At 30.4% G+C, this 72,089-nt stretch overlaps 1 protein-coding gene across 1 annotated transcript; it reads left to right on the plus strand.

Annotated features, from left to right (window-relative positions):
• The first annotated feature begins 10,675 nt into the window (after nucleotides 1-10,675).
• LOC128995914 (uncharacterized) lies at nucleotides 10,676-23,733 on the plus strand. Its single transcript, XM_054420962.1, has 8 exons — nucleotides 10,676-10,745; nucleotides 13,971-13,998; nucleotides 14,555-14,889; nucleotides 16,312-16,399; nucleotides 16,517-16,929; nucleotides 17,937-17,958; nucleotides 22,809-23,201; nucleotides 23,598-23,733. Exons 1-8 carry the CDS (start codon nucleotides 10,722-10,724, stop codon nucleotides 23,612-23,614), a joined length of 1,320 nt encoding a protein of 439 aa, XP_054276937.1. The 5' UTR covers nucleotides 10,676-10,721; the 3' UTR covers nucleotides 23,615-23,733.
• Nucleotides 23,734-72,089: the final 48,356 nt, after the last annotated feature.

Here is a 72,089-nt window from a genome sequence, read left to right on the forward strand (position 1 = left end):
TTCGCTGCGTTCACTTGTTTTCAGGTTAGCTCGTTTGCTACGCTTACTCGCCTCCAGGTTGATGTTCGTTCGCTACGCTCACTCACCTTTTGGTTTTAAATTAGCTGTTGTCATACATTTAAAAAAGTCATCCCTTTTATTGTTTATAATACAGTACTTTTTTAAAGGTTTTTATGTTTTAATATTTAACATTGGAGAATTTAAACGTTGTTAAGTGCACAGGTGTGCTTCGATTGGGGTTTAATACATTTGGACTTATTCAAAAGTAAAATAGTTTTCTGTGCTGCAATCTGTAGAAACACTGTGGCACTATTTCAAATCATGACTAATGCTAATACAGAATGTTGTAGTTATTCAAACGTACAAAACAGTTGGTGAAAGTAAACATCTGCTTTTAAATTATACTAGCTGTGTGCCCGTTCTACGCACGGTTATCTTATAAGTAATCAGTTGAATGTGACAAAAATCACAAAATGTGTTGGGTTTTTGGACATTTGTAACTTTATTTCTTAAGTAGGTAGGCCATGTATTCCATGGAAAAATACCGGTATCGTCATCGAAAAGGTTGTTATGAATAAATATGTAGGCTTACGTACCCAAGATATGAGCTATGGGCCTATTGGCTGTATGGTCCAGCGATTGCATCACACGGTGAGTAGAAACAGAAAGTGACACATTGGAAAAGCGAGTTTAGCATCATCCGTATACCTTTATTACTTACAATCACCCACTGCAGTTGTGATTTTTTTACTTTACACTTTACACAATCGCCATTGAAGCGCCGTCAGTGAGTGGGAACCTTGTTCGTAGGCTATTGGCGACGATGGGTCGCCGGAAGACTGCCCCCCGGAAAACTACCCCCCCAAGCAGGTTCCTACGTCAATATGACGTCACAGACCGGGGGGGCAGTTTTCCAGTCACGGACACTCAAATTTAGTTGACAAACACTTCTAATCTAACCTAACCTAACCAACCAAACTTGCTGTAACATTTCAAAATTCTGTTTTATATTCACCACATGACTTTTCTATTATCCAATAGAATTACTCGAATTAAAATTACAATTACATAGCATGATTTGCCTAGGGGGGTAGTATTCCAGTCGCGGACACGGCTTCCATATTGGTTAGTTGGCAGATTTTGTGACGTCACGTTTCACCTGGGGGGGGGTAGTTTTCCGGGGGATAGTATTCCGCATCCCCGCGACGATCATTATAAGTGTTCCAGTCCTATACAACACTGATTCAAGGTCTTCTATCAAAACTTCAAGGGTTATCAAAACTCAAGAACAATTTCATACACAAATAATCTCTGGTTCCTGACCTGGATGATGCCTAGTTATTTAATTTCATTTACGGTTAGGTACACTATAATATTACACTTTCGATTAATTAAATCCGTTATGTAAGAAAAACGTTTTTAATCTCACTTTGTGTGGGATTTGCTTTCAAAACGTGATCGGAAATGATTGCGGTATTTGTAAACAACATTTGTAAACATATCAGTGACAGCTAGAAAAAATAATCTTGATCCGAACAGCTGTTCGTTATTTCATAGATGATTATGTGATAAAAATTGACCGAAAACTTGGCAAAAATCGCACAAAACTGCATTTTTGAACGTCCGTAATTTTATTTACAAAGTAGTGAGGCCATGTTTTAATGGCTAAAGACACTCTCGCCAATCCAGTGAATACATTAAAATGACTTGGATCTTGATAGGTACTCTCGTTTTCATGAAGAAGATTGCGTAAAATGCCATCTTGAGTGTTACAGAAAGACAGAAAGACAGACAGACAGAAAGACAGACAGACAGACAGAAATAGAGATTAGACTTGTTTCTGCTTCTTTAATGTATAAAACGTAAAAATAACGCAAAAATATATAATTCTGAGCAATGTACAGACAAAACTCTAATTTTATTTATATAGATTTATTTGTAAACATTGCAGATCAAAAAGTCTGACATTGGCCCACTTAAAACCCTCTGGGGCAGAGCCTTTTTGACGGATCTGCACCAAACTTCAGTCGAACCATCCTTGAAAGATGCTTAATAATGCCTGAAAGTTTCATTACAATCTGTCGAGCGGTTTTGGAGTCCATAACGTATATACACATATATATATATACATACATAGTTCCTCTTTTATAGATATAGATATAATACATCTGGCAAGATTTGATACGATTACTAACAAGTTCTTTCATATGACAAATATGATTAAAACAGTACAAGTTAGTAGGATAATATTTGGAACACTAAACGTGTATATTACAACACAAAGAATACTTACACAATAGTTTTTATTTATTTACAAATACATGTAACTCATTTCGATTTTCTGATAGTTCAAAAACACTAATGTTCAGTGTTTACCCACATAAATAATATTTGTACAACATTCAGTTGAAATTGTTAACTAAATTAAAAAGAAAAACTGTTTGTGAAACTATACATCATTTCATTTAACATAACAATTAATAGCTGATAAATTGAATGAATGGACCAATTTAATATTAACGACTTTCATTTGGGATATTTATACATTTCAAATAAATTATAAAATCCCGTGACTTTTTAAATTTTTTGTTAGAGGAAAACGAACGAACGGCAAATACAAATAAAACGTGTGTATATTTTCTGACCTCCATTAAATGAAGTGTGTCAAATTAAAAACGAAAAAGTAAGGTTTAGTTTTACGAAGGTTTGTCGCGTACACAAATTCAGGTGAAGTAAACCTTATTAATTATTACTTCCCCTCCACCCACTTTTCTCTGTCACTTAGACGGGCTTATTTTGCCCTAAAAGACCGTATTTAACTTATTAAACGGCTCCCTTACCTTAATCGTCAAAATAGCACTTTCGTTTGAAAAAAAAAATTATCAATAGTAATCTGGTGCGATAATTAGGTCTATTATCTAAAGTTATGTTTTCTTATCCTACATTTTAACATGTCATTTAAAAGTAGAAAGATTAATAATTATTTACCATCTGTTCGTGCTGGATATGCAGGTTTCTCTTTTTTATAAAACTTATTTAGTTCTTGAGGATCTTTTATTACTATAAGTCTTAACAATTACTTGTACAGTACTAGGATTTTCCGTTAAACTATACATCAAAGTAATAATAAATAGCTAATAAATTGAATGAATAGACCAATTTAAAATCAACGACTTTAATTTGGGATATTTGTACATTTCCCATAAATAATTTCCATTCCCCATCTTTTGAGCTATTTATGTATATTTACGTAATGAAACATCCCAAACAGGTCTTTGACCTAGGGATGAATTGTTTCATCGTAAATAATTTAGAAGTGTGTAAGTTAGTTATTATAAGCTATTTTAGTTTTAATCTGTGTGTAAGCTATGTAAATCAATGAAACAATAAAGATTTTTCTGATTTTCTGATAAAAAAATTCCGTGTCGTTTTTATTTTTTAGTTAGAGGAAAACAAACGAACAGCAAATTCAAATAAAACGTATGTGTATTTTCTGACCTCAATAAAATTAAGTGAGTCAAATAAAAAACGCAAAAGTAAGTTTTCGTCAATAAAAATAATGTTTCATTTGTTGTAATTTGTATGCAATTAAGGAACCACACCATCCGACATAAATCATTTGCTTCTTTTTGAATCAATATGAACATTTTGGCTCCTAAGATTAGGCATATTAGTTTTGAAATATTGACCAAATAAATTCTGAAAGTCTAACATTACTTACTTTGAAAAGTTCAGTTCTCAATCAAACTCTATTTGGTGACTAGCTTGGCCTGACTTTATTTAACGTTCTTAAACTTGATTCGCTTTTACACATTCCCCCCTCTTTGGCATTTTTATTTCTTCCTTAATTACTGTTTTAAAATTCATATAAGCACAGAATTATGCAATTGATTATAACATATAACGTTATTTTATGTGTTGGGCTTACATACGAGTCTTACGGTTCAAAATATTCAAAAAGGTTAGCTAATACCATTTTATGTTTTGTCTTGTGAAAAAGCTAAGTTGAAATAATGGTAAAATTATCCTTGGTAGTGGAAGATAAATTGTTATTTTGATCTATAATTAAAGTGGAAAGAAGTGAATAACTTGCCTATTTTAGTTGATGCCACCTCTTTTATGTGTAACCTTAGAACACATAAGTTTACATATTTATGAGAAAGTTACAGAGGCAGGGTGGTTACAAAACATAACAACTTTGCTTCTACAGTTGTAAAAAAATTATCTAAGCTTACCAATATGTAGTTTGTTCATATTTTATGCTTTTATTATTCAGTTGAATAGAAGAATCTTAAGCTTCGACACTAAAGTTACCCCTATACCTTCCATGTATTTATTGATTACATATCGATTAGAATTTTCCTTTCTATTAAACTAAGCTCTATCACATATTGAGATTAAGTGACCCTTACCCCAATATAAGTTGAACGTATACTTTCGTATAGTTAAGATTTTCATATGTAACATATTTATATTGCAGTTTACAGTATTTTCTCTTTAGTTCGCTTGCTGACGCATTTTAAAGCGCAATTATGTCAATGATTCTGAATAAAATAAAATCATTGGACTCATGGAAGGCACATCGACATTTTTTATTTGTTAAAGGTTATTTTAGTATCATATCATTGGTTTAATCTTATGAACTTAAAAATACAAACCTAAATCACTACATTTTTATAATCTGCTGTCTTAGAAAACATAGTTTGGTGATAGAAAAACCAAGATTCAACATTTCCCAAGATTAAACATTTTATCAATATTTTAATAAATTTACCTATGTATTCTTGAATATAGGGTTCTTTCTCTTAGCTTATTTCTGAAACCGTGGATTATTACAAATTCACACAGATTACTGGATTAGGTAGGTAATTCCTCAAACGGTGAGCTGTGGCTGTAAAGAGCTTTCATGTCAAAGAGATTCTTAGATGAGATTCGATAGGAAAGTTAAAGTAACATAGCCAGAGCCTGTTTATATGCATTATATATAAAAATATATATTATATGTTTACTTTCATTACAATTGCGTAGAATATCTATATATTAAAATCTAAGTATTGTTAAAACTTAGAGCAATAAAAGAGCCTTAGGAAGTAAATGGGTTATATAAAAACATGCGTATCCAGAACGAACAATGGTAATTAATTATTCCATGTTCTGTTAAAAGACGTGTTAAAATAGAGGATAAGAAAATATAACGTCAGATGAATGGCAAAATTGTTGCACCAGATTACTACTAATATAATTTTTGTTACCGATAAAAAGGCTATTTTGAGGTAAGATAACCGTTTAATAAGTTAAATACGATCTTTTAGGGCAAGATAAGCCCGTCTAAGTGACAGGGAAAAGTGGGTGGCCCTGGAAGTAATAATTAATTAGGTAGTAATTCACCTAAATTTTGTTTTATGACTGAAAAGTCCTAGAATAAGCAAAGGAACAGTTTTAAATTTTATTACTAAATAGCTCAAAATTTTACAGAACGTGTTATTGTATGATGATTGTGTCGTTTATTAATTTCAAATAATCACTTGTGATACTTTTATTATAATTTCAAAATATTTATATTCTACCTCCATCCCAATTACTAACAGGGCAAATTTAGCCTTTACTTATGAATCGGTTATTACCTTTTTAAATTTATCTTGTTTTCCAAAACTTTTGGCCTGATTTGTAGATAGGACTATCACGATTGTCTCAAGTACAAGTATATTATACTATAGTTATATAATTAGTTTATAAAATTATATATTTATTGTACCTTTTAACAACTCGCACAACAACAACAACAACAATTAATTCAACAATTAACAATTCGCAATTGTAACAAGTGTAGAAATATTAAGTTAATAACTCGCAAGGATGTAGAAAGGTACTTGACTCTTACGAAGTGACTGAACCCTCTTATTCTTAATATATTTGCAGGATATCCTGTATTTACTTGAGTGTAGATATTAATTTGAATACCTTAAACATTTTAATGTTCTCATTGCAATATGGTTTTCAAAACAAAAAAAAAACGCCAAATTTTAAGCAGTAATATCTTGCTTTACTGCTTTAGTAGATAATTAAGTCAATGATGAACACATATAAGGAACTATAAAATAGTGTTCACTTATTGATCACACTAATCTTACGGCCGTTAATGAAAATAAACCTTCAGATACATCAAAGAGCACAAAATAAACCAACTATTGTATATTATCCGTAGTAATGCGGATACATTTCGAGTGCAAGTTTTCTTAGTTAAAAAGACGACCAGAACATATCAATGCATTCCTAACAAAACCCCTTGATTGATCCTTATAGGAATTGATCATTGTGACTAATCGATGAACACAAAACCTGATATGAAAAAAATAACCCCGCCGCAGCAAACCTGCAGACAAAGCGAATTTCCATCTACCCGGCTTGATTTCTACTAAAATATTCCCCAAAAATTTTCAGATTTATTTCCTATTTAAATAACATAAATTTAAGTGAGTAGGCCTACTTAGGTTTGCTGCTACGGGGGAGATATTGAGGTGTGTTTTTTATTGAAATGTTGATAGCTTAGTATGATATAAGCGAAATTGCCAAATTTAATTAAAATATATCCATAATAAAGAAAACTGCCACATTTTATTTATTCCCCATAAGAATAACATGGGAATTTAAAATTTAAAATGTTTGAAATTATCTCCGTAACCATTAGGCATATACTACAACGCTTCAATATACAAAATTATTTCTTTGTTTAAGCTCTACAAAATTGTTTGGAGAGAAATTATTAAATTTTGGTGTTTTTAGGGTAAAAAATGTGAAAAATCTATGTTTACCCCCATAAAACCCCCCAAAAACGTAGGTTATCACGCTAACGGACATTTAAATATACATAAATTTGAAAGGATGGTGTTTTTGGCCTCTGGAGACCTCAAAACGAAAAGGTAAATCAGCCCCGGGTCTAGGTCTTACCATGAGACCTACAGTAATAGCTTATTCCCTATATGGGAAATTCGCTAAAACATAGTTACTTTTGAAACACAATTGTAAGAAATGCTTTGACAGCTTAATTTTATTGTAAACATAAAAAGCCATTATTTTCAAAAATATAATTCTCTAATTTCTTTCCAAATTTTAAGACTTATAATAAAGTTTATGCTAAATGTCTAAGCTTGCAAATCTAAGAGAATTTTTCGAAGTAATTTATTCAACAGGTTCAACATAAAACAGAAAACAAGGTAAATGAGCCATTAAATAAGTTTACTTCACAGTCAACTTGCTTCAGAATGTATGTTCCGGGACAAATACCTCTCTCTGGGCCTATAAATGTAAACTTTTAACATACTGTTATTTGGTTTGGACTAAGTCTTTTTATCCTTACAATATTTATGTTGAAAAAACTTTTTGGAATTTTCAGTGCTATTTTAACGACTTCTTAGTTAATTATTTGCTACATATCATTACATTTTTAGTTTCGTTCGATGAACAAAGTAAAGTGGGAAATAAGCACATATATTTTTACCGGTCAAATAGTATAAACAATTTATTCAGCTATTATTTTATCTAAACGAGTTTTGTTAATCGTTTAAACAATGAAAATATTAACTATAAAATGATTGTTTTGGGGATTAAAAAATAATCCCAAATACAGGTATGGATAATTCAGGCAAATACATATTTAACATAATCGTCATTATTTAACCATACGAATACTTTAAATTGAATCTTCACTTTGAGTAATGTTTTATTATTATTCTACATTGTAGAGAAAAATATTTCTTTGAGATTGTTGGTTTTTCATTAAAAAAATATTTCGTGGTCTAGTTTTATGTAAATTTTGTGTTTGCCAACTTGTGCTAACGGGCCCTTATTAACGGGTGTTTTAAATTAGTCTCAGAATAATGTGTTTAAATGGATACTGTTGTTGACTCAACTTGCTTTTTCAAATAAAAATACAAAAGATTCTTCTATAGATTGTAAAACACAAATAATTCATTGCAGTTAATTTCAATCTTAGTTTACTTACTGACCATTAGACAGCCTACGTATATTTAGATTTCTAAGAATGATCAAAAGCTATTTAATAGTAATCGCCAAACCAATAGTTCCAATAAAGATTACATCATGTATTTTGAAATGTCAAAAGCATACTAACATGAAAATGAACTAAAAGAAAAAGGATTCCGACATGAAAGCAATACATATTTTAAGCTTAACCCGGCCTTATTTCATAACGTTCTGTTCATGGCAAAAGTTTGAAAGCTCCCATCCAATATGCAGTTACAAACTTTTCGACAACATTCCTTTGTATTCTAGAACTTGTTTCATTTCTTAAGAGAACGTTGTTGCCGTGGAGAACTTCTTAGAAATAATGTTAAAACCGTTTTAACAAACTTTGAAGGATTTCGCTTGTAATAATTATTTTTTCAGTTGGAACTGATTTACCTGGTGAGGATTTTTTATAACTTTTTCATAACCCCTAAAATTTACATATTCTTTTATATCACAGAATTTACTTGGATACTTTTAATCGTGACCTTTCAAACTATTGATATGTAAAATTTACATTAATTTATTTGCAGATGAAACCGCAGTATAGTGTTCATCTGCAACATCCCTGTTTTACTCGTCGGACCTTACCGATTGTAACGAATAAGATATCATTTTAATGTTAATTATCCAATGGAGGGACAAATGGTAACCAAAAAGCCAAATTTATGTTAGGGCTTCGCCCTCCTGGCGTTGATTTGATTTCTATACTTCGCTAACAAATATACAGTGATGGTGACTTATTGTCTTTAAAAAAAGTGTGAATGTGAATTCTATTTTAACAACTGAATCTTCTGTTGAGTTTTTAGCCTGAAAATATTGTAGTTAGGAGACCAAAGGTTTACGGAACTGATGTTCAATAGGCTACTTATTTGAAAATTGTTTAATATGATCGAGGTATGTAAATCACTCTGTATGGTGTAAATCAAACATTTCACCGAATTATCATAATTAGTAAATTGTTATCATCCAATAACTGTCTTAAAGAAATATTATTCTTAGAGGTTAACTGTAAGAAAAATAAGTTCCTGGGTTTGCCTTAATAAGCAAGGATATTCATTTTCATCCTTGATTGTTGAAAAAGTATTGCTTTTTTTCATTTCGCTTTGGAAGCAAGTTTTAAACTCTATTTAAGTGCCAAATGGGTTTTCCCATTCAAAATCAAAGTTATGTGCAGTTAGCTACTCAAACTACAGAGTAATATGGTAATATTTACTATTGGTACTTCTTCATTTTTATAACTATAAGAAGTAATACTCCCATAAAACCCCTTCAAATCGTAAACCTTGTAAAATCTAATTATGATATTATTTTAATTATAGAGATTATTTAAGATGTGTTAGCAATGTGTTTTTGTGTACCTATCTAAGGTTTATAATTGCATTTATACATTAATTTAAGCAATGCCTTGGGAATCGTGGTTTGAAAACATCGCTAAATATTTTCCGTTATGAGCGGAATTCTAACCCGGGACCTCGGTGCACAAGACTAGCTCTCCAAGTATGGCTCAGTAAAGAGCATATGAGCCAGGACCAACATCTCATATATATGGATATGTTAATATGTTATAAGGCGTTTACCCTCGTCCGAATTACTTAAACTAACTCAACACTGAACTTAAGCTTACCTTCAAATACTTGAAAGTATCGACTGTACTCTTCGTCACCTGCTGCTCATGTTATGGAGACTCTCATTACTGGTTATGGTACTTGACGTTTCATGGCCAATATAGCACGAGAAACTTCATCAGAGGTACTTCACTAATTACTGACGTATATTTCACGACCTACGAACCTTCTAAAAATGTACAACGATGTAAGTAAATGAATATGTTTAAAAATCCTAGAACAACGATGTAAGTAAATGCTTGCCTATAAAAATCCAAATGCAAATGCAAAATTACTGCTTTTAATTTTTTTCTTTTTTTTCGAAAATTATTACTTGACTTTATACAAAATACTTGTAAGTGTGACCATTTTGAATGTTACCATTACGTTCTTTATACGTGGGGAAATAAATTCATACTGCTATAAATCTTTTTCTTTGCTTTACAACTGTCGATCGTATTTTCAAATTATTTGTGATTTGTAATTTGTGTTGCGTCGAAGTGCAGTATGCTATTGTAGCTTCACGTGTATTAATGATTACTGTTTAAATATTTGAAATTATTGAAATAAGAAGTTTTGTTAACTGAACGTTCTCTGTTTATTAAATTAATTTAGTGATAGTTTATTTATTTATTTTTTTCTAATACTTCAAGTGGTATTGCAGTGGATTAATTGACAAACTTTGCCGTTTACAATTACAATGCGACATAAGATGGAAGAAACGACTTAAGAAAACTTATATAATTATTATTGTTTTGAATAATAACAGACATTCGCTCTCAATTTGGTCACTGATAAAAATTTATTTTATAAATCTAATGATATGTAAAGAACAAACTATGATGACTCTGGTTTAGGGATGATATTGTACAACATATAACTATTTACTCTTGTTAATAAAAGGGTTATAAGTGGTAAAAAATTACTTATAGAAAGCGTGTTTTAACTGCCGTATAAAGAATGAGTAGTATGGCCGTAACAATGCCGCAACAATTCACATGTATAATTGCCTGCACCTGTATAAAGAAAGACATAACTTTAACAGTCCACGTTAATGTTGAAGGTTAGTTCTAGCTAGAGCTGTACGTAATGTTGATCATCGTATTCCTTTTGGTAAGTAAATACATTTTAAAATATAATACAACATAAGATATACAAGGTCTACAGCAAATAAACAAGTTTATCGTCATACTGCAGCAAAAAGATCCGTTTTTAACATTTTCGTAGCGAGATTAAGGAAGCTCGCTTAATCCATAGGGAGTAATTTTGCCTTTTTGGGTTCCAAGAATTAAAAATCAGTTGTTGTTAAGAGTTGCCAACCTTGGTTGTTAGCAATCGCATGTAAAGAAATAATCAATCAATTAATTTAATCGGTCATAGCTGATTGTTGCATTATTGGCAATAGCTCGAAATATCAATAGTATACAGTAAGACAATCGTAATAGAATAAATGATCGAACTACTAACCGAACAGCTTCTTATTTACGTTAGCAAAATTGAAATCAAGCTGAATAATATGTTAAGAGTTATTTTAAATTTGTAGTACTGTGAGTTAATTATGTAAAGTAATAAGACATTTTCGTAAGAAAAGTTATATTTGAAACACCAAGTAACTATGTTGTTATGTCAAACGTAAACAAACAACAATGTAAACAAAGTATTGAAAACACATTTAAATTGTATCAGCTGATTCAGTACACTACATCGTCCCCCCTTCTTCTAAGAGTTAAGCCAGACGAAGTTGATCTGCGTGGCATCGTCTATTTAGTCCATTTGTATTTACTACATATGAGTAAGGACCATTCACTTTCACAATCGTTCCTTTCTTGAAACCAGCTCCAGATTTGTCTAGTACCCATACATTGTCGTCCTCTTTAAAAACTTTTTCTTTTGATCCAGGTTTTTGTAGCCGCTGTTGAACCAACTCTTCGTCGTTTTTCTGCTCAACGTCGGGAAACAACATGTCTAATTTGGAGCGTAATTCGCGACCAAACATCATAAATGCTGGAGTTTTTCCAGTAGATCTTCTCAGTGACGTTCTGTAAGCAAATAAAAAGCGGTTGAGTTTTTCTTGGAAAGTCCCAGCATTTCCTTTTGAAGCATTCATGCGTTCTTTGAATGTACGAACACATCGTTCCGCTAACCCATTGCTTTTTGGGTGATAGGGGGTGATTCGAGCATGTTTAATGTTTAGGCTCTTACAAAAGGTTTGAAACTCGTAGGATGTTAGCTGTGGTCCATTATCGCTTACAATTACCCTTGGATAGCCAAATTTTGAAAATAACTCTTCTAAAGCTTTGATCGTTGACTTTGTTGAAGTTGACGACATCGGGAATACTTCAAGCCATTTTGACCGAGCATCTACTACAATCAACCACATTTTCCCCATGAAGGGTCCGGCAAAATCGATGTGGATCCGTGACCAAACTTCTCCAGGAACAGGCCATGAGAATAACGGCATTTCAGGATCTTTGCTTCTGTTTTCTTGACATCCATTGCAATGTCTAGTGTGTTCTTCCAAGTCCTTGTCCAGTTTAGGCCACCAGACTTGAAAACGTGCCTTCCCTTTCATAGCTACAATACCTGGATGTCCCTCATGTAGTATTTCCATCACTCTTGATCTAAGTTTCGCAGGTATGACCAATCTCCCAAACCAAAGTAGAATTCCATTCTCAAAGGAAAGTTCTTCACGTTTGCTGTAGTACGGTTGTAGGTTAGTGTCTTCATTATTTTCCAAAGGCCAACAACCCCTTTTTAAATAGTTTACTACTTTTGAAAGTATTGGATCAGTTTTTGTCGCTTCTTGCAAACACTTTGTCGATATTGGTAGATCCTGTGAACGCAAATGGAAAAGGTGTGCTTTGTTACTGCCACCCTGGTCTTCCTCTGCAGATTTTATCGTATTTTGCAAGGGAAATCTTGATAATAGATCGGCTGTTTTGTTATCTTTGCCCTGTTGATAGTTGATCGAGTAGTCATAGGCACTCAGTGTTAATGCCCATCTAGCGATTCGATTTGAAACTACCTTCGGAATTGAATCATGTTCACCGAAGACTTTAACCAATGCTTTATGGTCCGTTCGAACTTCGAAATGTCTACCATAAAGGTACTGTTCAAAACGAGTTACTCCAAAAACCAAACCTAACGCCTCCTTTTCTATCACGCTGTATCGGCACTCAGCATGATCAAGGCGCCTTGACGCAAAAGCTAAAGGTTTTTCAGTCCCATCAGGATACTTTTGGAAAAGAGCAGCTCCAACACCAATATCACTCGCATCAGTTGCGAGGATGAGAGGTAGGGATTCGTCATAGTGAGCCAACGTGTCTGTTGTGGTAAGAAGATGCCTCAATTTTGCTGCTACCTGTTCATGGTTTTCGTTCCAATGCCATTTCACGCCTTTCTTTATCAGTTTGTGTAATGGAACACACAAGGACTGTAAATGGGGAATAAATTTACTGTAGTAATTGATCGACCCAAGAAATGATCTTAACTCTTTCACATTTTTCGGTGATTGCATGTTTTTCACTGCTTCCAAATGTTCTGTCGTTGGATGTATACCAGCTCTATCAATTCTGTGACCCAAATAGTTAACGGAATCTTGAAACCATTTACATTTTGATGTCTGGACACGAATTCCAGATTCTTGAAAACGTCTTAACACTTCTTTGACACGTTCGATATGTTCCTCTCTCGTTGGGGCTGTGACTATGACGTCGTCCATTTGTAGTACTGTGAGTTAATTATGTAAAGTAATAAGACATTTTCGTAAGAAAAGTTATATTTGAAACACCAAGTAACTATGTTGTTATGTCAAACGTAAACAAACAACAATGTAAACAAAGTATTGAAAACACATTTAAATTGTATCAGCTGATTCAGTACACTACAAAATTGATAATGTAAGGTCTTACCTTAGCAATCCTATTATTGTGTATTATTTGATATTAATTTTGGACCCGAAGGTCCATCTCAGTTGGAGTCTAGGTAGACCAAATGTTTATGTTAGAATCCACCCGATGGGTTTCGTAGAAAGTATCACATTTTACACATTACAAAATTACATTTGACACGAATATGGTACAAAGGTTAGAGACAAACTAAAGTTTAGGGGAGTTATTTTTAAGTGAAAAAGTGTTTGGTTTTCTAGCTTAGTTTGTTATTGCTGCATGTGATGAAACATATAGTGCATTTACACAGAGAATAGTGCATTTTCAACTTTTGACTTCACCTTAATAGTAAAGCTTAAGCTCGGGTCAATAATAGTTACTCTACGCCATAGTGATGAAATTTTATATTGATGTATTTAACGTTAATAAATAATTGTTTTTGTTGTTGCAGGTCTTTCTGGAGGCTTTGGAAGCAAAAGGTGAGGGACGACCTTTAAATTTCAATATTATGACTCAAGGTTTTTAATTTCCTTCAAAGAATAAGACTTTAGTGGGCCTCCATAGGAATTAAATAGTTAATGATATCTAGCTGGTAAATATTAAGAACAGTGTGAATTAATGCAATATTCTATAATTTGTATTTGCTCTTTGTTCATAGTTTTGTTATGACATCTTATCAAATAACAGAGTTGTTCAATGCCTCAAAGGAATTTTATGACAACAATGGTTTTTTATTTTTAATTACAAGCTAAATATTTGACATAATTATGTAACTGTATGTGATCTTTCACTTTCCAATAAGTTTTAACCTGTAAACGATGGAATTGCATAGTTATTTCCAACGTTATAGAGAACTGCCTGACTGCATGTTATTAAATATTTATTTAATATTAAAAATGCAATTTAATAAATAAATAAATTCGGATGACTTATTGAGTTCAATCATCAACCATTTGTTATCTAAAACATACTATTGAATTGTTTATATATTTATTGTTTCACAGCTAACTAAATAACTAAAAACATATTTTTTAGTTTTATCTGTGACCACGTCGATTCCAAGAGATGCAAAAAACCCTAAGGTGAGATTGTATGCAAAAGAGTTGACGATGGATTGTTACGAAATAAAAAAAGAAAGTTCCTATTCCGACCAGTATGGAGTGAAGATATACTCCTCTAGAGACATTGTCTGGATCAATCTGGACAGTTGTCACGACGTACACACCCTCAAGGTCAACGTCCAAGGTGACTCGTTTGAAGTGCTGCTACCTACTGACAGATGGACATACTACGAACACTCGGTTTGCAAAGGGAGTAGTTTTGATAAGAGCCAACTCTTCAAAACACGCTGGACTTTACGAAAACCGAAGGTAATCTTCGAACAAGTAAGGTTTTAATCACACATGTTGAAATTAAGTGGTTATTTTTAAGATGAATCAATGGATTTATAACTAAACAAAGAATTATATAAATCAAGGATCTGTTAAATCCATTACGTTTATTTATAGTATTATTTGTTTATAATATTTATTATATTACACGATTAGTAATGAGTATTATGTCATTTTATAGTAGGCTGATATACACACAGGTGGTGTAGGTGTAATGAAATAATGTAGATAGCCTTAATTTTTTTAACAGAAAAAATAAATAGTAGAATATATTTTTTACGAATTGGTGAAAATACCTGCACATTTGCAATGGAATATAATCTATTGATATGATTGTGTGTGACATATGCTACGGACATGTCTGAAGAATCGAAAAAACCAGTTTTAGTCTTAATACAAACGAATTAACATATTTATATAACGCCATCCGTTTTACTGTATTGGACTAATGCTAATGTAGAGTTTATACAGGTTTCCTCTTATATTATTACTTGATATATTTTTACAGCACAAGGCTTGATACAGCAAAAGGTAATGAGGTTAGAATAAACTTAAGATGATAATGTAAGAACAATATAACACTTAGATCAGATGTTAAACAATAGCAACCGGTATATTTAGTTCTAAATACGATACAGGATGACAGTTAAGTCTTAAGACGACTTTATAACTGTTTAACGATAAGAGAAACCACAGCCAAATTTTACATATTATTATTGGTAATATGAAGCTACTTTTTTACAACTGCTATTTTATACTCGGTTTAAGATCCGGTTTTACGGCATGGTTTTTAGTCCTACATTTAAGATTTTAAACTTAGGCTACTCCCCATCCGATCACAATGTACACCAAAAGCAGCCAACTGTGACCAGTAATGATATGCAAAATTTGGTTGTGATATATATTTTCGTTTTAAAGTTTAAAAGTCGTCCTAAGACATAATGGTCACCTTGTATATTAGACATTATATTCAGGCAGATTCAAAAAATCTTCAAACAGCTGCAATTTTGTACTCGGTTTAAGAACCGTTTTCCGGCATTGTTTTTAGTCCTACCTTTAAGATTTTAAACTTACTCCCCATACGATCACTATGTACACCAAAAGCAGCCAACTGTTACCAGTAATGATATGCCAAATTTGGTTGTGATTTTCGTTTTGAAGTTTAAAAGTCGTCCTAAGACATAATGGTCACCTTGTATATTAAACATTATTTTCAGGTATTTGTAGATTTTTTAATATTGCATGTCTTGTTTAAACTTCCTTTAATAACCTGGATATTTTATATCAAATTTGCAACCTTTAGTTAACATACTGAAATAGAATCTAAACATTTGTGGATTTGTTTTATTTATAACAAAATTACTAAAATACTTATTGGAAACACTTAAATTTTGATTTTAGACGTCGCATTATGACCAGGAAGACAGTGATCAAATTAAAATCCATCATGGAGATCATCATGATAAAAATTATCGACACAAATCCACAGGTAAGCCAATTAAAGAAAATTACTCTAAAATAAGGACCCTGTAAAGTAAAGTTTGTGCTCAACTCCCATGGGGTCTACTCTTAATGAATAAATATACAACTTTTCGTTTATTTTCAGTTGAAGATGTCACTACACTAATACCACGGCTGCGGGACTTCGGAAAGCACATCAAGATATCCGCATATTACAAGGAATATACATTGAAATGTTTCAAACTAGATGAGGAGGAAAGGAGAATCGTAGACCCGGATACAAAGTATGCTACGGCGTTGTACAGCACGTTCACAGACTCAGGCAAAATACCCTTTGCAATACTCTTCATGACCACATGTGACAAAATGGACAGAAACGACATAAACATTCAGGATACCGCATTGGAGGTCAGGCTGCGGACAGAAAAATGGGCTTATTTTACAAGGGAGTTGATTACAGATCCATTACAATTTAAGGGTGACGAGTTTTTTAAAAGTAAAGTTTCAAAATCAGTATGGACTCTAAGCCAGAATTCTGAGTATAAGACGAATTCTGAGGTAAGTTTTTCTACAAATAATGATTTCTTAAAGTTCCTAATGTTTTTTTTATATTTCACCCCTACGAAATTATGTGTTCATAAAAGCGAAAGAAAAAAAATACAGTATGTTTATTTTAAATGTATAGCATTAGCACTGTCAAAATGCAAAGTCAATTAGCAGTTTTCATCCATCTATAATAAAATAAAGTGTCCTGTATTATTGATAATATAAATAGATTCTTTATTAGCATAAAAATAATGAAGATCAAGTCAAGTCAAGTCAAAATTATTTATTCCATTATTATTTAAGATGCGTAATATGTTTTTCCCATTTTTTTAACGGCAGACATCTAACAGAAATACACTTTTAAGCCGTTTACTAAAACCACTTAAATTATTTAAACGAAAGTTCGTGCAGTCACTACTTAAACGCATACAGACCAGCAGGCCTAGCACCAAATCTGAAATTTACGATAAAAATATCTTTTCCGCGTTAATTTTTTTTTAGAGCTAACATCGATTTTCTAGTTTTTTCATGAGGACATCTAAGAAGTAGATCTGTTTCCCAATATACCCTAATTCATTAGTAGTTTAGATATGTAGACCTTCAACCTAAGGTTTGCTAAGGTTACTAAGTACACTAACACATTGTACAAAAAAACTTGTTTAACATTGCTTGTCATTGTTTGTATAACCATTGGTGTTTGGAGTAGTTTTTACCGAGTTTGAAGATTTTAAATATCACACTTTGACCTCTTGACCATTCGCACAACTTTTGTAGATAAATTAATACTTTTAGCTTCGCTTGTTTTGAGCTTATATTTGTATTGTAATAAAAAAAAAACAGTATAGTTCTCTATCAATAATTTAATGATTAATATTTTAACGAAACCCCCCAAAAATAATTTTGTTATATTAAAATAACTTCTTGATCAGCATTGTACGTGTTATTTACTTTCCGCTTATAATTTAGTAAACATAGTATAGCTCATCAACATATGCAGTAATATTATTTTTATGTTTTAGGGACCATCGCATTCTACTAGAGGTAAGTTGACAGTAAGGTAATTTAGATTAGTTGATAAAATTCAACTTAACAGATTGTTTTACTTTATTATAGTCCCCGATTTTTCCAATATCAAAAGAGAAAAACACATTGCAAACGATTCGCTGGCCCCCCAAAAAATCCTATTTTAAGCTCCTATACTTTATAAGCTACGTTTCTATGACAGAAAATAAATATAAGCTTATCATCCAAAAGTACACAATTCTTGCAGCTTAGGTCTCAACAACGACAATTAATTATTATTTTTTATTTGACGACAATAAGACAACTGACAGTCAATGGCGATTTTAAAATTATTGCATATTAAAGTCTCAAATCTTTGTGGCATCTAAACGAGAGTTACGGGTTTATTAATAGTAATTCTTAGCAACGGCCATCCGAAGTTAATAAAATATTATCCCTGTTCACTGAATATACTGGAGAATAACGATTTATTTTTTGCAACTTCTATGCACATTTTTGCTGTTAAATGATACAAAGATTTACCTTACTCATAGTCCAGTAAATCTGTCAGAAAATATGGGGTTGCTGTGCAAAAGGTCGGGTAGTTCTGATTTTTGGATATGTTGTTAGTATTGGGCCCATAACATAAAATCCAAGTTATCCACCTCGAGATGCTGCCGCTCGCCGCGGGGCGCGCCACTTGTTATCGAAATATCAAAAATATGGCAATTCCTATTGTTTTTCACTCAATCTCGCGAACCGTTGATTTTACAGAAAATTTTATATTATTACATTAAAGAAGAATAAATTTGTGACAGTTTAAGCCCAACAGCAAGTATGTAGCGTAAATAATGGTCAAAATACAGACCATCAAAATAAATATATTTTCCAAAGACCGATAAAAATTGTGGTTTTTTCAATATTTCAACAATATAGTTGTTTGAAGCAAACACCGTATTGATTTAGAGAGTATGCCAGTTTATTTGCCATTAATAGAAAATAAATGAAAGTATGAATAAAAATACCCCCACCTCAGCAAACCTGCAGACTAAGCGAATTTCCATTTGCTTGATTTGATTTTCACAAACCTATTTAAATAACATTAGGTTTAACTGGTGCCTTGGTTTGCTGCTACAGGGAGGGTAATATAGTATATAAAATAATAATAGTATGATAAGAAACAAATAAATTTACCCAATTTTTTAAAAAAGGGGCCAAAAATAATTAAAAAAACAATAATTAAAATTCTTCGCTATTGGAATAACTTGAGGTTTTTTTAATTTACGTTTTATAATTTTCTCCGTAACCAATAACTGTAAAAAAACATTTTAATGTACTAAATTATTTGTTTTTAAGCTCTACAAAATGGTCTAGAGATACATTGTGAAATTGTATGTTTTAAGGGTCAAAAATACGAAAACCCCGTTCTTAACAAAAAACCCCATAAAGCAACCGTTCCCATGGCCTGATCAAATCAAATCAAAATCGGTTTTATTTCAAAAAAATTTTTACAATATATACATATGCAAAATACGAACAATAGTCCCGCATAGGCCGTAAAAGACCTGTGCGCAGGACGAGCTCTATTACAAATCAAATTAGAAATATTCTTAAAAATTAAATTTAAATTAATCAAAATACTATTTACAACTAAGCTATGAGACAGCCACAGGAACAGTTAATGCTAAGTAAAAGGTAGTCGAGTGAATGGAGTTGCAGTTACTAGTCTGTACGCTAAATATTGTTTGGTGTACTTGTGTATTTATTATTGTTATATATAGTATACTGAACTGATAAGTGTCTCAGACTGATCGAGCCCAATCTCCGACAGCCAACTGCTAACCGAACGTTTATAAACTGGAAGAGATACCTGTAGATCTCTAATCTCTGATGGTATATTCCTATACAAAAAATTCTCAATATAAAAAGCATTGGTAAGGTTTGCTGACTTGAAAACTAGGGGTACCTGCATACATAAATTTACAGCTTTTGTGATTGGCGTCACTATCAAATCTTGATTGGAGTAGGTATATACAAGTAAAGTTTTGATAAAAAGTTGACGCACCGAAAGTAATTGAGTATTTTTTTAAATAATAAATTTGTAGCTGTTGAATTAAAAAGCTATTTTAATAATTAGTTTTTGTATGACAAACAGTGGCTTTAAAATATTGCTACTAGCTCCTCCCCATACTATAATTCCATATTGAAGTACCGATTGGACAAATGCGTAGTATAACATTTTTATTTCATTAATGTTAAGAATTTCGCGTACGTTTCTAAAAACATAAATTAATTTCCTAAGTTTTGTCTTATACTTCAATGATCATGCTTTGCGAACTCGTTTTAATAAATGTAGGTTTACATGCCGAAAAACAGACCTTCAAAATATACCTTCAACGGCAAAACTACTCTTCCCAAAGCTATCAAATGTTTATACATAAACATTTAAGCTAAGCTTTGGGTACAATACTTTCACATGAAAACAAAATAAAACAGTTTAACATAGTTAACAGTTTATTGAGGCTGAAAGATCAGGCAAATAAGATCTTCCAATTACAATCACTCTACAGATCTTCCATGCAGCGGGTAATTTTTCCACGCCAAGTGCGCCCATCTATACAGGACATGCTGAATATGAATTGAAATACAGGATTGATATTGAAGAACAAAAAAAATCACAAAGATCGGAAATTTCACTACAAGACGTACAGACAAGTTCTGGTGTGGAATATGGTCTGATTAGGCCATCGAACAGGCCCTCATAAAGACAATGAAAAGCTCTGGTGGATTGACTCGGGGACGAGGGATAACGGACAAAATGTTGTAACTTGATGGGCGCTTGGGATGATCCGTCCTCATCAAATCTGTAGGAAGTTGAGAAATATTATAAAAAATTACGTCAGTTGAACATTAACAGTGAGCAATATGTTGACGTGTGCCATTCTCGCATTGCTCGAGACAGCGAAATTGATGAAAAGATTCAATAGTGGTTTCCTCAACACACACCATTCATTTGCTGATTATTAGCGAATTTCCCTTATAGGGAATACGCTATTACAGTAGGTCTCATGGTAAGACCTAGACCCGGGACCGATTTACTTTTTTCATTTTGGTATTCCAAGAGGCCAAAAATACTGTTGGTTGAAATTGTTATAACGTATATAAATATATATATGCCGGGTGTCCGAAAAAGACTCCATAGTTTTCAACATACCTCACGATACTATTGTTCAAATGGATGAGTAATAATCATTTCGTGCTGTGTAGAGTATACTTCAAAGTTTTAGTTTCGTACGTTGGCAATGAGTTGCGTACACCTAATTGACCTTGAACATAGTTTTGGTAATAAATTATAATACAAATAATAAAATATTAATGATAAAAATTAAAAAAAATAGCTTGCATGTCTGCAGGGCTACAAATGGTTCGCATATTGAGGTGTGATAGTGTTAAAATAACTTTTATTTTATTACCTTTCATTTAATGTATCAGCATTATGGTATCAGTCGTTGAACAGTAGTTTGTATCTAGTACAATAAATAAATACATTTTCAAACTAGGTAAGTTTTTTTGGGACCCTGTATCCAAAAAAAAACTAAAGATTTTACTAAACTGTATCCAAAAAAGTTATTATCGTCCGTTAGCACGATGATTCCCAAAAATCATCCGATTTAGTGGAATTTGGTACAAATATTACTTTTATTTGTGAATCAAGAGATGGACTATTTATCATATTTACTTTGTATTGTAAGTGACTTAGCCTATTGCTTTTGCTTAATGGCCTATATAAATCATTGAATCATGCACACGTACATTTATTTATTAAAACGAGTTCGCAAAGCATGATCGGCATGATAAGGTCATAGGAACGGTTGCTTTATAGGTATTTTGCCGGTAAGAATATATTTTTTTTTTTTTTCAACCCTCAAAACATACAATTTTACAATTGTATCATTAAATAATTTTGTAGAGCTTAAAAACAAATAATTTAGTACATTAAAATTTTTTTTACAGTTATTGGTTACGGAGAAAATTAAAAAATGTAAATTAAAAAACCTCAAGTTATTCCAATAGCGAAGATTTTTAATTATTGTTTTTTTCCTTATTTATAGACACATTTTTATAAAATTGGGTAAATTTATTTGTTTCTTATCATACTATTATTATTTTATATACTATATTACGCTCCCTGTAGCAGCAAACCTAGGCACCAGTTAAACCTAATGTTATTTAAATAGGTTTGTGAAAATCAAATCAAGCTAATGGAAATTCGCTTAGTCTGCAGGTTTGCTGAGGTGGGGGTATTTTTATTCATACTTTCATTTATTTTCTATTAATAGCAAATAAACTGGCATACTCTCTAAATCAATACGGTGTTTGCTTCAAACAACTATATTGTTGAAATATTGAAAAAACCACAATTTTTATCGGTCTTTGGAAAATATATTTATTTTGATGGTCTGTATTTTGACCATTATTTACGCTACATACTTGCTGTTGGGCTTAAACTGTCACAAATTTATTCTTCTTTAATGTAATAATATAAAATTTTCGGTAAAATGAGCGGTTCGCGAGATTGAGTGAAAAACAATAGGGATTGCCATATTTTTGATATTTCGATAACAAGTGGCGCGCCCCGCGGCGAGCGGCAGCATCTCGAGGTGGATAACTTGGATTTTATGTTATGGGCCCAATACTAACAACATATCCAAAAATCAGAACTACCCGACCTTTTGCATACCAAAATGTCTTATTTTACTGGACTATCATTACAGTATAAAGAATGTATATTTTAATTGTATTATAGATAAATCATCTACCACCCATTTTAAAAAATGTCTCTTTATTTCATATACATATTTACTATGATTGTTTTGTTTTGATTATAGTAGAAGAGGTGTTCACGTACCCAACATTTCTGATAGCATCATTAAAGAGAAAAAATGAAATAACCGCATACAGCCAAGGCTATGTCATGAGTTGTTTTAAAATGGATAAAAAAATAAAGTTCACCATAGAACTGCCCACAATGAAATTCACCAAGAAGGCGCGTTATGTAGCGTTGATTCATTTTGAAAAGGATACCTCCAACACTCACCAGAAAATATATATGATAATGGCGGACTGTGATAATGCAGATAGAAACATAATAAATATGAAAGCAAATGAGTTAGAAGTCAAACTATCCAATGGCAACTGGGTATACTTCGAAGGTTCTGTGCGTAAAGGAGTTGTCCAACAGAGTAGACTGTCTAGAACCGACTGGACACTGCAAAAACAAGGTAAATAAGACATATTATTTATCATGACAATCGTATGGTTGTTTTGTTATTTCAAAACATAAAAATAATATTTAGTATCTTTGTAAAAGAGTCTGGGTTGTCGACTGAATTTTCGAAATGTGGCATTCTTTTCCTATGTATATCCTGGACACCTTTCCAGTAAAATTATCAAATCACCAATACATGTTTTATGTAATTTCTATCCAACTTAAGATAATAATATTTTTTTACTCTAAAATAATGTGTGTGTTTTATGTGATCCTACATACAGTTTTTCTGCTTTATGCGAAACTTATAAAGACTATATTACACAATTTCTCATTTTCTGATTCAAAATATTTTGTATTTATTTATTATTTTATTTATTTATTATCTACACGGTATGTTTTATTACAGGTCGATATAAACCATGAGAAAACTATGCAGGACTCTTCCAAAAACGATGTTAACAAGAAACCTCATAGTATGTCATAAATAAAAAAAACAGAAAATGGTATTTGTCATAAATAAAAGTGAGTTTCTTGGACCTTTACTTACTATTTACTTTATTTATTGAGATCTGCATTCATAAAGCTTATTTTACTTAAAGTAAGCCTTTAAAGTTCTAAAAATCTAAAAAATGCACTAACACGTATATTTTGAGGTGTAAAGTGCCATTTTCACACCCAGGATTGACAAAGAATTTTGAAAGGAGCAGTTTTTGTGGTAAATCCAAGGCTTACAATGACAGATAATTTCAATAAACATGGCGTTCTCGGGAGATTATTTAGGTTGACAGTGATTTTTTGTTACGAAGAAAAGTAATCCCATGTGAAAAAAAGTCTTCTGTGGATTCTGAGGTTTTAATAGTAGGCTACACACTGAAGTATAATTTAAGTAGTAATTACATAAATATCAAGTATAAAGGCTTAGTAGAAACTTCAGTAATATTGACTATATTGAGTTATAAACAGTTGGATCTTATAGTTACTTAAAATACTGTACAATACTGTAGAGAAGTTATTAGTTACAAATACCCTTTTATTTTCCTTACAGACAAACTGTGATATCATTTGAAGTTGTACGATTATACACTAACCGTTGCAAGATAATTTTAGTCTTAATTTCGTTTTTAATCTCGCAGAAGTTCTTCGGTTGAAACAGCGATACAAAAGCTTTCATAACTAGTTTTAATAAACGGATATATTTAACGGCTTTAACTTAATAAAGCCTTTTTAAACCAAATAAAAAGGTAGTGATACGAGCTAAGATTTACATTTCAACTTGGCTCAAAATGTGTTTTTGTATTTGTAATTGCTTGAATACAGAGGAAATTGTATATTATAACATTATAATACATTTCGTCACTTGAAATTTTTCGATTATTTTAAAACCGAACGCATTTTAATCGAATAATGACGACCTTAAATCAAAAGTATCATCAACAATGATGTTTTTAGTTCTAGTATGATAATAATCATCACAACATTTTATGTTATTATCAAAAGAATACAAATTAGAACTTTTGAATCTCAAATAATGTGTAAAAAACCGTCGTTTTTGAAGAAGTATGACGAAAAACTATTTTTTAAACATAATCAATGGTGAACAAGTTTACATGCCGAGGGCTAAGTTACTTGCGTCTCTAAGAGTGTAAGTAAAGTACCTAACATATCGATTGTGAGAAAGCGATAAGACACGTCCCACAGATATTGCCATCTTAGCCTCAGTTTCAGACCCTCAGGCGTTTTAACAACCATTTCTCTATTGGGAATCACGAGAACGTATACAGATACATAAAGTATAAAACATCAGTAGGTAAAAGCATAGATAAAACATTTCAACCTAAAGTGAGAATTTATTATTTTGGAAGGACAATCGAGTACTCTTGAAATATCTTATAATTTCAAGCTTTAAAGATTGAACAATATGCAACAAAACCAGTTAAAAAGTAAATATGTTGATTTACAAAGGTTATATCTTTAAGCTGTTAATGTATACGTGTAAAATATATGTTCAATGAAAATGTTGTGAGCATAGGATATACAAGCTTGCTATTGTACATTAATGTATATATATATTCAGATACTAACACACGTTAAGACCAAAGACATATATTTTGAAGTTATTCATATAAAAGTGTGGGTAAGTTTATTATTTGTGTAAAAATGTTTTTTGTAACCGTAGGAATTCAATTTAGTACATGGTTGTAACAATATTAAACTTAAATTTCGAATAATACATAAAACCAACTGGGGAATAACATAACTACCTTAACAACTCACATATTAATTATTATTATGTTATTAATAATATATAAAAGTTTTCAGGGTAGTTTGGTATTTTAATTTACTTATTATCATAGAAAATTACTTATCAAAATTTACTTATCATAGAAAATCATCAATTTTTAGCAAAAAGTCTTGAAAATAGTAATATTCATTCCCTTTCTATCAAAACTGGATATATTAAAAATGGTTCAATTTTTTTCAACTAATAGTTCACGTTTTCACAAACCCAAACTCAAAATTAATGTTTTTCTGGGAACTGGTCACGTGACCGTAACACTTCAAATCCGGAACTAATTTTCTTTTCTCTGAGAAATATTGCTTCCTGTCGGATGGACCAAAGTTTATCAATATTAGTGTTTTCGACCTTAATACGTACCATTCACATGTATAAAAAAACGAATGCACTGTAAATTCCATATGTCAGAGAAACACATTTAAGTTAGTTAATCATGAAATAACAGTAGTTGGTAAAACATGAGGTTTGACTAGATAAATGTAATGCTTATACACAAAAACATTAATTATTGATAAAAATTATACTCTGTTGTGACTGTAAAAAAAACAGTACATAGTAAAAAAAATAAAAAATGTCTTTACCTCAACTTAAATCAACAGTAATAAATAGTACAGCTATGCATGATCCAATTTCTTTTAATTGTATTTAGTAGGCATAGATGAAAGCCTTAATATATCACGTAATTATGAGGCAAAATGTAAATCACTGTTTAAATAGTATATAAAGTCGAAGAAAATTTCATTTATATATTTTTCAGCACTTAAATAATATTAGATTATTAAGCAAGATGTTAGTCTCTTATTATTACTGTATGAGTCAATTAAGTCAACCCATATTTTATTTCAATGCCAACTATACGTTAATAATCATAGTATGTTGCAACCAGGATCATAGAATTAAAAACTATAGAAAAGGTGCACTGTTTCGATTGGTTTATTTAACAACTTTATTTGTACCCAGGTAATATGTTGTTTAATGCCTATTAAAAAAAAAAAAAAAAAAAGTTGTTTATCATTTTATCTTAAGGCCATGCTCAAAATTCAAAGGGTCGTTTGTTATGCTCGAAAATATGCATAAGGTGTTATTTTCTTCATATTCAATATAAAGCTGATTTATTTATGTTGTAAAGGGTAGAGTTTTTTGAACAGTAGTTTTTGCTGGTGAAATTTGTAATTACAATTATCTATGCACTTATAGACCTCGGTTCCTCTCTGTTTTAATTACATTAACTTCTTCATAAGTCACTTTGCAGAGAATAGTTACTTCAAGAACAATTTGAACAGTCCAGACAACCTGTCAAAGTATCTTTTGACATTGACTGTCCTAGGAGACTGCGGTTGAAATCCAATCAACAAGTTTCATCTTAGAAAGCGATTCGGCCACTTTTGTTGTCATTGAAAACCCACACAATATAATCCAACGAGTAATTTACTAATCACATTGTTTGGTAATCAATACATTTTAGCACCTTGCGGCCCACTCATTATTAAATAATAATTAAAAACTCCAGTCTAATTTTAGTAATAGCAAAAGAAAAATATGCACTTTTAAAGCAACAGAATATTTATAAGCCTTGATTATTTAAAGTATTATATTATCGTGTGCTGAATTACGAAGGTAGGTAATTTCTTGTACATTTACCTAGACAAAAATACTGCATAGTATATGTGTTCAGAGAAAGTTGATAAAGACATGTTTATTGTTTAAATACCCAAGGCATATAACTTTGCACTATCAGTAGAAAATTCAATAATAATGATTAATGAATGAAATATTCAATAACTTATAATTGTTAAAGGACTAGGACGATAAACAATATTTTGATAACTCAATTTTTAGTTTTATAACATGCCCCTAAATTGTTAGAACATTTCGTAGAACTAAATGAAATAGATATGAAATATTATATATTATTTTAAAAGAAACGTATAAAGTGGTACCTACTACTTAATACACTTGAAACTACAAGGATAAGCTTAATTTTACATCAATGAAAGAACTCATCCGACCAAATTTGTGACTGGTCATTAAAATGATTAATGTTAGCGATTGAACAATGCACTTCGAGACATAGTTACCAAAGAGCAAACCAATCAGTATATTGTTAGTTCCCATTTGTAGCAGTTGTTACACGCTGTAATTCATACCTTCTTACACATATATTGATCAGGGTTGAATAATAGAAGGACTGTTATTTTAAAGAGATGAAGTTAAAGAAATAATTATTAAGAAGTTTAATACGTGTTATAAAATATAATATAAAAACATTATTTTTTATTAATGTTTGTCCAACTGAAGGTAGAATCATTTAATTAAAATAACTATATATATTTTTTTATTGACAAAAGGTAAAAAAGATACTATTTTAGACAAAGGTATCACTTATAGTTTACCAATCTTGGTCTATGTCCTTTTCAGTGATTCCATAATATTTTTATTAATCTAAATTATTATATTTATTTGAAAAAATTTATTAAACACCATATTGGTATATTAAAGAACACATAAAGGTAAAGATAAAATGATCTAACATTTGCTTGTGCCTTATCGCCTTGTTATAACCATTGTAATTCTTAACCATTTAAAATAGCAAATATGTAATACTAGCTGTTTGCCCGTTCTACGTACGGGAATCTTGTAGTAAGTTGAAACCTTATATTTAGAACAGGAGTTGGTTTGCATATTTAGTGTGTACAACATATGACAGGTTCAAAGCCAAAACGAATGCTTCGCAATTAAATGACACCCGATAGTGTTAGTCCATATTTCGTATCTAATGATATAAGGAATTTGCTTTATAGATCTATGAGGCATAGCCCTAAGGTAGGCTTGTAATTGAAAATTATTTTTTACACTGGTTAAAAGTAGTTAAAATACTACCTCAACCTCACTACTGCAAACTTTATTCGGGTTGAAATTTTCATTAACAAAGGTGCTCTTGGCTTTTCTACGAAACACTGAGAAATAAGAACATTAATGCGTTACCAACAGACTTACACACACAAATACAGAATTGAATTAGGGGATTTGCTACGCTTTAACCAAAGCAAATTACAAACAAAATAATTATTTGAAAGTTTTAATAGTGTCATCAAATTTTATAATAATCGTTTTTAGGCCTAATCAAACTCTAAAATTGGTGTATATCCGTTGGCAAATATATAAATAAGTAAATGTAAATACACAGTCCACAAAACATTTATACGTTAACAATAGCCAAAGACACTCTCACCAATCTAGTAAACAAAAAATGATCAGAACCTTGATCGGTACTCTAGTTTTCTAGGAGTAGGCCGCGTAAAATGACATTTTGGCGACACAGACGGAATCACAGAATGGACAAACAGACAGACAAAAATAAATAGAGATAAGACTCGTTTCGGCTTTCTTAGGCTATGAAACGTAAAAATAACCAAAAACTGCATGATTCCAAGCAATTTACAGACAAAACTCTAATTTTATTTATATAAAAGAAGATAATTATAGCTAAGCATAATTAATGTTTTTGCACGTAATGGTGAACATTGACACTTCTTTAACATATAAATATATAGGCCTAACTAACAATAAAACGATTTATTTTTTTACTAACGGTATTAATATATTATATTTATATTAACAAAAAAATTGTATTTATTATTTGAAAACGAACAAAAAAAATTTGAAAAATGTATTTTAAAGTTGTACAATATTTGTGTTTTTTTTAATACAAGGACACATGTATAACTATATATAATGTCAAACTTTGTCAAGTAAAATATGATGACAGGTTATTTTAACCTCTTGAATATTGTATGTATTGTTCAGTGTTCCCTATCAGTTGATATAGAAAGCATGATTAAAAGTTGTAGTATAATGATGTTTTTTTTTTTTTTTAACGCTAGGCATGAGTCCGTAATTGTTTTTCACATTACTTCAGGTTTGACCTAGAGATTGCTACTACAACTAATAAATAAATTAAGGATTGTAGCAAAATAGTTAATAGATTTTGAAAAACAAATAATAAAAAATAAAAAAACAGTCACCACAGAGAATAATTGTTATCAATAATTAATGTTATTGTGTATGAGCATTCAATTTTCTAATCAAACCTCATGTTTTACCAACTATTGTTATTTCATGATTGACTAACTTAAATGTGTTTCTCAAATATATGGTATTCACAGTGCGTTCGTTGATATAAAACTCCACATAATGATTTTCCCATAAATTAGCGGTATGCTGTTAAAAACTAAATACAAAATTATTAGTTGCCTTTTCGATCAATAATACCAGCGGGATCTTAACTACTTTAAAGTATATTTCTCTGATATAAGGATTCTTCAAGTCACATTTTGTGATTTTTGTGAAATTACTTTTCTGGAGGCTGTTATAAAATTCAAATGTTATAAAACACGAAAATAAAATCAATTTGTATACGTTTACTAAATAATACATTTGTGGCTACACAGCAAATCATACAATATAGAAACCAAACAATTCAGATTAAAAGATTTATGTTTTAAGAAAAATTGATACTATAATTTTCTTAGTCAAGTCAATTCTGGGTGAATTAATTGTGCCTGAAGACTTCATTTCTATTCACTGAATCAACTTCAAGCCTTGCAACTTTAGCCAGTAGCGATAATGATAGTTAATGAAAACTGTTCCTTTGTTGTTTTTATCTTAAGGGTAGTCACTGAATTTAAGAGCTCCTCGGCTTAAGGTTTACAGTCTTTAATATTGAGTAATCTTTCAACGTTCAAATTTCCGATGTATCTAAAAGACAATTGATTTTCATTGTATCCTGTCAGGACTACAAACATAGATGTACGTTTGTAGTCTTAGTATCCTGTAACGTCCAGATTCTTTTTCAAAATTGTTTAAAAACTTATGGACTAACGTAATTATAGGTTAAATTATTTGTATATATATATTTAAGGATAATTAGTCACAAACAACATCGTCAACAACAACTAGTTTAACATATTTGTTAACTAGACTTGCTAAATATTGGCTCTATAAGTAAAAATAAAACTTGGAAATTGTGTATTCTTCTGTTGACTATGTAATTTTACCTTTAACCTAAAATAATTAATTATCTAAATCCAAATTTAAATTATCATAAAAGGGCTTAATAAGAACAAACAGTTGACTTGCTGGGTATATCGTTCGATTGCCAAGACTGGACTAATATCTGACCTAATTTCACAATATGTACAGTGTTACAGGTGTTTTCGTATACATCAATTTAGGTTTTGGACTGCACTGTAACACAGGCGATGTAAAATATTGATTTTTTAAAGTCATGTTTTTGTTTAACTAAATAATCCAGTGAAAACAAACAGATTTAATTATGCGCAAGTAATCAATTGCTTTTCTCTGACAAATGATTTAACCCAATTTTACCTTTTAATAACAGAACAGCAATATAATGTACAAAATAAATAGGTACAAAATATAAACCATTTTTTAAATTGCTGTTTTGTTTTAATAAATGTCAAAAAAAACTTTAACAGATTTATACGCAAAGATTATTTAAGCCTAATAATATTTTGTCATGAATCTCAGACTAACTGTCTGAACTTTCTATATAAGAATGATAAATATAGTTCTTATTTCATAACTGTGGTCTTCTACTAACTATAACTCAAAGCCATTCCAAAGTCGGTGCTATTCTTTGGCTGATTTTCTAAGTTGAATGCTATTCTTTGATTGAACTCACTCCAAAGGGGTCTTATAGATTCCAGAGTGTTGTTAAGGTAAAGGTTATTCTGTATCCAGCGCAAAAGAAAACCCGATTGTATTAAATATATCTTTCATTACCACCTGAGCATAACTTAATAACCAAAATATGTTATCATACACTTTTTCAAAAATGTTCAAAATTTGATTGGTAAGTCAAGATAACAAAGGAATATAGTTGAGAGGTGGTTAAATTTTTGGTCTACATAAATTGATTCTTCAAATAATTGAATATATTCGGATATGGATCAAAGACTTTAATCGGACAAATTGTTAACAATTTGGTAATAAATGGTGGTAAGGTATGTTTATTACACAAATATCTTTCAGAGTTTCACTCAAAAGTCTTGTGACATGGACACTGGATGGTTAACATTTGTTAAATTCAAATATTTTGTTAATTACATACTGTAACCTGAAAAATCTAACACTTTTTAACGAAATTATTCCATTGAAGTATACATACAGGATATATTGTATTGTCTTAGTTATATTCTTTGTATGACATTAAAATCGGTAGTACTTTAGTAATTATAGTATTACGACTAGTCAGTGGTTTATTATTTTAGCTGTTTTACTGCAAATTATAACAAAATTCCGTTCACGCTTTTTGTAGCAAGACCTAAACTCCAAACTCTTTGCTGATTTAATGAGGCCACATCACCCCTAGTTCACCCATAGAGTCAGTCGACTAAAAGGCGTATAGAGGGGAACTTTGGAAAAACATAAACCAGACTTTAAATGAGCAGGGGATCATTCGCCGCTTGATAACAGGTCTTTGAAAAAGTTGGAATGGAGGGGTTTGTGTTTATGCAAGGCAAACTTTAATTGTCAGGGTTTTCAACGTACTAAACACGTTTTTAGGTGAAAAATGTTTATGTAATCTTTTATAACATTTAAAATATTTCATTATTTACTTAAAGAAATTGTATTAAAAATTATAAGTAAATTATCAATATTTCCCCTGTAGTTCAAATGTGCTATATTTCTTCCGAGTTTAAAGATGTATTAACGGATATTTGCAATTCTTACCAAAACAAAAAACACACTAAAACTAAAAACTAAAATTAAATTTAAAAGATTAAACTAAAAACCAAAATTATGTTTAGGCTTTACTGAACACGCACATTGGTGAACTGAACATTATGGTAGTAATTTAGTATATGGTTCCTACTAAAGATAATATTAAACAATTTTCAAACATAATTGTACCACAAGTATGGAATTTGTACATCACTGTGTTTTTTTTTTTCAAGCTAGTGAGAAAATATATATTTTCAACCTGAAGAATATTTTTGTTATACCTGTTGTTATTGTTGTTTTTGTCAGTTTTGTTGTGGTAAGTTTTTTGACAAAATAATTCTATAGTATTTTTTGCCTATAAAAATGACACATAGTTGCTATGTGTTAAGTTTCACAAATTACGTATACCATAAAAGAAGTTATGAACCACTCAAACTTTGTTATGACTTCCCTTTCCATAAAACATTTAACCGAAAAATATTGTTCAACTTATATAATTAAATAACAATTAATCAATGAAGTTAGGTAGGATTTCACAATGTAGAATTGAATACTCTGTCTAACTCCTCTATAGTTATAACTAACGAGATTGACCTGTTAGGCAAGTTAGTTGTCAAAGTTGTTCACCAACTTGGCTTCCGTTGGACCATGATCTCGTCAATAACTACCTCATTTATGAAATTGCTTCAGATGATTCGAATAAAATCTTGTCATTCTTTATGTCCCAGGCAAGGTTATAATTTTTTTTTACCACAGACTTCAGTTTATATATTCTAATCTTTATGGATGGCTTAAAAATATTTTAAGTTGTGACACGATTTGGTTTCTGTAGAAAGTGTTTTGATATTTAAACTCATGGCAACTACCATTTTACACAAAATTACATAAGATATGGCATACAAGCAATAAGATGAAGAAGAACATACTGCGGATGCGTAAGAAGCTGACATGATGATGAGATTACAACAAAATTGTGTTCTGCGTATGATGCTATGTGACATTATTAATTAGAGCAAAGAAAATTAATAAAAATGTAAAATAGCTAGAGTAAGAATTCTAACAACAGTGTGATGACAAAAATTCAAATTTTTAACGGATATAGTCTAAAACACCAGTGCAAAAAAATTATTAACTAAACTGTTAAATCATGTATTTACTCATGTATTTACTGTTGTGGAGGAGTTCCTAAGAAAGAACATTCCAAAGGTTGTTTAGATAACCAAGTAATTTTCTAAAAAAATATAAACTGTTGGAAAAAAGAAAGGCTGAATAGCAACGATGCTTTTAAATCTCCATTGCTTCAATGTCATCACAGTAGTAGATTGTTTAAACACTTTTTAACAAGCGATGAAAACTTTTAATAAACTGAATTTTTACTTGACTAACTTAAATAATCTGCGCAAAACAAACAGAAATTGTATTGCGCATTTAACCTATAAATTAAAACAGGCAGTTCATTTCTAATATTGAACCCTATTGTTTGTCCTTATTAAAATATATAGTTTTAAGAGCAAAATACGCTTGTATTAAGGTACCCATGAATATTAATAAATTACAAAGAAAACTTATATTATTATTTGATTTGAAAGATGTATCAAATTTATCAGGTATTCGTATACATTTTTAAAGTTATTCTATTTATATTTAACGTTGTTGTGCATTACTTAGTATATTTACTTTTTTATTAATTACTCTAAGTATAACTTTAAAACTAATAAAGTCCAACACCTCAAAACTTAGCAAGTAATTTTGTACTTCAGTGTTTCAGGCCTTTACTACATTGGCACTTTCCCCTGATAACTTATTTAGGTTTGGGCCACTTACTCTCCCTAACATAAATTTGGTTTAAAGGCCATTGGGTCTTAGAGCTTCGCAGGCCGACCGCACTTAAAACACCTTTACAGCACCATGTTCTCTAAATCAGCCTGATACCGTTACTTTTAGTGTATTGGTCTATCTTCAAACCCCTTTTAAAATGTTATACACCTTGAATAACTGTTTGATGTAGCATTGCAACACTTAAGAGGTAATTCTAGATATTTACCATTACAAGAACATTTTTTAGACCACCTCAACTATTTAATAAAGTAACCATTGCACTAAGGCTTTCCTAAAAAAACCTTTCACCCCTATGAAACACCAGGTTCTTATAAATGGGTTCCCTGCCATTGATTTTTCTTAAGAGATATGAACAGAAACTAACGCTTAAGGAAAAATAAGAGTGCCTGTGCTATATATTTTTATGTATGAATTAATTTTCTTTGTAATTATAATAAAAAAAAAAACAACATCTTATTGACAAGAATACTATTTGAGGTGTGTTATACATTTTAGAGTGGTTTTATATGGTGAAAATGTATTTTACCAACAAAGTTCACTTGTATTGCTATTTATTAATGTAGGCCTATAGATAAAAATTACAAAAACTTGGACCTGAGAACTATAGGAATAAATATTGTTTATAACATATACATGAACTTTTCAATTTTCTTACAAAATGTATTAATTATATATTATTCGTGGGCTATTTTAGCTCAGCTGCAGTTTTCATACGGCAAATAAATCCCTCGTAGAGCCTTTGAGTCATTAATCATCAACCCTAAGACCTCAGAATTCTAGAAAACCTTTACAAATAACCTTTTACACTTCGGGACAAACCACGTCTTGGACCATTAGTCTTTCATAATCTGTAGAGTCGTGTAAAAACCTAAAGTGGCCTTAACTTTAATCACTCACTTGAAGTGCATTATAAAGTGTAGCTTTCGAACAACGAAAGTATAGTTCAAAGAAGTGATCATTTATTGAAGGTATAGCTATATTTAAATAAACGGATATTTTTAAATGGAAAGTTCAACGAAAAACATAGGTTTAAATGTTTTTAACTAATTACCTAATTACCAAATCTTTGCCAAAATAAAAAAAAAATACTAAACGATTATTTTATCATGTGTATTAAAAAAAAACTTAGGTAATCCATTAATGTAAACGTATATTTTTAAACCTTTTAACTCGAAAAAGCACACACTATTTACAGACTGTTTGATGGTTAACTTTTTTGTTAGTTCAAGATTTACCCTTTGCATTGCGAGATAGGGATCATAGAGATATAGTCTAGGGATCATTTACGTCTCTTAAATAAAATAACTCTGATGCTAGTCAATATTTTTGTAAATTTAACTGAATATATAGATTCAATCCCTTTTCACGCTGTCTTCATGATGTTCTCTTTTCAATTTATGTAAATTCATTTAAATAACTAAATTTTCTGTATCTTTTACTTAAGGTATTTTTACTACAAAATGTAAAGCTTAAAAATACTAAACAATAAAAAGGTATTTAAAAAAAATATGATAGAAAACATGATTTGGAATAAATGAAGTTGTTGTATTAATCAATCTATCTCAAATCATATACTATTGATTGTAATGCCGAAAGAAGTAGTAACTTAAATTGTATATTTCAAGAGTATATACAAACACATAAAGCTAGCAACCTACCAAGTATGTGAGAAAATAAATTCACAAGATACGTTTTTATAAACTAATCGTATACTAAAGTACAAAAAATATTGAGAAAATGATTAAATAACTATTCTTGAACAAAACAAAGAATAATAATTTACTAAAAAGGTTTGTGTACATATATATACACATTTAAGAATAAATAAATAAAAATAACGTATTTAATCTTAATTATATAATACAGTGATAAGAAGGTTTTGCCATGAAAATATAAAAATAGCTTCATATAATTTTCCTAGACTGTCCTAATCCCACTTATCTTCAGTTGGAAAAACAAACTTGACCCGGAAAAGTTCTTCTTTTTAACGCTTGTTCAGCTTTTGAGAATTTACAAAAAAAACATTAACTTTACGCAACCCTTCCCCATTTAATGTCTTGCAACCAAAGTTAAAAAGAAATTGTAAATTAAGAAAACTATTCAACAAAAGATTTTAATTAAACTTACAGAACTAAAATAGTCAATAGTTATTTGTGTAACTAGTGGTGAAAGTGGCACTTTGCTGCAAACGAGAGCAATGTTTACGCACGAGCCGCAGGCGAGTGCGGAATGATCTCGAGTGCAGCAAAGGCCTTTTTCACTCGTGTTACACATTATATTTTTCCTACTGTCACTATAAAGCATATAAATAATTAGTCTTTCAAACACTATACAACACGTTTTTAGGTTCAGCTGGCAACACAAATGGTGCCCTGGAGAAAGTAGTACCCGCGGTCCTTATCACTCCGCTATTTTTCCTCGGCAAGAAATGTTCTCCGCGTTTTGAGAATATAGTTCCGTATGTTTTTGTAATTTGAAGTGGTTTCCACGCCTAAAAAAATGCTTTAAAGGTATTTTCTTGTTTATTAAGATCGTAGGAATGTTTCAAAAACGTTTAAAAGAAAAGTCCAGAAAGTTCAGAAATACCGAAAATATAAACACGAAATGACAGGTTAAATCGTAGTTATAATAGTCAATCAGCTGCTCATAGTATTATTATCTTTAAGTGTTGCCAACCTATTTCCAAGCGTACACAGATTATGTGCATAATAGAACCACGCTGGTTTGTGTTGTTTCGTTGGAATCCTGATGTGCGGCAAAGTATAAACCGTACGACAAAGTATAAACTGTACGGCAAAGTATAAATATGCAGCAATTAGCAGCTTTCTGTACTATAAACAGTACAAGGAAGCCTACTTTGTCGGGTGACTGTAGGAAAAAGATTTTTGAATATAGCCTTCGGTTACACTCCCAGTTTCAGTTTGTTTGACCTTTCATAAGTAAAACACACTGATGTAATAAAATCTGCGTTTGTTCAACAGGCTAATATTTTAAGGTATATCAATTGAAATCAGATATTGTATAACAATCTAGTATTGTCCCTTGAGGAATGCCAAGAACGTCTATATCTTAGCGAGAGAGGGATGCTGATATAATAATCACCTCTAATTTAATCACTTTGATCACCAGACGGCGTACAGAACTGATTACCGGTCTTACACCTCTAGGCCTTAGTGAACAATTTACACCATGTAATGTCATACTTGAAGTGATATTATGATATCATACAGCAACAGATTTTATTTGAAATCCGAGTACATAAACAAGTATTATTAGGTACAAATTAATGTGGACAGAAATAAAAAGCGGTTGGAATTCAAAATACCCTGAATTTCATTCAGTACATATTACTCACGCTCGATTCAGAGAAAGTAGTAATTAAATGCTGGGTGGTTCTATTTAAGGAGTAGACATCTCATGATAAAATCAGCGTAATAGAATACGAACTAATCAGGTCTATTTCTACCATGGATATTCAACTTTTTAAATTCATATTAAGAATAACGATGACTGCTGAACAAAACAGTACAATTTTCCTAAAAGAATCCTACAAGGAACCCATTGCGATAATAGTTTAAAATAATTACTTACACCACAGCACAGCTTTAAAATGATTCAAAACTTTACTTTTGTGGTCTTTTGGTATCCTAGATTACACCATAGATTAGAGGATTAGACAATTTGTCAAAAACATTTTGTCTGCTAATTTAATCTATGTTTACACTTAACTGTTACTTTTCTGACAGTACCAGATTGTAAAGAAGTTTTATCATAGTTGAAAGTTACCTCAAACGTACTCAAGTTTGCATAGTTTTTTGATGGCATGTTAGTATAGTTTTACAAAATTTTAACATTGCTGATTACAAACAAGGGTAACAAGAGTTACGATAACCTCAGCACCAGTTTTAGGTTATATATTAAAAAAAATATATAATACAAGTTAAAAGAAAATGGTATCGTAGGTCGAAGTTCCAATGTTTATGTTGAAGTGATTTAAAACAGCAATAAAATACATACTTGCTCCTGCAGTATCACAAGAGATTTCGGAAGTACAGAATATAATTTAATCACGTTCCTCTCAAAGGTTTATTACAGCTTTGTGTCAAGATATTACATTTACGCTTGGTTAAGGACTCAATTAGATTCATTAACCTGTTTTACTCTTTGGCGAAAAACCACCTCAACGTGCATGATACTTTTAGATTTAATATTTAAGTAAAAACAAAAACATAACATGATACTTTTATATTTAAGTAATAAATTACAAAATTATACGATTGAATTTTCCATTTATATGACTGATTACTAACATAATATCTTAAGGCTTTGATGAGAATTTCCACATCTTAAAAAATTATATAGGACTAGGAAGTATATAAATTAAATATCATACAGCAACATGATTTCGCAAAAAATATTAATTACGATAATGGGCATTGAAATTGTGTATTATAGAATTAAAAATACTACTTGGGTTGTCATAATCCTATAGAATTAATTTAGATTTGATATAAAAGAGAAACAATCTGTATCTTGTAATTAAGGATCAGTACAATATATCTCTAAGAAATTGATTTCCAAATAAAAAAACTTCTCAACGTTTATTAAATAAACATGAAAGTTATATAGCATTAAATTTAAAGTTTATTGCAAGGCGTCAGAGCGAAGAAGCGTTTGCATCAAAGTTTGCTTATTCAATCAAGCTGCATGCCTCGGCAAATCGTAAAAGCAAAAGTCTTCCAGTGAGTCACCTTATTTTGTCGTTTTGTCACTATTTTATGTTTTGGAATACAGTTTAACTTACTCCAGAAAAATAAAAATAAACTATTGTGTGTTTGATTAACAGCTATCAAATAGTGTTATATTGATAATTTTTTTACCATGTATAATTTGTAAATATTCTTCAATCCAACGGTAAAGTACCACAAAATTTACTTTTTTTAAATTAAGCTAATCTTAATTTCTTCAGGTAACAGACGCGTTCTACTTACTTCACTAATTAAAAATTACATTTAATTTTCAAAAATGTTTAAAAATATATTTTGCTTAAAACTTAAACGGTACAATCATAACCTTATTTTGCAAATTTTATGTAAGATCAGAACATCTTATATCATCATTATGAATCGTATGTAGTATCACCCTTCTAATCCTTGAAATATGTTTAAAATTATTCAGATCTTTATTCAAGTTTACAGAATTCAACTAAGCAGCAAAAGTGTATGAAATCATAAGGGACTTTTAGCATGGCTTAAATAAAACGCTTTTATTTATTGGTAGTAAGAGTAAAATTGGCTATCGTTTGGTGAGAACACACTTTTTTTGTTAAGTAACATAAAAACGAACTGTTTTGTGTCCAAGAGACTTTGTAAAGAATGATGGATGAACATTTTGGTGGATAATTAATTAGTTACACGATGACAATGTGGTGTGGACGGGCTGGCTTTGTTATAAGGTAAAACTAAGTTGGTTACTTTGCTTAAAAAACTGACCTTCTACATCCTATGATTTTAGATATAAGCAATAACACATATTTCGCATAACGTTAATGTTATGGAAAATATGTAAAAGTGACATCTTTAGCTACTTTTTCTTAAATGATTTTACCCATGATCTACTTATTTTACGGTGTGTGACTTATCACCCATAGCTTCAATAATGTTGAGAAAAAATGGAATGGTAAATCATCTGTCATATTTAAGTTATCTTTATCCTGATGACTTAAAATAAAACTTAGATTATTTATTATTCCATCTTAAGTTCAAATGTACTATCAGATTTTAGCAAATTCTGTACAGAGAATAAGCTTTTGCCGTAGGTCTCATGGTAAGACCTGCACAAGGACCGATTTGCTTTTTCGTTTTGATGTCTTCAGAGGCCAAGAACATCATCCGTTCAAATTCATATGTACATATCATATCATTGTGTGTGTGTGTGTGTATCCGTTAGAACGACAACTGAAGCAAAAATGATCCGATTTGATTAAGTTTGTACAAGCATGTAAACCTACGTTTAATCGAAGTTCTCGAACCAGCATGACCAGAACCATGGGAAATAGGTTTTATGGGGTGAAAATGGGGGTTTCTTGTTTTTGACCCTCAAAACACAAAATTTCCCAATTTTTCTCCATTGGCCCTAACATTTTAAAAAGCTTAAAACAAATTATTTAGCATATCAAAGTGTTTTTGTACGATTATTAGCTACGGAGAAAATTTCAAAAAATTAAATTTAAAATTCCTATTTTATTCCTAAAGAGAAAAAGGAAACTGTTATAGCATTGACTATAAATATAGTCAATGGATATAGTTTACTTGTTTATAGATATTTTTTATAAACTTGGCAAATATATTTATTTTATTCCAAGCTATTTATGTTTTACTACAAACACATTTCATAACCCTCCCTGTAGCAGCAAACCTAGGTACTCGTGAAACCTATTGTTGTTGAAATCGATTCCATTGAAATTTAAATCAGGCAAACGGAAATTTGCTTAGTATGCAGGTTTGCTATAGCGAGGGTATTTTAATTAATTACTACACGTAACAAAGATATCCTATCAAACAGCAATTATCCTTCCTCTCATGGCTGTCCTAAGGACCTCTGAATCTGTATAGCAAGATTGACGTGGCCAGATACTCCTTGATCTCAAACTTCCTGTCTGACATGGGTGGGCCTTCTTCCCATTCCTTGACACCCGCACCACCTAAGCCGCTACCGAGGGAACTTTAAATTCTCTTTACTGCCCTTAGCCCCGTTCACCCACATTCTATACATATATTTCTTCTTTTGAAGTCATCTTCCCTCAAACTACCGGTGACAATTCTTCTCTTCTCTCGTAGTTTTTTCGTGATAGTGATGAATTAAATATGTTGATTAAAAAATGTTACTTCCTTGTGAAATGCCCGTTATATACCTCTTGTAAACAACTACATAATAGGGGTGAATGTACTTCTTCAGTCTGATGGACGTGTTTGATGAACACTCTATGTGAAATAAGACTTATCATTCCAATAACGTATTAATCTAATTGAACTTAGATTTTAGCGAATTTCCCTATAGGGAAGTAGCTATTACCGTAGGTCTCATGGTAAGACTTAGGCCCGGGACCGATTTACTTTTTCATTTTAATGTCCCCAGAGGCCAAAAACACCATTCGTTCAAATTTTTATATATGTATATATATATATATAGGTATATATATATATAGGTATATATATATATATATATATATATTCGTGAGGTCACGAATTGTGGATATTTATAGGGATGCACTGTGGATGTGATGCTCCCTGGTGTGGATTAACGTCCGCACTAGTGAGTACTACGACTATCCGCAGTACTATCCTGATAATTAGACCAATTCGTATATACCAAGGAAAAAATGTGGTTCGGATTCCACTATAAACTGTAGGTCCCTTAGTTGCCATTAGCTGTTTGGGCTATTAATTAACAGCTGTGTCTAAGGAATGTCGGCCTTAGTCACTAACAAGACTACAAGATCGCGCCACTCATCCTACACTCATCTCCATTCATACTTGGCTTAAAATACCTACATAGTATGGTCGCCATTTCATAAGAAAGTATAAAGTATAAAGTATAGATTTATATATATATATATATGTGTCCGTGAACACGATAACTTGAGTAATTTTTATCCGTTTTTGATGAAATTTGGTTTGTAGGTGTAAGGCGGGATAAACTTGAATGAGTTCGCGATCCAGCATGATCGGACCATGGGAAAATGGTTTTATTGGGGGTTTTATGGGGTAAAAATTGGTTTTTCTCACTTCTTACCCTCAAAACACAAAATTTTCCAATTTTTCTCCAAACCTTCTTAAAGAACTTAAAAAAACAAACAATTCAGTATATCAAAGTGTTTTTGTACGATTATTGGTTACGGAGAAAACTAAAAAAATGATAAATTTAAAATTCCCATGTTATTCTTATGGAGAATATCGTAAAATGTTGTAGTTTGCTTGTTTATGGATATATTTTGATCAAACTTGGCAAATTTATTTATTTTATAGTAAGCTATCAATATTTTACTAAAAACACACTACTTTATTAGTTTCCTTGTAGCAGCAAACCTAGGTACTCGTTAAACCTAATGTTATTTAAATAGATCAATTGAAAATTAATTCGGCCAAATGGAAATTCGCTTAGACGGCAGGTTTGCTGCGGCGGGGGTATTTTTTTAATTTACATACTTAAATTAGGTTTCATGGAAATACATGCGATAGCTATAAGAAAATCCAGAAATCAAAAAACTTTAATGAAATGGAAAATCCAATGATACACGAAATAAACAATTGGTGTTATTAATAGGTTTATTTTCTTTGTATTCCGATTTTTACATAAACACATATGTTAAAATAAATAACATGATAAGAATGGGAGATTTTAGGAGTTACAGTGTTTGTTTGGATAAGGTTTTAGTTACGTTGAGAACGAAAACAACCTTGTTTACAAAGTTCAGTTTACGTTCAACGTGTTTTCAAACTGCAGCACAATAGTGTGTTGTATTTTATATCCTGTTGAATCAATAGTGTAATAAATTATGACTTTCAATCCTTTCTATGAAAATATATCAAAATGAAAATATACGTATGAAAGTTGAACTGATCGACAGTTTCTTTTTTTCCACAAAAAAACAAATGAGCGAGTTTTAAGTACAGGTATTACTTATTATAATGTAATTTAAAATTGTAAGGTACAAAGTGCCAATGTATAATATCTATTTATTGCTCATGTTCTTTCGAAAATGTTGTGTTTACCTTCAGGCTGTGTTGAAAACTGATACAGAATTGGCAGCAATACTATTGCATATTGTTCGTTTTTATCATCTGTTTTATATGACTCAAATAACTCAAAAAGATCATTTGGGCACTTAATGCTAATTGTTTGTTTGATTATTCATTGTTGCATTTTTACTGAGACCAATGGCACGATTTATTTCCTCTAAACTGTTATAAGCTCAACTGTTTTCTTATGGCTCAAATTATAAACTTCAGTATCAAAATATATATAATTTATTTAAACCAGTTATTGACATACTGAGTCTGATGTAGCTCCAAATATGAGTTAAAAATATTTTTAAGGACAAAATACAAGCCATTTTTAAAGCGAACTCTAGAAGGGCTTTGCAACTTAAATAAAGTTTGGAAGTTGACTACATTCCTGGTACAGCAGAAGCATGATTATCGTTCCCAATCTGAACATTTTTTACAAACCTTTCTTCTTTTGACCTGATTAAAATACAAACAAGACTTAAGTTGTGGAAAAATTGAATCTTACATTCGTATTATAGTAATCAATTTAATATTGTATATGTAAACTTGCAATGATAATGACACTGGTATACGAACCAACGTAAAGTCCGATTTATGCCCCTACAACTGTTGTGTTACTAATTACTGTAAACAAATGTATATGCGGGTTTGCTTTGGTTCATTTGTAATATGCATCATATTCGAATAAAGTAGTTAACTATATGGCAGAGACAAGAACAATTTTCTTCTAATTCTGCTAATTCTGTCTAAAATAGTATCCTAATATATCCTAAGTTAGGTACTGAGCATAAACATTATTTTGCGAAATTTGCACGGTAGAACAAAGGCTGTATTTAGAACTGATTATTGATTGATTGTTTTAGAAACTGCCATGGGTTAGTTATAATTTGTATCATACAATTTACGAGTTTTACAAGAATGCTTAATAATTTTAACTACACGAACATTTTTATGTTTCTTTCGTAATATAAATTTGTTTACACATTTCAAACTTTCAGAGGAACAACCAAGATATTCGTCCTACAGACAAACAACCAAATCACCAATTATTGGTATATACGTTTTCTTAATGCCAAGCACATATAGTTTCAGCACTTTACAGTTTTAGCTTCATGCTGCACTGCTGTTTACGTTAAAATATTTCTTAAAAAAGTCAAATGTTTTAGTATACATTATGTATCTATATATTAATAGGTAAGCATGTTTATTTAAAACCTTTTTTCTCAGCTCGTGTGCATCGCGGGGAGAATCTATGAATACTGTTATGAAGATATTTTCCTGTTGATGTGCAGAATCCCTTCATAAATTAAAATAGGCTCAAAAATAAGAAGAAAAAAATATACCATCCCTGGTAGATTCTACTGCCTTAATTGACTTGAGGAGTATTTATTTATTCGATAGATTATATAGGAAAGTATAAGACGACTATACTATGTGTGCTACATTTGTATTCATAGGGTGATTCAACGGGTACAATACTCAAAATGCAATGTATAGCGTTTTATTTTAATATTAATTTAATCCGATGGATGCAGTAATAGTTGATTTAAACTAACTGAAAATCTACCTAAAAATACTTGTCTTAACTAAGCTGTTGATTGGAGTAAAGTTAAGCATTACCAAGTTTGTTTCAAAGTTAGTCCTCTACATTAGACAATCTTGGTCAACTATCTAAACACCGTTTACCGCATCATTCACACATGTTTGTGGACCATTCATTTATGAGTCTCATTTATATTTCATTCACCATATAAATAACACTATGGGCATCACTGTAGTAGACTATCTTATTTTTTTGATAAAAATATATTTCGTTCTATCTTAAATTATTATGTCTACAAACCAGTGCCAAATCTATATAAAATCCAATGTATGTTTTTATGTTTGTATGTTTGTTTGTTTGTTTGTTTGTTTGTCCTTTATGGACTCCGAAACGACTCGACAGATTGTAATGAAACTTTCAGGCATTATTAAGCATTATTCAAGAATAGTTTATGTGAAGTTTGGTGCAGATCCATCAAAAGGGCTCTGTCCCAGTGGCTCTGGAGTTTCCCATGTTAACCTAATGAGTACTCATATTTAAATGGAATTAAAGGATCTTAACAGTTGGTTCAACTAAACAATTTGGTTCTGTGAAGTTCAATAGCATTAAAAATTAATAGGTTTACCAACACGGTGCAGCACTATTATTTTTTAAATTTATGACAACAGCTAACTTGCACTTCAACCTGAAGGCATGTGAGCGCAGCGAACGAGCTCCACCCTAAAAGTGAGTGAGCGTAGCGAACGAACTTCAACCAGGACGTGATTGAGCGATGCGAACGAGCTCATCTTGAATATGAACGAGCATTTGACATAAAACCACATTAGGACAAGACGACGTCTGTCGGGCCAGCTAGTCTTAAATATGTATATAAACTAACCAGCACGTAAACAAATAAAATATCCAAAGAACATGAACTTAAACAAGCCTGCCAAACGAAACCAACGATTAGGGTTAAATTAAGTTTTATAAATATCGCCAATTTAAAGTAAATGCTAAAATGATAACTAATTAAACACACAAAATCACTTAGATCTAAAGTCACAGGAATAATCAAACGTGTGATATCCAACCAACAGTTTAGAAGTTAATTATTTGATTAGGGCAAAGTTGATATTATTTGGATAGTTAAAAGGTTAACATGGAATGAAAGTTTTTAATGGATATAGTATAATTATTGTATTGTTATTTGCACTTACTTACTTAAGTACGTTTTACTTACTTTGTTAAAAAGTTAAGTTTAAGATAAATGCTTATCATTTTTTACTATAATAGGTACACATTTAATTGTTTGTGAAAAAAAAACTTAGATCAACTTCACAATCGTGGTGAAAACACGTAAATATAAGAATCCAAAATTTCCTAATCACATAATTTGGGCTACTTGTAGTTTATTTACGTTTTATCATTTTTTAATAAATTTGTAATAACTTGTGTTGTGATTGTTTTTATAGCGCTACAATAATGCATATGCGAACTATATTATAGCATTAAGCAAATCCAAAGAAATGTAACCTATCAATTTCAAATACGAAATAGATATAATGTCTAAAGAAGTAGAATAATTTGCAAATGAAGAAACCATGAGTTATAAATGTGAAATATTGATGTTTTTGAGTAAGTTACATGGCCAATTTTGTAAAAACCTCAGTTATAATTTTGAAAATTGTACAGTTACTAATGTACAAAACCTGAAAGTTTTCATGAATAGTGCCAACATACCACAGACCACAATTTACAAACAACCTACTCTAAAAAAGGTACAAAGGTTTACTTTTTCAACATTTCCCATACATTTTTATTTGTTAAATTACTATTGAATGAGCAACTAATATGGAAAGCCTGGGCTTACCGCCAACGTTCCTTGCCAACCAATCTCTTTCGCTTTGTTATTTCCGTTGAAGCAATATTTTTTCATCCTTACTTATACTGTAGAGCTTGTACTATAATGGTCTCTTACCTTGCCTTAAAAATAGTATATTCTGTTCCTTTTTCAAACAAACAACTTTTCCATTTCAAAAGTAATGATTACTTTAATAACCTGGAAAAATGAGTCAGTGATGAAATTATCATATATATTGGAATGGGATTATACAGTAATTGTTTATAGTCCAACTTCCGATTTCGTATGGCGGCTGTATTTCAACAGTATCAACTGTATAATAATTGCACTGCAGGATAATACAAAGTGTTTCAATTATATACCCTTTGCAGCAGAAGGTAGTAGACATCTTTTACACCCAAGACATTGTATCTGGACCGTTAAATCTATTAACGTAAAAATAAGAATTTCGATTTTCTTTTTAATTTAATACATATGGACATGCTTAGCCACTTAATTCTAGTTCATTGCAAAAGATTGTTACTAAATCTAGATCTAAAGTATAAAAATAATAAATTCCAATTTTGAGAAATCATAATATTGTAATAATTATATATATATACAAAATTATTGTCTTATAATTTAAGTTTTGAATTTAAATATATTATAACTATTTGAGCTTTAAATTATAAACATATTTTTCACTTTTAAAACAGTTTAAGTGTAAAATATTAATTATTGGCACTTAAAGTTGATAGTAACCTAAAGTAAATAGTAGTTTATTTACACCACAATTTATCACGAAGTTTTGTATTCTAAACCTCAATTGTATGTCACATCATTTTATACCACACTTGTGTATAATATAATTGAAATTTCCTTGCAAACATAATCCGTCACTCTTTATTAAGTAGTATCAAGAGAACAAACTAACCCTACACCTCCTCTGTTGATTAATTGGAGAATGTCACAACAGAAACATATTTGTTTATCCAAAGATTAACACACTAACAATTAATCATAGCTTATAAAAATTACCTGTCTGCGTAATTGAATCGAAGTTCACATTTTCGTATTTATTTTTTCTACCAAAAAAAATTACTATTTATGTGGTTTGGGAACCGCTGCGTTATAAGATTACTACACGTACAATAGATAGTAAACATTAAAACTGTAACCATTTAATTTTGACAAGATTTAAAATGTTTTAATTATACAATTAAATTATTCAGTGCAGAAACTATCAATATAAAATGTTCATGCTAGGATATAATGTACGGATTTAGCATCAAATATAGACCAATTTTATTTAGGTTTATTATAATAACTAGGTTAATCAAGTTTTAAAACACCTAATATCCTATGGATTTACATTGAAGAAAAAGCTATGGACACCTTGAAGAAAACGAGTGGACTTAAGTAGCCCCTCGGTGGCAATAAGTAAAAGTACTCTTTCGGAACGAGCTAAAAGTTTGTAAAGGTCCCTCAGCTATATATTAAATTCCGTTAAGTCTGTATTTTTCATGGATTCAAACATAAATAGCCTAGGTATCAAAAATGGTATATTCAACGTTTGTGAAGTACAATTTTTTATTGAATTTTTATAATACAATTTTCTTAAAATTCAAAACACATGAATTAAAAATATACTACAATACGAAAAAACTTATTTCACACTGTAGAAACATAACTCAAACATCGTACTTTAAACCAAGATTGTTCACACATAATATTGCAGATATTAAATTTGGTTCCATCACGGGGTAACCAAATTGGACAGTGAATCGTCATGTTACCTCACCAAGCAACCATATCTGTGTAGTTTCATTGTTTCCATTCATACACTCACACAGTCAGAAGGTCAATCCATCATTCTAAACGAACTCTTTGACACAAAACATCAAAGATAGCAAATGAGTGTGTTATTTAGTTTTGAATAACTTCTTGATTAGCATCGTACGTGTTATTAAATACCTGAAAAATACAGAAATATATTACGTCTAATAACACTTGCAATAATAATAATAATAATAATTATTATTTTTTAATTATTATTATTGCAAGTGTTATTAGACGTAATATATTTCTGTATTTTTCATTTAGTTTTGTTAAACCTTGACAAAAACATCTGCAAAATATTGAATGCATTAAATATTGATAGGTAAAATTTAATATGGGAATGCCATTTACGAACATATGATTATTATCACCAATTTCTTTATGAATATTTGATTATATCTTAGGTAAAAAATATAATGAAGGTCATATTGTCACTGTCCAAAGGCAAAGGAGTTACAACGAAAGTCAAATTATGGGGAATTTTAAACACTTTTCGTTAATTCATGGACTGAAACTCTAATTTGAGCTGTAAAGTAAAGTTTTATTTATTTTTCGTAAAATCTAATTCGCATTATTTGCTTTATCTACCTACTACCTATTTTTATCTTGAATTTACTTCTTACAGCTAAAAAAAGAAAGCGCCTTAAAAGAAATATGTAATGAGTAAATAGCAATAAATCTATTTATCTGGTTGAAGTAAGTGCGATTATATATGTTCGATAAATTGTTCAAATAAATAGACGTTACTGGTGGAAAATTTAGACGGTCTTTTATCAAATTGCAATTATACTTGAATATATCAATAGATTAAAGGTAGTTATAATCTTTAAAGTATTAACGTTTTATAATTTCGTACTCGAATTCACCAAATAATGAGGTGTGTTAACGCTTATTCGGATTTTATACTCGGACGACAAGAGCTACTTACAAGCATTCCCGGTGGCCTAATTATGATGCTAATAATCTGAATCGAGTAAATAACTCCATCATCCATTCCTTCAGTAGAACCAAACTCTTTGTCACATATAGTCTCAAATGTAAACACTCAAAAAAGTAATTGGTTGACTTGAGTTCTCATATGATATTTTTGCGTTAGCATCACACCAATGAACAACAAATGTGTTTGTTATATTTGAATGTTCTCTTTGGTTGAGTAAAAAAAAATATATAGTTACGTGTTCTTTAAATACTTTCGAATAAATCACCATCAAAAAGTGACAGCTCAGCAAACTCCCTAGCTCTATTATTTTCCATTGATTTGAGAACAACTGAAACCATTTTCAAGTTGATTTGCCAAATCCACTCAGCCCTTTGATACACAGGATGAATTTAGTATTAAGTTTTAAGTTTCGTAGTCTTAAAAAGACAAGAAACTCTTCAGGTATCACAGCCTGATAGGAGAGCTTAGCAAACGCTTTTTTCGTTATTTTCATTATTAAAGATGCATGTTAATCTTAAATAATTGCTTTGCAGTCAGTAGGTAAAGCACCGAATCGTAATAAACGAAAATGGTCTGATTTGAGTGAACTGCTTTAAAAGACGGGTTTAATTAAACAAAACAATTGTCTGCAGCAACTTTAAGGAAGTTTTAACGCCAGCTCTTTTGAAGCGGGAAGAATGAAATACCATAAAAGATTCACTGGAGTGTAAAAGCTCCTTAAAGCACATTGATGTAGCACTTGGGGCTGTTTTTACCTTATTCTCTCTATACTTAACATAGTATAGAGTCCCGTACTTAAAAATGTTTATTTTATAAAGCCACAAAGTAGCAAGATAAAACAGATAATTTGTTGCAGGGGTATTTATCTTAACCACAGAAATTAAATTAGGTCTTTATTTAAGGTGGCGTAAAAATACTTTAAACGTGAAAAATAGTAGTCGGATTGGGCTAAAATTTGGTGTGATGATAGCTCACATTCCCGATTACATAGAGACGCATTCTTATCTCAAACATCCTTTAGGGCTCCGCCCCAGTGCCTCTGTAGTTTCCCATGGTAACTTTATGAGTATTTATATTTAAAATAAATAAAATAATTTTGTCAGCCTTTTCAACTACACAACTTGATATTAAATAGCATATTAAAGTGATAAGGTTTACCAACAAGAAGCAGCACTATAATTATTTTTATTTGCATTTATGACAACATGTAAACTGAACCAACTAGAAACCAAAAGATGTGAAAAATGAGAATATCCCTTTTTTATTGTGTAGGTGCAGTAGGAGAACATTATGACTAAGGTAGATGTGCTATACAATATACCATACCATAAACTAAAAGAACCACATTATCTTATTATCCTCTCCCACAGCAAACTCAAAGCACGAGTATAACTTCAATGAGCATTATATACTTATACGCCAACCTTGTACGAAGGACGGGTACTCTGCTAGTTCTTATGTAACAAGAATTAATAAAAAATGTTTTGTAAAATCATAACGACTAGGTTAATTAAAAAAAAACAGTTTAAATAAATTTTATTTTTATTATTGTAACTAACCTTGGCTAGGGAACAGTCTCGAGACTCCTTAAGTTGATGAACATCATTATGATATTACATACTGACAAAAGTTGCTAATTTATAAATTAATACAGTTATAAGTTTATATGTATAAAACTTCATAGTACACCGATGATGTGTAATTTACAAGGCAAAAAGATGGACCAGGCAGTAGACCGGTTGGATCTAAATCTCTAGCCAATTACTACGGGTCGCTCGGAGACAGATATATTTTCGTTCAATAGTTTTCAATAGTTTAACTAAGTTAGATACACTGATTCAATCCGTATAGTACTTAAGACGATAGTTTTTGGTAAACCAGTCCACTATGCCTATGCATGTTAAGTCAGTTCACAGATGTATTTCAGGTGGTCCAAGAAAGCCCTTATCAATTATTCCACCCCTCATCTCTCCCCGTCTCAACCCCTAACAGAATTTCGCATTGTTCTCCCTTATGTAGTTTATTCATTGCTTGAAGGAATGAGAATAAGGCTAAATTACATTACAAGTGATTCACTGTTTGAATGGTGGTAGGAGAGTCTGAATAGGAAGGGGAATGAATAATGTATTGGTCAAGGCATGACTTAGAAATTCTGCATGCCAACTAAAGTCTCATTGAATAAAAATTTTGGGTCATACAAAGTGTCATAACTTGTTGTTTTTCAACAGATTTTGTTAATTCAAGGTGTCGTCAGATTTTCTTTTAAATGTAGTGAATTTGATTATCCTTTGTACTTTTCGAAAAAAAATTCATTTTTCCCGAAATTAAAAATTATTTTTTGTTAATAACCACCATTTTGAAATGGTAAAAAAAGTCTTGTTAAAATTATTGTGACGTAGTTTTACATCTTTAAGTTAAAGCCTTAAGATGCTGTAAGGAAATTTGTACAAAACCCATACGAACAGATAAAAGGTAAACTAGTCATGGGGTTATTTTGCAAAATCTGTTTATTTCTATGCAAGGAACAATCCCACAAAAGCCATACATGTTTTTTAGGGATACCCTGTATAATGGTAAATGTGATTGAATGTATGTTTTACAGTGCGGTTCATATAATACAACACTTGCAACTCACTGATGCAGCCTTCTTTCTGTTTTATACCTGCAACTTGTTATTAAAGCGCTGGATTTGATTAACACATTCACCTTAAACAGATTATCTTTTGGGTCGAACAATCTTTGTATGAATTGTTTTATATATGTTATTTTATGTCCATAATAACATCAAACTCCGCTAGACTGTACACAAGTTATAAATTAATCAATATCTTCCTGTTTTCCGGTTGATATTTTTCAATTCAGAGAGTAAGCTAACGCCCTCTCTGGTACGAAGTTTAAAAACATTGTTATTACCTATTGTCTTTTTAAGTATTTTTCACCTAAATTTTATTATATGATATACTGTATGTATATCCAATAATTGCTCAATCACAGTTTTTATTAAATCATCTCGAAATAGACGGTTTCTTTTCATAGTGCATTAAACGTTTTTGTTAACTTATTGAAAATTACATGTCTTTCTCCTATCACTGTGTTCCTCTTCTGTGGTTTTTAGGGTATATTGTATTATTTTTGCATAATAAAAAAGTATTTTTCAAAACCTTTCCGTCCAAAATAAATTTATGGATTGAATAAATGCCCTTGCGAAAAGTTTTATAACGTCGTTGGTTGAGAGAAAACAGAAAATAAAAAAAAAACTAAACTAAATTATAGTTCTTGTATTCTTAAGATTATTTTACTTGCAAGAATTTTACCAAATGATTTCCATTAGTAAAGCACGTCCAAATAAATCTGCTTAGGGGAAGAGAATGAAACTCAGCTGTCATTCCCACGGTTGTACATCCTTCTTTGACTTCGGGCTGTACTTCTGTCAGGCTCTGATCCAAGATAATTGAAAATGTTCAACCTTATACAAATTTATTTCTATTAAATAAACTTGTTACCATTTCAGCGATGCGATATTCATTTAAAATATATGATGGAAATAATTGGCTGTGCCCATACGTATGGCGTCAATAAATGATTGACACAATTAAATAATTAATAACAACGATAAACATTTACGAGTAGCATAAACAAATTATGATATTGGTTTTCCATTATCTTATACTAGGTCTTATACTTTAAATTAGGCCATAAAAGTAGTTTATTTTCATTTTTATTTTATTTGCTTACTTTAAATTTTTAATCAATAAAATGAAAAATACATAAATGCTTTACCTTACTTAATCGTTAGATATTTAAATTGATTCAATTACACACTATTTTCGTTGGAACTTTGCGAATGTTAATCCCAAGGAAAATTGTAAACATTTGAATTATAGTTATAATTGGGTTTCGTTTAATGTGTTCAGAATGCGTGTTAATTTAAACGGGTTTAAATAGTTGATACTTCAACATTGTGAAAAATTATGTATAAAAAAATTAAGTTTTATAAAACAATTTTATATATTTTATGTTGTGTTGTTAGATATTTTAGAAAGCGTGTTATAAAATAGTTGTTATTAGTAAAAACTAAGATATATTTTAATTTACATATATATGTATATAGTTATGTATGTTTTACATTTCCTACCTCCCTAACAATGCTCAGGACAATCGAACGATGCTCGGTCCCACAGTACTTTAGATAAAATTAATTACAAGAACATAAGTTATTTAGCCGATAATGCCAGTTTAAGAAGCATTTATACAAAGTGACATATTTCATTTTAGTTGGACTAACATGTAGCTAAAAATAGATTTTTCGAGTTAGTAAAGGTAGTGGATTTATTTGTAGATGCAAGGTGGTGAGAGGTAAATTACATTTATATTTGTGTTTCTTGCCAAGAAAACTACAGAGAATATATAAAGGAAATGCCTGATAAAAAAAGGTTTATGAGTAAATTATTACAACGAAGATATATTCTCATCATTCGCCCCTTAAGCTCGGTCGATCCCACCCGCACCTGGTGTCAAATTTATGTGACCTCATCTGACGTAAGGCAACCCCCCCAAATCTGCCGGATAATTTACTTCTACGTTGAAAAATTACTTCAATTATATGCCTTGTAATTTTTTCAAATGAAACTATCTATCTGATTTAAATTTATCAACTGTGTTGAGGGACGTTGGGAAAAGCATACCTAGTTATTCTTATTGAAAAACGCTGTTTTGAGAAAATTTACTATTGATTACTAAAATTAAAAATTTAAAATGTTACGCTTGATGTATTTATGATTAATTATTTAAAAGAACTATCATTACCAATATTCTTCTATTTGAAGCAGTTGGCTCACTTTTAAGTTCTGATTAGTAATGAATGGAGTATGCTGTGTTATGCGACTATTGTGTTTTGAAATATATGACTTTTTATAAGAATTAAGTATAAACCTGTCCATTGGTTTGGTTATTTTATTTCCATTTTATTAAACAAAAGATATTTCAAGAATGGGAACCAATTCTATTTTAAGAGGGTTAGTTAATGATAACATCTGCTTGTAAAATTAACTTAAATCTATGACAATATACGGTCTTTCTTAGAGTTACATTTATTTGATCTTTGTGTGTTTTCCTACTATCAAACAAAAATTAAACAATCCTATGGTCTGAATAATATATTTTTTCGTTCTATGAACTAATTAACTTCGTATAAAAAATCCTCCTTATGTAGGCTAGTGTATCTAAACAGTCCAATATACACCATGGGAAAAGAAAGGATGGGACAAAAATATTGCCTTGGAGAAGTAATAAGTAAATTCAATATCAACTAGTTAACCAAGCATTTTACAATGGCGAATCACTTGATCCCACTAAAGATTTATTAATCCCCTTTAAAAAGTAAAATTATGATTATTTTCATATATTTACTTATTGCGTGGCCAAATTACTTAAAAATACATTTTTCTATAGATCAAAATTAAATTTCCACAATGGTATATGGGTATTGCTTTTTATGTGTAGCATTTGAAACGGTATGATAATTAGTGACCAATTGTGGGGTTTTAATAGTAAAAAATGGTTGTTGAAGTTGCTGGATATTCTGCTGCTGCAGATACGAAAAAGAAGTGTTTACTTAAGAAGTGTAATAAATTAAATATGATTTTCACAACATCGGACAGTATTTAACCATAAATATTGTGTTCGAGTTTCTTTATTATTCCTACGGATTCTATTTTTAAGTCAAATATTTAAAAAAAGATCAACTATTATTTCCTTGGTTTGTTGATGTTCTCGATGCTATAATTTCAACTTTCACTGTCAAAATGTTCATCCATCATTCTGTATAATAAACAACTGTGACTGACACGAAACAGGGACATTTCATATCAACATGGAAATGTCAAATCATACGGTTTGTGGAGTGACCAGTACTGGTTCTGTACTGGTTAACTAAATATCTGTGTTTTTTTCAGTAGTACTTATAATGATATAATGATTATTTACTAGTTAATTATTTTACTAGGTATGGATTAGTTTCAGTAATAAACTAAGTATAATGTAAAACATACTTGGTGGACCTATTTATTATTGACTAAAAAAGTAAATACAATTTATTATGAAAATTCTTACATTCATGAAATTAGCATCTATTCAAAATAATGCTTACAGCAATCAAACACTGCACGGTTAAAATATTACACTGGTGCTATCTTTACAATCCTTTAGCATTATTCAATTAATCCGGTGTTATTTAACTGGATTAAAACCAAGCTTAACAACTTGTAAAACTAAAATTTTTCACGCGATTTCAAACACGTATCGAACTAACACAATTTCTGACTGTTGGAAAAACGTGTGTACAACCAACTTAGTGTAATACGTTAACATCAATTAGTCACATGACAGTTAACTCCAAACAACAAAACTTCCCACAAGGGAAGGACCTGCTCGTTAATCACAACCAACCCCGTGGACCAAGGCATTTGTTTGAGATAAGTATTTTATAACATGTTATATTAGCCATAATGCAATCACATTAGAACATAGAGCTTGTATAATTAAAATTTCTTTTCAGAAATACCACATTGCTGATGTCTTTGATTAATTTAATTCAGTTTTAAAACAGCTGAAAGTCGACTGTAGTGTGTTGTGAACTGAAGAAGGAATGTTGTATTTGATTTTTATTTGTGAAATAGTAGAACAGTAAAAAAGTAAGGCAGTATTCATTAACAATGCATTATGCAATGTTTCCTTCAAGCATAAACTTGGAAATGTGTCAGGTATCCTCTTTCATTGGTTATTTATTTTTCATCGCCCCTAAGTCTTCTATTTTCCATCCATTGCATGTAACGCTATCTTATTGTATTTTCTTGACACCATGACTCCAAATATGTATCGAATTTATTGTTATGTTATTGTTAACAATATTATTTATAGTATTCTATGTTAGTCTATGTGCCATTTTCTATATACATAATTTCAGTGCTATTCAGTTATGCATTTATTTCTCTTACTCCTATTTCCTTAAGTCCTCTCATGAGTTAATGAATATTATTGAGTACTATTGAGTGTTATTGAATGCATGAGTATTGTTATTGTATTGTTAATTCAGATATTCCACTCAATACATACTTTCAGCTATTTAGTCATAATGATCATTTCACAACTAATAATTACTTTTAAACTTGTGTTAACCCGTTGGAAAATAAATACATGTGAGGCAGTGTGGAAAATTGTCGTGTTTATATTTTATGTACTGTAACCTATTTACATAATCTTCCTTCAGATTGAGCGTGTAGCTAACAAGTTGCGTGTGTGAAGCCTTGGAGAAGGTCGTACCAGTGTGATGTATATAACTCACACTACAACTTGAACCATGTAAAAATAGGTTAACCAATATAAAATGTGTAAAATATTCTGGGAGTACTTAGGTCAAAACGATGCAAAACATAAATAAACTTGAGGGTCTAAAAGCCTGGTTTTCTTTTCGTCTGTATGTGAGTCACTAATGTATACAACACTTTTGAACCCCTTAAGCGATTGACTTGTATCTTAGTATATAAGTATTGACGGATAATACCAATATCATCACAAAGTATCAAACTTTTATACAATTTAGAAAATTTGATACAATGTGCAAAGTTTGTTCCTATCACTACTTATGTACTAAGGTTATAGTCAATCACTAAAAGGGGTAATGGTGATGCTTAAATTTGTAAAAATCACCCACAGACTGACATAAAAAAACCATACATTTTAGACACACATTTATAGGGTATTTTATTTTATTTTTTGACATAGGGAACTAATAAAAATAAGCGTCCGAGAGAGTTTCTATACGCCCAGTATAGTGATTGTGATGTGGATAAAAATCTTGGGATTGTTATAATAAATTATCCCATAATAACAGATCATTGTTCAACTTTGTCAAATCCCCTTTAAACTATTTGCAATTGAGTTTTGAAAGGCAAAGTGACATATTGTGACCTTTCCGTCATCTTAAAAGCCAACAGAAAAAATAACAAGGGCATATTTTTTTATAGACCAAGGTTGACTGCACCACACTTTGTTATATGAATGTGTTATTTAAATAAACTTTTCTAGTACAACACTTTGTCATAAAATATTAATTTTCACTCATGTAAATACTTGCTGATACTCTAAATCGCATAATAATTTAGCCGATATCTGTGATTATAATCTTAAACAATTAGCATGGTCATGTTGTGAGCTATTGAATAAATCAGATTCTTTACTATGGCCAATACTGTATGATAGATTATTTAATTTCAGTCAACTTCAGATTTCCTTCTTCCAAACCTTTTCAAACATTGAGAAAATGGAAAATTTAATTAAGCCTCATTTCTCATTCCTTCAAACAATGAATTTCAAATACATTTGGGAGAACAATCTGAAAATCCTCTAAGAGTAGAAATGAGGAGTGAGGAAAGAGGAAAAATGTATACGATCTTTTTAGGACCGGCTACGTTTATTTCCAACTTAGATGGAATATATCAATGGTCAGTAAACAAGTCTAAAAAAATTAAATTATAAAATTGGTAGTCTTCATTAAACTTAAAATCCGGATTGTTTCACAAATTCATAACCTTATAGAATACATTTAACGAATAACACATCTGATCATGAGCTATTTAACTAAATGGCCTTGTTATAAAAAAAAACTAAATTCATGGTTCTTCTCTGATTAATTTGTTTATTTTACAGTTGAACATAAGCGGTATTTCTCGACGCGTTCTATGCAATAGGCACCAATAAGAAATCTCATGATATATAATCATTATTAACTAATTAATTGACTTATAATAATTGAAAGAATTATCTTTTGCTAATATCTATCTAATATCTAATATAATCTAATATCTATGGCTAAAAAAATGAATACCCAATATTTAATGCTGGTAGGTTTTTAACTTCCTTTCACTTTTGGGTTATAACTTATCCTACGGAAGCCTTATAAACTTCTTTTTAATAATTTTCAAAAACTAAACATATACTTGGTGCTGATAATTTACTTAGTAGTATTCTGTATACATTATAATGTTACAAATGTGGGGTTATCCTATTTGTAAAAGCTAATTTGTCACCCTTAAAAAAAAAAAAAAAAAAAAAAAAAAAAACATAAGCTTTCTACGTAGAAGTACAAGAGACAAAGACTTTTGTACATTGACCAAACAAGAGCTTGGCTGAGAGCTCTTGTCCCTTGTTACGGGACTCTAATGACTTGAATATCATACTAAAGGTTCTTCAGGCATTCATGTATCATGACAAAGTATATACTTAATGAGTTCTTAACCACCTGTGTTGGCTAAGTTATCCTTGTAAGCCCACCTTTTATTGTTCAAGGTATTAAGAAACTTAAATATGCATGGATATATGCCAAAACATTTAATTAATTTAAATACTAAAATGTATAAATAAACAGAGATTAAGTTCACTAATCTGAATTATGATACAACAACTGAAAAAAACGTTTCATTACGATTAAAACATTTTATTGAAACCTACTGTAACAAAAATAGTTATATAAATATTATATTTATAATAAGTATAACAAGAATCCCCAAAAAAGAACACAAAGGTTTAATAAACCGTTGGCTACACAATCTACTAACAAAGACCTTTTTTACTAAATGGATGGCAGTTGCATGAAAAGGGTAGTATAGAACCCCACTGTACTTACTGGATTAGTTCCATGGTTTAATTCCCTTTATTATATACAACTACTAGAAAATTTCGTTAAATGATTAATCACGATCTAAGAAAGTAGGCAGAATCTTTCAATGTAAATAAAAAGATAGTGCACTGAAATAACGGTATAAATTTTACTTATTCTAAGTAATTTTCAAATTTTTGGTGTCCATTAATATAAATATTAGGTTAACAATTATTTAAACTATAAGTTGTTTGACAAATTATCTAACTACTTTTAACTTTGCTCTGGTAGTGCCAATATTGTTATTAAGTTATTAAAAGTATTAAAACTAACATGAAACTAAGAATGATGGGGATGTTTTTTTAAGACATTCAAAGACATTTAATAGATTGTACAGTATCGAAAAACCAGCAATACCTAAAAGAGCAACTTATTTCTTAGATTATCATTCAGAATAATTTTTTGAAACTGGGGATCCTTAAAAAGATTCGTGTTCTAATATTCTTATATTTAAAAAATGTCCAAAAAAATATGTCAACTTAAACTTGTATTTTATACAAGTGTGAAAATGTTGTTTTATACAATGTAACAAACGTTAAGGCTGCCTCATGAATATCTGTGTATTTTTGAGCGTTTACACTCCAGCGAATCTTGTATGTTATTTCATTCTCCCTGCTTCAAAAGAGCGAGCGTTAAAACTTCTTTTAATTTTTTTGAGGCAATCCTTTTGTTGCATGATAATCGTTTTAATTCTTTCAATCCAATAAAACTGCATTAAGGATTTTATCATGTTTCATTATTTCACCAGAAATAAGTACTGCTGTTCTTGATTAGTGAAGTTTTCTAAGACAACAGATTCTTAACATATATTTACATTTTTACAGATGTTATACAAGTTTTACAGCATAAACAATATTGGGCACACACTGCAAAATAAAACACACTGTGTTATACCCGAAGTGGATTATGAATATTAAACTTCAGTGCTTGCAATGTTATTAAAATACATAAACAACGGCTAACGTTCAATAAAGCGACAGATCTACAAGCTAAGGGGTAGGCAAGTTTGAGATAAGGATTTTAATAATAATACGGAATAAAATTCGCACCCTGCGTTTGAGAGTGTGCCCATTTCTTCGTTTACAATTCAATTGTATTGGGTGTGTATTGACCGACATTTAGTTTTAGTACAGTCTCTACCATGATTATTAAAGCGTAATGATTATCACGTATATTTAGTCGAACATAATCTTTTTGTACTGTGATACAGACAAGCTTATCCCACATTGATAATTGATTGTTGTTTTTCTGCTAATAACACATTATTTATATATTTAAGTGCTTAGGATTTCGTTCTTTGATTATATCAACTGATAAAAGTGTGGTTTAAGTACGTAAGTATAGTGACAAGTTACTTAATGTATTATACCTAATTTCTTGATTATAAAAATAGATTAATTTAATCTATTTTAATAATTAATATTTTCGTGTAAGTACGTTCCATCCTGAAAATAACTTACTTTCACGGAGGAGCAAATAATAATGGTTGAAATATATATATCAGAGACATTTTAAGCGATACAATCTAGCTAGATTTCGTTACCAAGGTTTTGCAACCAGAAAATGGTTGAGTCAAACGAAGTCTGTACCAGGTACCTTAACATTATAATTTAGGTAGTTTATAAGGCATGCCTCCTTATTCCTGCTACGTAATTGATGACTCCTTTGTAACTTTAACATATTTTCTGTATTTTTGTATTTTCTAGAGAGATAATCAGAGGCATTAAAAAAAGTTTAAAAATTTAAATTTTTCTATTACTAGGTTGTCTTGCATCGCTATGCTAGGCTAAGTATAGAAAACAACCTTATCACATGGTTTTTAATATCCCCATAAAATACCTAATAAATTAGGAGGTATCGGTGGGGTAAAAATATTGTTATAAAACTCGTATAACGTTAAAGATGATTTATTCTTGAAACACATCAAATGAGCAAGTAAAAAAAATATAAAATGTACACAAAGTAAATACTTTTTTCATTTTATTATTTATGGTATTTTGCAACTCTCTGATTAATGTTAGGTTTTTAAATCAATTTAAGCTACTCCAGGGGTTTGAGTGTGTGGTTTCAAAACGAAATAATTCAATTGTTCGTTGACTGGCCGTGATACGTCAATGTCTTTGTCAAAGCGAGTTCATAGAGAATGATAAATGGATATTCTGCCAGTGGATGAATGGAAACAATGACACAACACGGATATAGTGGTCTGGTGGTTGTAACACAATCTACATTCAGTTTTAACCACTTTCTGAATAAGAAGTAATTTAAACTAAAGGCAAATCTCACTATAGAAATCTCACATGTTTTGGAAAGCCTGTAAAAAATCATACCAACCAATAAAATGTTTACAAGTCACAAATATCATTCAAATATTCCGATGGCCTAACTAATTCCGTAACGTTTTACAAATTAACAGCTATTTTTAATTTTTGGAAACAAAAAAAATTAAATTAATTTTTTTTTTTTGTAAACAACCTTTTCCACCAAATTAATCGAGTTTTCTTAGTTTTTGAAACGTAATACTTCTAGGTTTTTGTTTATAAAAAAATCATTTAGTTTTTACTTATTTTAATAATATTACATATTATGTAGCTTATGAGTCTATACAATCTCTCAACTTGCAAAAAGACATTTGTACTAAGTACATTCAAGTTAAACACATTCTCTCCTTATCTTCTTATTTTCTTCCCGCTTTGACTCTTGAGTAAGTCAAGAAGATAATATTGCTTATAGTTTATCATATTTATCTCGGCCAACCCAATTTTTCTATTTCAGTAAAACGGAAATACACGTGATCAACTTTCATATACAGACTATTTTTTCACTATTAATATTTTGAAATTTCAATTGTCTTAGTATAATTATTTTGCAGATCTATTTATCGTGTTAATTCTTTAGAGCTACAGCTACAAAAAAAAAATATGGTAGACAAATCCCTTAGTGGTTTTTTTATTTAGTTTAATAATAAGTAATCCTTAATTGTTGAATAAATTTCCTATTTCTGCTTAAAACCATCGTTGGTGACGGTGAATTTGAATAATTGTTGTTCTTGTAACGAACATTTTTATAGGCACGTTTCGTGTTTGATTTATAATAATAATTATTTTTGATAATAATCAAATATTTATTGATTTTATTCCATAAGTTATTATGACTAATAAGAATATAATTCTCTTTGAATACATTATGATATTATAATTTTCAAAAAAAACTTCATGGGATATGAAACCTTAATTGTGATAATGCATAGTTCAATGGTTTTATATTTACTCAACTCAAAGACATAATTGAGGCCTTTGTCATCTTTGTGTTAAATTACAAGGCAGATTTGGGAGGGTTACCTTACGTCAGATGAGGTCACATAAATTTGACACCAGGTGCGGGTGAGTTCTACCGAGCTTAAAGGGCAAATGATGGCAAAAGCTCGCTGTTAAAAAGTTAGACATAAAAATTCGATATCAATTGTTATTAAAGCTATTTTAAGTTTAACATGAACACTATAACACTTAACATTTTAACACTTAACATGAAAGTGTAAACAATACAATTAAAGATATGTACACACTATTCCACTGCTTTTTCGGTATGTTTTGATGCCGTAATAAACAATACCTAAATAAGTAGAAATCGAATTTCAAAATAAGTTTTTGTTTTCAGTTTTCATTAGTAAAGATTTGCCTGTTGACTAAAATCTAAATAAAAAATTCCCAATTGACTTTAACGACTTCGCCTTAGAGATTATATAAAAATATTACGGAAGAATGAGGGGAAATTGATATAAAGAACACACTACAATTGATAAACTTTGGTCCCTCTGATAGGAAGCGATATTTCTCAGAGACAAGAAAACTAGTTCCGGAATTAAAGTTTTTCGGCCTCATGACTTGTCCCCAGAAAATTGCCTTCTTTTTGTTAGCGTTATTCATACTGGGTTATTAGTTAGTTAATAATTATGTTGAAATTCTATAAATAAGTAGCTTAATTTTGCCCCTCAAACATAGCAGTAAAAATGTTCCGATGTTATTTTACAAATTTTACCTTTAATTTAAAGAAATATATCTAAAAAGGCAATGGAACATCATAACTAAACTTGGTCTCTTGTTATTTAACTAGCTGGACAAACCATATTGAGTTATTATGGCATGATTAAACTTCAAATAATAAAATATTATAAATAAAAATATTATTGAACTGTTTATTTAATTTCTTTTTGTGAGAGATAAAATCAATGTACAGTATCATGTTAAATGTTAAAAACTTTCTTAGATACAACCATAGAACACCTTACATTGAATATGGTCTTAAATAATATTTATATGTACTAATTACAGACGGTTTAGAAATGTTCAAACAAATGTTGTAAACCCATATTATATATAGGGTTACAAGGCTTTACACATGGTGTTGTAATATTTGTCAGAAGTATTACAGGCTGCAGTCGTCAAGTGGCGTACTGCCTTCAATCTCAAAATAAGAAAACTAGTAATAATTACTAATGGAAAAAAAATATTTGAGAAAGTTATCAAATACACTGCATTTCTTCTTGCTCTCAGGGCATTAACAATTTAAATACCACTATGACTTCAATATTTGATGATGGTTAAAATGTAATGGCACTAATGTAAAGTGTTTTGCCATTACACTTAATAACACAAAAAGAAACTGAAAATTTAATGGGTATTTGGAGTAATCTGTCAAGAGATTTTAAAAGACATTAAACAAAACACTGAATAGAATGAGAGACGGACAAATGAACGAATCCAAACAATAGATCGCCACAAGCTTACAATCCGTCGGTGTCAGTCTTGGTTAAAATGGATATCATCTGCAATGTTTTTAGATTAATAACTCTTGGCTGACTTTAAAATTCAACTGTTATTTTATAAATTCTTAATAATTTACTAAAATATAAATTTTACTAACGCATTGGTCAAAGATTTTGTTTGCATCTAGTTTTTTTAGTAATATTTTTCTAGAGCCGGTAATATATTTTTAATACCTTTCCTATTCTAACACTATAAAAAAGCATTTAAACAATACAATAAAATAAACCCCTGAAAACATTATTTTTTACTGATTGTGGTGGAAAATGCCTGCAATTATCTTTTAGAAAATGAAAAAATATCTTACAAGTGTTATATTGTTTTAAATTAACGTTATAATTTTGCAGGACTATAGATTGTGAGTCTATGTTGGATTAGCTAACTACATTACATTTAGTAACAAAGGGTATTTACAATTACTGATGTACGATTACACCAATGTACAAAACTACTGGTCAGTAGCAGTTGATCTATTAGATTAGATTAACTACATGGCCAATCTGTTCAGACAGCTCATCTGTCTTGAGAGGGTAGAATAATGATGGCAATATGTGTTTGAATCTGTGATCAAAAATTGTATCCAAACAAAACGTAGGCAACCAGTTAGTTCACTGTTTAAGTTTATACGTATACAAATATTGGTGGCTTATTACAATCGCTTAGATTACAAGTGAGATTTTTGTTCCGGCTCAATCACCCCTTTTTGAGCTATTTTGATTAATAATTTAATCCGATAAAAAACTTAATCCTGTTCAAATGAGGGAAAAAATATTATAAAATAGCAAATTATTTAGCTTCCTGTTTAATTATCCTCACAAGGTTTTAATAAACGATTTAAAACAGGTTTAAATATTGTTATCTAAAATGGTGAACGTATAGTCCAGAACAACAAACTGTTAGATTTAATGGTATTATCACCTTGTAAAATTTTCGCACTGTGTAGCTAATGGAATAACTATCGGTGAAAAAATAGATTGTGGTATTTGTTATATTGTGGTATTGTTTTAGCTCGGCACAAAATGACACGTCGTTTGATTGGGCAACAATGCAGAAAACGACAAATATGCGCGCGTTAAAGGGTAAATTTGCTTCTTCCAAATAAACATCAACGTTGCTGTGATTGGACTCAAAGTGCGATATTTTACCGTTTATTAGTTTTGATTCTATGTCCTTATACTCAGTTAAAGTGTGTAAAAATATACATGGGTACAGTTTTTTTATTACATCTGAAGGCAATTATTGTTTACTTAAAACAACTAAAATATATTATCAGCTCAAAAATACAGGGTTTGTACATTCATTATTAAATATTAAAAATTTTAATTATTCATGGTGCTACATTGATACAGGTTTTACTATCTAAATATGTAACCGATGATTGTAATCATAGTTTATAGGAAATACATAAATCCCAATGATCAAAATATTAGACTTTCACAACTAATATATTTTCTTTAATAAACTCATAGTTTAATATTGTGTCAAAAAAATGTGCAAATATCCATAAATACTGTGGCTACCTTTTTTTCATGGCCCTATCAACGTCGTTTTACGTATTTGAAAAATTTGCGACATTATATAATTATTTTGGTTTAAAATAGCTTCCCAAACTGAGCACTAGCACCCTTATGCTCATGAAATGTTCAGTAATCATTTTGTTGTACCATAAACCTTCTTTAAAAAAGTTTATTTTATGACATTCAAATCTTTATTGAACTTAACTTACTACACTTGTTGTGTGGACACAAATAATGGATTAGTGTTTAGGTGTTGTACTTTACTTTACATCATCCTTAATTAAAAATATAAATAAACCTATTCATAAATGATACTGTAGGGTTCCGTTGAACATATTTCATTAAAGTTTCTCATCAACCGATACAATTTAAGTACAAGTATATTGAAAGTTATTAAAACTGGTGGACGAATCTAAGATTTTTGGATAGAATATTATTATTTGTTTTCTGTTTAAAGCAGTGGAATTTTTAGACACTTAATTGCCTTAAAAATAAAGCAGTATTCTTAGATTTTTAAGATCGTATATTGTGTGTTGACTTCGTTTGTTGGTAAACATGGTTATTTTTAGGTAAATGTGAACTGACATGTACCAAGCAATATATAAATATCATATTTCATACTAATAACTGTTTCATGGTAAGTTGAGCACTTGCAATTAAATCTTCGATAAAAAACCAACGGCTGAGAAATCTCGTGGTTTTTCAGTAGTCCCTCTCTCTTTTTAAAGCCAATAGGTCCTTCCCTTCCACAGCTTACTTTGGTTTTCACCCTCTTTGCACGGTTGAGTTCACCTTTCCCTTGAATCGTACGCTGATTTTGTCTTGTGTGCTTCGTAATCATTTATAAAGATTTATTGGTTTGAACTGGTTCAAAAACTTTACAACTAATTGTCAAATAACTGAAAAATATATTTATAATGAAAACCTCCTAAATTCGAAATAACAGTTCCTTTAGGGTTCTAATCATGTAAACCTATCTCCTTCTTTTAATAACCAAAATATATATTTAAGACCTAATCCAACTACATATTTATCAATTCAAAACAGAAAACAAATACTTTATCATAATTTAAATTAAAAATGTAAAACGTGTAAATCTAAAAAAAAAAAAATACCAATAAAGTTATTTTAAACGAGCTTAATTTTAATAGGACTAGGTTGGGGCCTAGGTTAATACAAAACTGTTACAAAACCTTTCTTATATTATGTATTTATAGAGTGAAGATTTAGAAAAATCTGAGAGTAAAATTAATTTACAGCTTAAATATTGAAAGATATTAAATAAAACGGGAACAATTTATAAAACTGTTAAAACCTGTTTTAAAGTTACAGGGTTGTAAAAAACCTACGTAATATACATACATGTTATGTGTACATCTGAGACTAAGCCATACACGTTGATGTTAACAAGCAAACTTCTCAAAAGCATAAATATAATTACCCTCTCAAACTGTCATTTAATAGAAGAAAGTCATGTTCTGGTTAAGTAGTTGTTTCGGGACTCCATTTATCAAATCCAGAGTTTTTAAACTCGTCACAAAGTTTGACGGTTTCTCATCTGGAATGACTCTGCATTTTATAACCTAGGATTGATATTACATATTATATAAAAAAAAAAATCTGTGAATATTTTACCTGTGTTTTATTTTCAAAGGAATTTTTAACAACTGTATATTAAGCTATACAGGGTGAACAGCTTAACTGTGCCACCATTGGTATATCAGATACTATTGGATTTAGATATAACATAGGAAACGGGGAACTTTAACTAGATTCTTAAGACCTAAAACTATGAACTCCACTTTTTTAAAGGCCACCATTTTCTAATATAATGGCTAAATTTGAAATGTCTTACGGATCACAATGTGTTTTATGATGGCTTTGGAATCTAAATACAATATATTATTAATTCTTGCGTGTTTTCTCTAAAGCTTCTGCCATAAAATACTGTCATTCAGTAATGTTCTAGACATTTTCAACTAAGGATGAGCATAATAAAAAAAACTGAAAATGAGGTATGCAACACAAGTTTCATTTAAGGAAAATTACAAAACTACAAAAGGACAAAATGTGATCTTCCATATAGTAGTGCAACAATAATGTCTCTAGTTAGTTGATGATGTCGTAACACAAACTAAGTTCGCAATCACTGTTCACAACAAACTTGTACTAACAGGTCAATCAGTCAGTGTGTGTTTCTAAGTGACTACTTTTGTATACAAGCAAATCACATTTGGAATATTTAAAAAAAAAAAAACATTGAAATTAACCCACGTCAGGTAGACCACTTAAAAAAAAAACCTGCGCGCTAATTCTAGGTTCTTTTCTAAGTGGTCAACCTATAAATCATGGATTTAACATAACACAATACCACTAGTGTTAAGAAATGTACAAAAATTTTATATTAAATATTTAACATGTTTTTTTTTATAAAAACAAATCAAAAATTGTCCATTTAATCTTTAATCGTATATTAGTCAATGTGGTTATTGCATGTTGTATATCCTCTCGAAAATAGTAAATAATAAAACATTTTGCTACTTATCAGACATTAGTGAAATCATGCGGTATATTATCATACGCTTGACAAATTGAACTAAAAATAAATGAACTTGGAATTTGCAATGTATAGTATTTGTTGATTTTTGACAAAACGGAAAATTATTGGTTATAGTTAACGTTATACTTGGTTTAAAAATAGTATACAGTACATTATAGATTTCACTGGCGAATAAGTAAACCAAATGGTTATAATGAGTTCAGGCTTAAACATAAGCCATGATGACTTGTATTGAAAGACAAACACACTGTTTATGACTTCCAATGTTATTTAAGGGGAACGATTCACGTTATATCACTAAAGTTTTGGCACCTTTAATTTGAGCTATCTACAATTTTTCTACTGTCCAGAATCCCACGATTTTACGAAAAGAATTGCCTCGTGTAATTAAATACAGGGTGTTTCCAAAATTTCTGGACATATTTTTTTTACTTGTTCCATGGGTCAAGACAAACATAAAATGTCATATTATAGGTATAAAGTTCCTAAACTGCCAGTAGTTGCATAGGAAGAATTATTGTTTACGTAGGAGAAATTATTGTATTTTTTTTTTATTAATAAATAATTCATTCTTTGCAATATAACCCAAGTTGAAAATTCATAAACGCCAATCGTACTTCAAAATAATCAGCAAGCATTTCAACCACAACAATGTTTTACACAAGTTAAACAAGTTAAATGGAAATAATAAACGCTGGTTTTAAACGCAAGCCGCTCATTTTCATGACTTAAATTATAAATGTGTTCGCCATTGCTGTGGTCCAGTCAGTGCGTTGGGGATTTGAGACTTCCTGCTGAATAAATAATATCCGATTTCGCATCGCCATTCTATTTACTAACACAATAACTGGATCCTAAACCTCTATCAACTTTTAACTAATAATGTTTCATTATTGTCATATCTGGTTACAGTAATTTGTTTCTTACGTAGCGAGCTATTGTAGTGACATTGTACACTATAAATTGTAGATTGAAGGAGTACTGTATTTACCTATACAATTCTACCAGTTAGAGGAATATTTGCTTTTAGGTCCCAATAATGTTTGATATACCACTTGTTTTCATTCAGCTCCCCCTTAACAGGTGCGTTGGACTGGTTTATTGAGCTCCAAATCCACTATTCCTCCCTATCAAACAATACTTGCTTTGCCTGGATAAAGATGACAAGAGAGGGTTTCTTGTTCAGGGTGGTGATTTCTGTTCTTTAAAGGGTGTAAATAAATCCTATAAGTCTCATACAACTACTCACAAATTTTATAAAACGTATAATATATACCTTTAAAAGAACGAGTGGAAAATTCCGATCGATTTTTGATGGGTTAAAATCTATCAGAAATAGAACCGCAACTTTATTTCCTGTTAAGGTTTTTCAGTTACTTATATGTTTTTAAAGTATCAAAAACGAAAGAAAAATTATTAACTGTTTAATTTTTGTCTTCTAACACAATATTATATGCCATGTTTTACCCCTACGGCAAGTTTAATGAGGTTTAATGCTTTATGTGGCTTCCATGTTTAACGTGGTTTCCCAACAAATTGAACAGGAATATTAAACACCACAACTGTAGCCACTAACTAACCACATGTTTGTCGTTCCTTAACTGAGCTGGTAAGCTCTTCATGTGGTCGTCATTCTTTGTGTGGCTTTGTCAACATTTACTAAGGCAACTTAAAAACAAAATGAAAATGGAAAACATTACAATACAAAGAGGGGCTGTGTGGTAATGTAATTGTAGTCCATTATCAATCTATTTGCGTTTGCATAAATTATGATGAAACAAATAATTTGTTTATACATCCCGTTTGTTTTTATAGGCTAAGAAAAATACGTTTTAGTTAATTATTTTAGTAAATAATTAGTGTAGTTTATAATCAGGTTATTGTAGTTGGTAATAAGTAATATCTTAATAATAACTAATCGTAAGTAATAGCTTTTTTGGATTCATATTTATTTATCTTTATATTTATATTTGGAATTTACAAATATTAAAATATTCTGCCGTTATTGTTGTGTTTTTTTTTTGCTCTTTGAATATTTCGTTTATCTTAATTTGATGATTTAATTTCATATGGCTTAACCGCACCAGTTCTGCTCTGTTTGCCATTCGAATTCTCAGTTCAACTTGTAGCAGGGAAGTTCTTCTGGACGTCTATCGTGGATATTGCGAAAGCATTTTACGAATGGCATTGCTGTTTGGGGAAGTTCTCCTGATTTGGAAAAAATACTCAAGCTCAAAAAAAGATTCTGAGACGCATTTTTGGTCTCTGACATCCCTATCATTGCAAGGAAGTATTTAAAGATTCTGGTAACCTTACAGTGCATTCGTTGTACATTCAGCAGGTCCTCATTTTAAGCTTTGTCAACAGGGGTCAATTCCTACACCTAGGGCATTTCCATGACCACCGGACTAGAAATATAGGCAATCTCTGTTATCCGAGGCACAGAACTGCGGCCTTTGAGAGGAGTCCGTTTTATGGAAGAATCGCATTTCTTAACAAACTGCCTCTGGTAATAAGATCCCAAGACTCTTTACCCCTATTTAAGACTATTTAAGAGACACTTAAAACATTTTCCTAGGCTCAAATGCTTTTTATTCTGTCTCGGAATTTATAAACCTCTAATGTAAAAAAAGGTACTATGTTGTTTAAGTCTCATGTTATATGTTTTAGTTTTAGTTATGTACATTGACAATGCATGATATTTTTTACATGTTATTTTATTCAAATCTAATATAAAAAAACACGATTTAATTTGATTTGATTTAATTTTATTTTGTGTTTGACTCTCAGGGATTCAGTAACGACAGTTTTTAAGTGTTGTGAAATTACAAATATTCTCAGTATGAAGTATATTTTGCTTTGTGCCACCTAAGGGGAAGTTAGGTAAATCTTTCAGTATTGCGAAGATAAAAGGTTTAACTTAAAAAAAGCTTGAACATATTTTTAATTCTGAGATTTTATAACTGCTTTAAATTTTGATTGGTTAACTATTATAGCTAACTTTAAACTTTGTTTATTATGTTTTAAAACGAATCATACAATTTTAAATAGCTAGCCTAAAATTTTTACAATAAATCTGCTGGCCTTAGGTATTGAAATTCCATGGCAGGATATAGTAAAACTGCTTTCCCTCATAAAATAAAAATAAAGTATAATTTAATATTTGATTATTGTTATCAAATATCTTAGCAATTTCGCAATGCATTACTATAGGTCTAGAGTACGATAAACAATAACTATTTTCATTCGTTTAATTATTCTATTACCGGTACCAATAGAAAGGGTGTTTAAATTTCCACAACCTTTGATTGGCTTATAACTAAACCATCGTAGATTTCCGGATGACGGGCGTTACGCATGAAGTGGCAAAGCAATTCCACAGTTAATTTTTAAAATGTAAAACTGTACAATTATGTACTTATTAAGTATAAATATTAATTGATTTTTCGTAAAAATGTGAAATTGCAAACAAGTTAAGTAGTTACTCTGAGCAAAACTACTTTAAAATACGTTGCTCATTGAATATACCAAACCTTAACATTTGGTGCATTAATGCATTTATGAAGCTGAAATATGAACTGATAAATTATTAAATAATAAACGAACATTCAAACAAAGCATACAATATTATAGGCTATTTCACAAAAATATGATTTAAATGCCAAATGTTGAATTTTAAAGAAATCCTCTTAGTACACCCACCTAAACTTAGCATATTGTAAAAAAGTATCGAAAATTGTAAACTTATAAGAGAAAAGTATAGGAATATCAATATACTTTAAGGGGACCTTTGCATTTACCATATAACGCTTTATACTTCTCTTTACCTTACCTTAAAAATTTTTATCCAAACTGTTACCGGTAAAATTTGTTCTAATTTCAATTTCATACAATTATGGATGTTTTGCAAAACCTTTTCCTTCAAACGTATTTTTTTTATTTTAATTTCAACATACAAAATATGATTTTACTATTTTTTTATGTCTAAAGCGTGTAGTGAATATACAGGTGATGATCATACCCTATATAGACCCTCTATTAAGTCTTAAGTTCTTAAGTCAATCAATAATATATTATAAACAAGGAAAACTGTTAAATGCTTTGTTCGAAATCTATTATTTTATTGTGATTACAATTGTTTAAATGAAACTTTAAGAAAGTATATAGTTTAAATGCCAAAACACATCTCGAGATATCTATTTTGTCCTAAAATCTTTGTTTATCTCTTTATCTCATAACAAATAATATTTATTACACAATATTTATCTATTAAAAATAAATTCAAAAACTTACGACGCTCCAAGGAAATAAACCTAGTAGTCCTTTATTCAATTCACTTCTCTTAGCTGACTTGATACCGGTTGTAGGCATAACATATTCACAAATGTTACTTGATAAAGTACATAAGTCCGTAATTCCTCAAACGGCAAGCTGTAGCTGTAAGGAGCTTTCATATCAAAGAGACTGA

Source organism: Macrosteles quadrilineatus, unplaced genomic scaffold (genome assembly GCF_028750875.1).
Source record: "Macrosteles quadrilineatus isolate MER2022 unplaced genomic scaffold, UCM_ALF_1.0 Scaffold_5__1_contigs__length_97177068, whole genome shotgun sequence".
In the NCBI taxonomy this organism is placed as follows: Eukaryota; Metazoa; Arthropoda; class Insecta; order Hemiptera; family Cicadellidae; genus Macrosteles; species Macrosteles quadrilineatus.

What these genes read in the sequence shown, in the direction of transcription:
- LOC128995914 (XM_054420962.1), top strand. Translation starts at nt 10,722, where the DNA reads ATGTTGATCATCGTATTCCTTTTG. An exon ending in GGAGGCTTTGGAAGCAAAAG is followed by an intron (nt 13,999 to 14,554) that starts GTGAGGGACGAC and finishes CATATTTTTTAG; the next exon opens with TTTTATCTGTGACCACGTCG. An exon ending in AGTATAAGACGAATTCTGAG is followed by an intron (nt 16,930 to 17,936) that starts GTAAGTTTTTCT and finishes TTTATGTTTTAG; the next exon opens with GGACCATCGCATTCTACTAG.